At 61.3% G+C, this 69,591-nt stretch overlaps 1 protein-coding gene across 1 annotated transcript; it reads right to left on the bottom strand.

Moving 5' to 3' along the window:
• Nucleotides 1-10,412: 10,412 nt before the first annotated feature.
• On the bottom strand, nucleotides 10,413-59,758 carry MGAT5B (alpha-1,6-mannosylglycoprotein 6-beta-N-acetylglucosaminyltransferase B; the record flags this gene model as incomplete). The annotated part of the gene is made up of 17 exons (XM_084237281.1): nucleotides 10,413-10,611; nucleotides 11,003-11,259; nucleotides 11,618-11,692; nucleotides 14,781-14,897; nucleotides 15,063-15,209; nucleotides 16,182-16,337; nucleotides 21,373-21,503; nucleotides 23,287-23,420; nucleotides 24,554-24,685; nucleotides 35,485-35,654; nucleotides 36,384-36,548; nucleotides 36,995-37,165; nucleotides 38,014-38,087; nucleotides 38,500-38,615; nucleotides 50,940-51,087; nucleotides 56,022-56,134; nucleotides 59,691-59,758. 17 exons carry the CDS (start codon nucleotides 59,756-59,758, stop codon nucleotides 10,413-10,415), a joined length of 2,373 nt encoding a protein of 790 aa, XP_084093407.1.
• Between the last annotated feature and the right edge of the window lie 9,833 nt (nucleotides 59,759-69,591).

The raw sequence follows: 69,591 nt of genomic DNA, 5'->3' as shown, positions 1-69,591 counted from the left end.
GCAGGGCAAGGCTGATGGCGACACTATCTGGACTCTGCACGCTTGTGCTGAGCGCTGCACCCCAGCCTGCAGGTCACAGCAGGGAGACAGCCTCCCTCTACCAGCGGATGTTGCCGTCCCAAGTCACCCAGCGGGGGCGGCGGGGCTCAGGACTGTTGCCCCAAGAGCACACGGCCCTGGCTCCCAACATCTGGTGTTTTCTCCTCGGAATCTGATGCCAATTTGATCATATGACGCGCCCAAGCAGGACCCGGGGTGGTGTGGGGCGGGGGGACATCACCTCTCTTCCTCGACATTTTGTTAGCTGGATTTTTCTGTTTTGTGCTTGTTTACAGCAGAGCTGAATTACTTTTGTAATTGGAAAAACCACCTTTTTTTTTTTTATACAAATGAATGCTCATATTATGCAAATTTCTTGGCAGCCAGGTCCTGGAGTCTTGTTATAAAACAGGCCGCCTCCCTGCCCTCCTGCCTGTTGGGGGCCCCTGCAAGCCCCTCAAGGCGGCCTTGGGTGGGGGCTCCTGAATTGGCTGCTTTTGAGCCACGTTGGCTCCCTGCCTTGGCTTTCCTCCCTGGGAGGGAACCCCATAAAGGCGATCTGAGGTGGGAAGTGCTGAAGTCAACCCCAAAGAGAGTGGGGAGTAGGAGAAAAGGCACACCTCGCCTCTGAAGTCTCGCAAGGCCTGTGGATTCACTGCGGGGCCACGGGTAGGATCCGCTTGTCCAGCCGGCTCCTCCACCCTGGCGGCAGCTTCTGGAATACTCCTTAATTAATAGCCGTGGTTTCTGGGTCTCTCATCAGCCAGTTGAACTCTTCTCCTGGAAACAAAGGCCCATCCGGAGGTGCCCCGCTTCCGGCAATTTCTTCCCTCCATCAAGTTGCCTGGGGAGAAGTTCACCAGGTGGCGGTGCCCAGGATTCCACTTCATGGCCACAAAAGCTCTGGGGGGCGGTTGCTATGGCGACAGGGGGGATGGGCCACTCTATTAATTTGTGCAGGAACAATGATGGATGGCACTGACCCGCGCAGGAAGCCTGACGTTGCTCGAATTCCCTGAGTGAGGGAGGCAGAGCCTGCAAGCGCCAAATAAGAAAATTACCCTGCCCCCGGGCCCAGGGGCTGGGGTGCTCCCTGCTCCCCGTTCTGTCCAACTGTGCTTGCAGACGTACCCTGCTCCGCTCTCCCGAGAGACGCACACTTCGTGAGCCGTGCATTTAAACAAATAGACACCCACCAGCCCCAGAGAACAGACTGGGAGGAAAGAGCTCCCTGAGGCTGGGGCTGGGGGGAGGTGGGCAGGAGGAGGATCCGGTGCTGCCTTCGTAGCCTTGTGAACTTAGGGACGGTTTTCTATTTATCGGAGGAGGAGGCGACGCAAGATGGCAAAGGGGGAGGTGGGGTTACTGCTCAGGAAACCCCTTCTACCTGCATGGCAGCGAGGAGCTGGGGGGCGAGCCAAGGAAGACTGGGAGATGGTGCCGCAGCCATGCTGCCGTAGGGGCAGCGCAGGAGCCAGGCTTGGCTCCCCTCTCAGTGAGGAGGGAGCCCCTGCTGCACCTGGCCCTCCACCTGCAAAGCTGAGGCCATGGAGGCCAGGGAGCACGGAGAGCAGGGAGGAGGGAGGGGCTGCTCGTCTCCCCTGCCCTATTCCCTGCTAGTTCTCTGTTCTCCCAGGCAGAGCCAAACCAGGCTCGTGGGTGAGTCTGCCAGCCCCCTGCAGGCAGGGAGGAGCACCAGAGAGCAGAGCTGGGTCTTCTCAGCCTGGTGGTAGAGGCAGCTGGGGGTGGGAGGCCGGCCACGGAGCCCTGAGGAGCCCAGCAGGTTCCCTTTTTGCCAGTCCCTGGATTTGTAGCCAGGCCTGACTCAGGTTCTCGGTGTGGCGTCTGCTTCCTGATGGCCCCTCCCTGCTTCCATAAGGCTTGGGCCTGGGGAGGGGCAGGAGAGGGCTCTGGTTGGTGGGAGAGGACCGGGGGAGGTCCAGTCTAGCTATGGGGCACAGCGGGGAGACGCCCACTGGCAGCATCGCTCTTAGACCTGGGCAACCGGGCTCAGCCTGGATTCACTCTTGAGATGACCCTTCGATTGGAGTTCTCCCTGGTGCAAACTCCTTGCAGCTTCTGCCCTGCTATTGACTTGTGGAATATTCTGGAACCAACCTTCCTCTTCTGTGACAGTCTCTAGGTGCGACGCTGTCACATCTTCTGAGTGCCATTTCTCCAGAGTGAACAGTCCCGACTTCTCCAAACCTTGCCTTGAATGGCGTTGTCGTATTGTTATAGGACAGGGAGAGGGGCAGCCCAAGCCCCGCAAACCTGCCTATTCTAAATGGGTTCTGCCATCCGCCGCATCAACACAAAACATAGGAGACTTTAATGGGAAGGAACTTTAATAAAACTAGGAAACAATACAGGGAAGGCAAAGAGTCTAGTTTCTAAATCAAGAACCCAGAGTGACCCGTCCCCTCGTGGGTAAAAGTCCATCCATATGGGATCGGCCCAGAGCAAGGCCCCAAGGCCTGCCCCAAGTCTAAAGCATCTTCCAGTGGGGACCCACAGAAAAGGGTCACAAACAACCGGACAAGTCCGGAAGGAAAAGAGCAAAATCAACATCAAGATAAAAGCTGCCATGGTCACCTCCCCACGGGTCTCACCCACATCTGTGTCACCCAGTCCACGACCAAAAGACAAGCGCAGTTTCTTCACGTGTCTCTAGGTTCCATGCGCCTCCTCCAGGTCTCCTTCTAGCTCCATCCTGCTTCCTTCCTTAGTCTCTTCTGCAGCTTCTCCTCCTCCTGCTCAGCTCCACCCTCCCTTGGGTGGGGCAGGGAACCTCCCCCTTTCCTGGGACCACCCTGTTACAGTATGGCACAAAGGAAAGGCAGACATCAGGGCTGACAAGAAGCAGGGTTATTGCACCAGTGCTGACTCAGCGGATTCACAGCCAAAGGCTGAGCCCTGCTTGTCGGAAGTCAGGGGCTTATATACACTTTGTTTCTACACGGTTCCGGGTCGGTTTGCATTGGCAGCTGTACCTGGGCAGGTGTGACGACGCGGCTACATACCGAGAGGTGAGCTGTGTAGATGCACGCCAAGCGGGGAGTCAAGGGTCAGCAGTCACGGGACCCCCGCAGGTTGATTCTGCCTCATGTGGTACGTGGGCTAACACGACGCAAGAGTCACACCAGGGACCAAGTTGCAGGCCAGGAGCTGAGCAAAAGGTTGCTCATAAGACCCCCAGGCTGTTTCTCCCAGGTCACCCTGCTTCACCATGACCTCTGGGCCTCACGTGCCCTGATTTCTCCCCAGTTTGACAACACACCACATAAAATGGGGACCCCGCTGGGTGGGGAGGTGTGTGGAAACAGGCACTCTGACGTTTGCTGGAGGGAGTATAGCTGCCACAACATCTATGAAAATCCCAAATGCACCTACCCTTGAACCCAGCCAGCCTGCAGGGCCTCCACCCCACAGCTGTCCCACAAAACAGGTAAAGCGCAGCTGTCCTGCTGGGCCTGAGCGCACAGGATCCGGGATTGTCTAATTACATAGACATTTGCACCTCGGTTTTTTCACAGTATTTTACAACTCTAAAGGGCAGGTGTCAACTCGTAGAAAACGGTTAGCTATGCAAATGTTCTTGGCTAATAACAATTCAAATGCATTTTGTCTGGGAAAGATGCAAATGACTTCTGTCCTGGCCCCGAGGTTACAGCTTTACACTTCCGGCACCCAGGTCTAGTTCTCTGAAGTAACCACCCCGCTGGGCACCCGGCACTGCCCACCTGGACCGCAGGTGACACCACCGAGGAGGCTTAGAGTAATGGCCTCTGTGTGCGGAAGGTCTCCGCACTGGCCACATCAGCTCTAGTGGCCACACAGCCCTTTCAGAGAAGGACCATCATCCCTATGCTTCCGAGGCAGAAACCGAGGCTTGGAGGCCGAGCAGCTTGTCCAAGACCAGCAGCTGGTAAGTGGCAGAGCCGAACACCAGCCCTGGAGGTGGTGCTCGCTGAGGAGAGCCCAGGACGCGCACGGATCCCCTACCCGCACCACCACCAGGCTCTGCCCCGGGGCGGCCATGCCCCAGAGCCTGAATCCAAGGCCCTGGGGTTGCTGGCTTGTGACCCTCGGGAGCTTTGGAGTGGGAGCCCTGGGCACGCTCTGCCCATACCACTGCCCTGAGAAACAGTTGGCATCTCCCTCCCCTGCCAGGCCCCAAGGCCACCGGACCCCCCGCTGCTCCAGCCCCAGAGCAGCCCTGGCCTGGCAGCCAGTGAGAGGGGGACGGCACCCCAGCTGGCTGCCAGAGAAAACTTTTGAAAATCGAGTAGTTCTAAGCATAACCCCCACCTCCCAGCAAAAGGGGGGCCGCGGGGCCCCAAAGGGGGTGGGGTCCGTGTTCCCAGCGGCAGGGGAGGGATGGAAGGAGCCGGAGGACCGCAGTTGGCTGGGCCCGGTGGCTGGGCCAGAAAGGAGCCTTGCTCCGTGCCAGGCCGCGCCAGTGCCTCGCACACCGAGCTCGTTAACCCCCCACCCCCTCCAGGCCAGAGGGCTCGTGGACCCCACCTGACAGAGGAGGCCCGGAAGCCAGTCTTCTGGAAATTCCCATTCTCAGCGCCGTGGGATGCTCTGGCGACCCGCCTGCCCTCGGAGCCCTCCCCAGGCCCTGTCGCCTCCTCAGGTGGGGGAGGTGGGGAGGGAAGGAGAAGGTGGCAGCCGTCGGTGGCGGAGGGCCCCGGAGCCCAGAGCTTCATGCATAAAACAGGAGGGACCTTTTCCTCCGCACCTAATCAAACCTCCCGGCCCCGAGATTGCAAATGAAGGGCCCCTGTGAAGTCATTTCCCTTGCAAATGAAGCCGGCTGGCGCGGCTCCTCTTGACCGGCTGCTCGACGCAGCAGCCGCCGGAGGCAGCTCGGCTCGCTGACCCCAGGCGGCTACTGGGCGCGTTTCAATTACCTTGATGAGTCCCTGGAAAACAGCTGCGGCCGCCGTGGGCCCTTCCGACCCCCGAGTCCCTGCCCTGGCCGAGCCCGCATGGGGGTCTCTCCCCCGAAGGAATGAGCACATTTTCAGGGCCGGCGCTCCCTCACCTAGGCCAGCTGGGCAGCTCAGTCTGCCTCTTGGAAGCCGCTGGGGAGGCCGGAGCTCCGGGGCGCACACCCCAGGGCGGAAGCGAGACGCGGGGAGCCCCGGGGGGGGGGCAGCTGCAGCGCTCAGCCCTGAGTAAAATCAGGAGACGCCTCGATTTCCAACCCTGCCGGCGCCCCAGGAGTGACCTAACGGGGGACCCTGGCCTCTCCTCACTGCCCCGCACCATCCCCGCCGGCCTGGGCACCCAGCTGCGTGCAGAACCGCAGCTCCCCCCTGCAGTGCGGGGTGGGGGTCACCAGCTTGGCCTGGGAGCTGTGAGTTGCCTGAGGGCAGGGTCAGGTCTCCCGGCAGGGACTCAACACACCCCCTCGGCCCCCCCCCCTCGCAATGAGCCGGCGGGAGGCCTGTCCGAGAGGCTCAGCCTGAGGGGGGGGGATGGGATAGGCGTGGGGGGCCTTAGCTGTTGGGTTCACCCCACCTTCCCAGACTCCGCTTTACACAACTTTCCCCTCTGCCCGCCCCACCCCGCTGGTTAAAGGCGCTCCTTTGAGATTCCTTTCACATGTCCATTCATTTCTAATGAATAATTAAAACCAGGAAGCGCATGCTTTCAACCCAAGCCTGGACTGCAGGGGGCAGGCCCGCCGAGGGGCCTCTCCAGGGACAGCCCCCCCCACCCCCCCCCCCCCGCTCTCACTCACCCCTGCAAGAAATGGGGGACAGGGGTGGGGTGGATGGGCGGGTGAATGGATGGTGGGTGGCCAGAAGCAAGCCTCCTTTTCGGAAAGCTTCCAGGAGGAGCGTTTACTCCCACCACTTGCTGGACAACAGCGAGTTTGTCTCTGGCCAGAAGAAATGACCGCCGCAGCTGCCGGGGACCTGGCCAAAGCCTGCTGCCCACTCCTTCCTGTTCAGGGCCGGTCACCTCGCATGCAGGTTTTCCTGGCCAGCTCCCGGCCTCCCCGAGGCAGGACGCTTGAATCCCCAGCGCCATCCTGGCCGGGGCCTGCTTACCCAGAGGGGCTAGGTCCGCAGCCCTCAGCCCGGAGGACAGCCAGGGGGCGGCGCTGGCCAGCGTGGACACCTTCAATCCCTTTTGCTCTTTCTCCTGCTCCTGATTAGGATCGGGGGCCTCTTCACCCCAACACAGCTGTCGTTAGCTTTCTTTGGCTCCCAGAGGGCTAAGTGTCTCCTGTCTGGAGAAGCCTAAAGAGCAAAGCTGCAGGGGTCCTGGTGCATCCCACAGCTCCAGCCTTTCCCCCAGGAGAAGGGGAGAGCCCCATCACCCCTAGTCAGCCCCAACTGCAGCCTCATGGAGCCGGTTTCCCCAGGGGGTCTCAGCAGGAAACCCCGGGGGAAGCTCCCAGGTGGGAGTGCAGAGGGAGGGGTGCCCCAGACTCCCCCTGTCCTGATGCAAGCCCCGGACCTCCTCGCTGTCATTTTCCCCAGGACAGGTGTTAAATACTGTGGCTGCTCCACCGCCAGCTGCAGGGGCGCGTGGAAGGGCCCTGCCTTCTCCAGGGCACCCGCATCGCCCGGCACCCGTCTCTCCGGGACGGTGCAGCTTCTCTATCAACATTGCTGAGGAAGGACCCCGTCGCTCCCGCTGTCCGGGGAAGGAGCTCTGGGCTGGGGCTGAGCAGGAAACACCGCCCTGGGGCCTCAGTAGCACCCAGGGCCTAAGAGTGAGCGCGGCACCAGGGTCTGGGTCCTGCTGCCCTGAGGAGGGGCCCCCTCTTCTAGGCCCTCTGCCCACTGCTGGACCAGCTCTCAGACTGCAAGACCCACCCCGGTCTTCGGGGCCCACGCCCGCCCAGGTGCTGCCCACACTCCAACTCTACCCCTAGCCCCACGACAGGGCCCCGTCTGCGAAGCTGGGGTCAGAGAGCCATGCGGCTTTATCTATAACTGCCCGAAAGTGTTGGCAGCCGAGACGTCCTTCAGCAGGTGAGCCCAGAAACAGGGAACGTAATTCCGTGCCGAGGATCATGGAGCTCCCGAGTCATGAAAAGCCACGGGGGACTCTTACAGGCACGTTTCTGCGTGAGAGGCGCCACGCCGGAAAGGCCGCCCACGGTGTGACTCCAATTCTGCCACATCCTGGTGGGGTGACAGGATATTGAAGGCAAGGAAATGCCTCTGTGTGACACTGTAACGGCCCGGGTCACTACGCAATTGTCCAAACCCACAAACACACAGCATGGAGGACAGGCCCCTGGCGACGCATACACCGGGGACGGGGCGTGTTGGTGCAGGTGCATCAGCTGTGATGTCTCACGCTGCGGGGGAGGGTGGTTCTTTGAGGGGGGTGTTGTGCGGATGTGGGGGCAGGGGCCCTATGGGAAATCTCTGTAGCTTCTGCTCAATTTTGCTGTGAACCTAAAAGCAATTTTTAAAAAGTCATTTAAAGAAAGAGGCTCAGGGCCTTCCTGGTGGCGCAATGGGTTAAAACGCAATCTGTGAAGCAATCCGCAACCACTGCAGCATGAGTTCGACCCCCGGCCGGCCGGGGAGCTACCCACATGGCACAGCAGACCTCTCCTGTCTCCCTGCTGCTCCCCTCAGCAGTGTACTTCAGTCAATCCACCTGTTCTGTTCCCTACCCTGTCTCTGGTGAATCCTCTCACACCTCTGGCCTGTACCCCAGTTCTTGTATGCATAAATAAATCTTAAAAAAAAAAAAGAGAGAGAGAGAGAAGAGGCTCAATTCCTAAAAGCAGGCCTTGGCCAGGTTTGTGTGCCTCACCTCCCAACCCACTGAACAAAACTCAGCAATAACCACTCAGGTGCTCTCTTCCTAGCAGAGACACCGAGATAAACAGAGACAGAGACCAAGAGAGACTGAGGCCAGAAGCTGGAATCTGAGCACTGGGATCTGGCCTTGTGACAGTCTGGGCACTTTTAGCCTCCAACTATAAAATGAGGGAAACGGGAGGATTTCTGGTGTCCCAGCCAGCCTGAGCTTGTGGCTTTGCTCTGTGGAAGAAGGGTCGGTTGCACGGGCCTTCCATGCCAAAGCAGAACAAAATCACTACCTTCAGATACCCATGAATTCAATGACATCCTACTGGTCCTGCTTGTCCACGCAGTGGCTTGCAAAGTGTGGGCCTGGGACCTGCGGAAGTTCCCAGGCCTCCCCAGACCTGTGGAATTGGGGCCTGGATCTCAATGAACTCAGGCTCAGTGATGCCCAAACCTGCAAAGCACTGGCCTGGCACAGTGTCCAGCTGTGTGCTGCTGACACTGGTTGGATGGCTCAAGTTGGGGCCACCCTGTAGAGCTGCATCACCTGCCCCAACTAGAAGGATAGGACACTCCTTGAGCATGGAGCATCTCAGATACAGGCGCACAAGAGGCCAGGAATGCACCATGAAGCCTGGTGCCATGCTGGGGGTCACCTTATCCAGTTATTTGGTCCTCACAGCAACTTTGAAAGGTTCCCCCCCTTTATAGAAATCCCACCTCACTGCTTTCAAGCTGTGCAAACTGGGGCAAGTTACTTAAACTCTCTGTGCTGGTTTTCTCAGTGGTACAATGCAGGTATAATAGCACCCACCTGCTAGGAAGATGACAGAGGCACTTCCAACTCTCAGCTGGTGCCTGAGGTGCAGCACACAGCCTGGCGGTGGCAGTTATTGCTACCAGGTGCTCGGGCTCTCATCACAGTGCACCCCTGCTCTCTGGCCTCCCCACCCCCAGAGATTAATGTCCTATAGGGTGACCCCAACATGAGCCTGTCTGTGGCACCCAGCTGGACACTGTCCCAGGTCAGCACTTTGCAGGTTTGGGTATCTGAGACACCAGGTCCGGGCTGACCAGTGCTATGCTGGTCAGCATGGTCCCTGAAGCCCAGGGCCTCGGCAGCTGGGAGGGACCCAGGGGTCTTCAGCAGAGACAGAGAGGACTAGCTTTGCAGACCCAAACTCCTCCCCGTCCCCCAGCTCTGCCCGACAACATGGAGCAGGGCCATGCTCACACCCCCACACTCCCTGGAAAGACGAGAAACAGCATAGTTCTTCTTGCACCGCACGTCCCAATAAAATATTTATTATTTCAAGAAATAAATCTTTAAAAAAAGAGAGAGAAAAGAGTGTCTCTATTGCTTTCCCCGGACAGGTCAGGTCCTTGGTGACCACTGAGTTTCTGCAGCCTTGGGGGGCCGCCCAAGTCAAGAGAGGGCTCCCCGGTGGGAGGCATCACCTTTAGCTCACAGCAGGGCCAGTCCCCCTCCCAACTCTCAAGGCCCTGGCTGCCAGGTGGCAAGGCAGAGGGTGGAGGGGCCGGCCTAGCTGGTTGCCCGGGGAGGGGGTGGATTTAGGAGCTGGGGGTGGGGTGGCAGTGTTTCTGAAGGGCAGGCTAGGGCGTGGGGGGAGGAGACTGTCCTGGGGCCGGGGCACACATGCCACTTAGAGATGGATGGTTGGGTCCAGAGGTGGTCTGAGACTGGAGGAAGCTGGAGGCGGGGACACAGCAGCACTGATGGGGTGGGGTCCCCTGGACAGGCCTGAGCAGCTGGGACCTGGGCTGGGGTGCCATGGGGCTGAAACTCCATCCCAAGCCTTTGCTTACAAAAGGTGCTGGGGGACAGGGGTGGGCCAGTCCCATGCAGGGGCTGATCCCAGGGTGGGGTTCAGAACCCATCTCAGAGGCCGGGGTAGTGATGGGGCTTTCGGAGCAAAGCCAGGGTCGGGAATGGAGGTCATGCCAGGGTGGGTTTCTGGAGAGGTCCGAAGCAAAGAGACTGGAGCAAGCAGCAGAGGGAGGAAATTGAAGGTGTAGACAGCCCCCGGGCCCCCAATTGCTGTCCCCAAGTGCAGGAGGGAGGGGGAGGTTGGGAGAGTGGGGGTGGGGGCTAGGAGGAGGCATGAACAGGGTCCCCTAGCTGGCCTGGCCCCAGCCCCTTCTGTGCACACCCCAAATAACTCCAGAGGGACAAGGCTGGCCCCCACCTTACTCCCTGGACCCCGCACTGGCACGGGACAAGCATCGCTCCGCTCCTCTCCCCTGCGTCCGCAGGCCCATGCCGGGTCCGAGGAGGGCGAGGACTCCTCTCTGTGTCGCTCGGGCCTGGCTCTGCACAAGAGCTCTGCGCTGGCCAGGGGGACCCTCTGACTCACCGCACATCTGCTTGGCCACGACGAGGAGCCCGCGAGGGTGGGCACCCACACTCAGCCGAGCTGTCCTGCCCCCGCCTGTGCTCCCATCGGCTCTGCCCCCGGCTGCCCAAGGAAGGCAGCCCCAGCGCGGGGAGCCGGGGCGGGTCGCTGGGGCTGGAATCTGCTGGTGCTTTCTCCTGCGCCGCGGCGGGCGGGGGCGGCCTCACAGGCAGTCCCGGCACAAGGCCACCTGGCCCTTGCGGAAGTCTCGGCAGGGGCACAGCCGGCGGTACTTGGTGCTGGAGCCGGCGCAGCTGAAGAGCAGAGGCTCCTTCTGCAGGAAGCACTCCTGGCCCGGCTGGGCGAAGGCCGGATACAGGTGGTTCATCTCCGACTCGGTGCTGTCGCAGGGCACCTGCAGCCTGGGGGCACGGGCGCGGAACTCACCACTCGAGGGCCGCCCCTCCCCGCGGGCCCCCGCGCACCCCGCCCTCTCAGGGAGGTGTTTCCAAGACGTGCCCACAAACCTTGTGCTGTGGCCTTTATCCCACCTGCCACGCAGGGAGGCGGGAGGGAATGGAGGTGCCCATCAGGAGGAAACTCCATGGGGGCTGGGGGCAGAGGCTGGGCCAGGAGCACCCCTGGAGCACGGACCCAGGGCCCGCCGCCAGCTCTGTGAGGCAGACACCTGGCGGGGAATTCTCTTGAGTCCTTCCTGACCCCCAGAAAGCCCTAGGCTGGCAGGGCAGGGCAGATGGCTGGGGGTGGGGAGCAGCAGGGCCAGCTGGGGCAGAGCCCCAGGCGCTGACTCACCTCTGGAAGGCGTCCTGGCTGTTGAGGAAGGGGAAGAAGGAGGGCTCGCAGACCAGCCCCCGGTCCAGGCAGGCGTCCGTGCAGGCGCTCCCTGCGGCGGCCAGCCAGGCCCGGAGGGAGTGTGCTGGGGGCCAGGTTCCCGGGGCCAGGCTGGCATTTCGGGACCACTCAAGGTGGGTGGCATTGGGTGCCAGGATAAAGGGGCTCTGGGGGGCCCGGGCCCCTGCTGGGGCAGGGCCTGGGGCTGCACAGAAGTCCTGTCGGGAGGAAAGTAGCGTCAGGAGGGGAGACGGACGCCACTGGCTGGCCCTGGGCGCGGCGCTGCAGGGACACGACCACAGCTGCACCAGGCACCTTCAAGCATCATCTCGCCTCCTGCTCCCACAGCCCCTCCAGAGGGCATGACTGTGTCTTGGGCTGTTTTGCAGGGGAGGAAGGAAGCTCACAGAGGTCAAGGAGTCTGCCCAGGGCCTCACGGCTGGACAGGATTTGAACACAGGCCCATCGGCCGCTGTCCACCCTAGGTGGCCTGGGTGATCACACTGGATTGCCCGCCCCGCTGCCCAGCTCAGAGTGGGAGCCGCATCCCTGGAGCAGAGAACCGGGGCCGCCTACCTGGTGCTGGATGTAGGCGTGGATTCGCTCCAGCATCCCCTCACAGGTGTACTCATAGGGCAGGTAGGGGTCCACCTGCGGGGGACATGGGCACACTCATGGGGCAGGGATGCGCTGGCCTTCCAGGATGCCTTGGCCCAGTTCCCCTGGACATTGGGCAGAGATCTGGTGGCCCTGCTCCGAGCCCAGAGAGCCCACCGCCATGGACTTGCCCCTCCTCTCATTCCCTGTGCCCCAAGGCCCCTCCAGTGGACCATCCCTCCGCCCCTATCCCACCTGCACTGGTGTCTCCCCTCTCCCTAAAGCTCTACCCTCCAGCCCCTCCTGGGTAGTGATGCCCACTCTTCGCACAGCCAACCCCAGTGGCTTCTGCCTCTCTTCTTGAGTGCCACCTCCTCCAGGAAGCCCTCCATGAATCCACCCCATGCCTATTACAGGAGCACCTTCTTTTGTAGTGCCCAGATTTCCCTGTGTCATCATCTCCGATCTATCCCTCACCTCTCTCAGGTTACGCTGGAACTGTGACTTGTTCCATTGAATCCTGGTGCCTGGCATATTGCCTGGTATACAGCTGGCGCCTAGGAAACAGCACCCCCAGCTCTGCCTGCCTCCCACTCAAGGCATGGAATGTTCACTTAAAGAGACAGCAGCGTGCATGCGTGCGAGCGTGTATACTGACCACACTGGGTCAGCCTGTCAGAAGTGCAGCAGGGCAGGCCCTGCTTCCTGGACACCCCACCCTGAAGCCCTCTGGCCCGAGGGACACGCCGACACTCAAGTGGAGGAGGGTCCCAGGGAAGCAGCTGCCTGGACACCAGAGTGGACCCTCAGGGACCAGACCCCGCCGATCTGACCCTGTCCCAGGTCCTGACTTTCCTGAGCTGTGAGAGGGTGTCCTTGATCCAGGCAGTTCCGGGTTCCCAGAGAGCCCCAGAACCCACCTCCAGACCCCACGTCCCATGCACACAGCCGGATTCAGCTACTTTCAGCTGACAACCGGGGAGCCCCCAATGGCAGTCGTCTCGCTTTTTCCAGACACTCGGGCCAGAGTCCAGAGCACCTCAGATGCCGTCCCGGGCGCCCATGGGGGCCAGGGACCTCGTAGATGCAAAGGCTCCAAGTCTGGGTTATAAATAAACCCCCCCCCAGAGAAGTGATTTTCCCTCCAAATGCCGCTCTGTGGGCTCCATGGCAACAGCCCGGAAGGATGCCCTCTGGTCGCACATGGTAATTCCAGACCCTGTGCAGGGGCGCTCAGCCAGCAGGGCCCCCCCGCCTTGACCTCCCCCAGGAGCCAGCCTGCCTGGAAATCACCCCCATTGGGTCTAATTACAGGTGTGCGCCGTCATCGGTCTCGACAGAAAGGCAGGTGGCCTTGGTGATGAGGGGGGTGGGGAGGGGGACACAGAGGCATCGCCCCCCCACCTTGGATGGCCTCTCTCTGGACGGAGACACTGACGGGCAAACCCACGGAGGCCGGGAGAGGAAAGGGCCCCACCCTGGCGTTTCCCCGCCGGCCGAGGACGGCTGGCTGGTCCCCTCCGCTGGCCTCCCCACTCCTGGTCTTTCCCGTCTCCCCTCCCAGGAAAGACCCCGTAACTCCCAGAAGAAGCCGCCTCCCTGGTGGGGGCCTCATCCGAGCGCTCAGCGCTGCCAGCTGTCCCTGAACCTGTTTTCTAAAACAGGATTATCGGAAGGACCCAGGGACGTGCTTGAAGCGCAGATTCCAAGGCCACACCTGGTCTTGTTAAGTCAGAAGGGTGGGCTGGGCCCCCGAGAGGTTTCGGGGCAGGAGGGTGAGCCCTGGGGGTGGCCGGACCAAGGCAGAGAGCCACCGGCTGGCCGGGGTGCAGCTGCCAGGCTTAGCGCGTGGATTTGCAGTACCTTGGTTCCTTGAGCCTTTCATTATTATAATTCTTTAATTAACTAATTAACAGAATTAAACAGATGTTCATGTAAAAAGAAATCAGAAAGGGGAACAATGAAAAGCAATTTTCCTCCCACCCCAGACACCAGCCCCGTCCCCAGGGAAGCCGCTATTATCATCTCTTATGTGCCCAGCCAGAAATAGCGCATGAGTAACAGCGCCCGACACACGCACACGCGCACGCACACGCGCACGCACACGCACGCACACGCGGACCCGTCTCCACGGCACTGGGGATCGGCTTATTTAGCTTAACGGCTCATCTTGGAGCTGGGGCCAGGCCTGCACCCTACGTGGGCAAAAGTGTCTGGGTCTCCCTCCCACCCCCGACCCTGGCAGGTTGTCTTTGCAAGTGGCAGGGAAGCCAGAGAGGTGAGGGTCCCCTCAGGGCATCTTCCGAGGCCACCTGCCTAGTGGGGGCTTCAGATGCCAGGTCCCCCTAAGAAACAGGATGTCAGGCCACTCGGGGGACACAGGTGGGGCAGGGGAGGGACATTGGGCAGGGCAGTTAATTTGGCTCAGTCAAAATATGCCAGGTGGGTGCAGAGGGGCATGGTGAGGGAGCCCATCCACCCCTTCCCAGAGTGAAGGTGCCAGAAGGGCACAAGGGGAGCAGAAAGGCCCCCCCAGGAGGTAAGTGGCCAAGCCCCTTTCACCCCCATCCTCACCAGTGCAGGTGCACCCCCCCCCACCAACACTCACACCCCTGCTGCTACCTACCCCCTCGCTATTCCAGAGGTGGCCCTGGGCCCCCACCCCGGAGACCACCGTAGAAATGTGGGGTTTCAGACCTATTGGAGGGAGCCTGCATGGCCCCAGCTCCCCGCTGTGCGAGTCCTGGGGGGTCTACAGAGGCCAGACCCATCCCCCATGCCAGCAGCACCCAGCTCCACCCCCAACGCGGGCACCCAGAAAACACCCACGCAAGCCTGCCTTGTGCTGGGAATGCTCGTGGGCCTGCGCCCCAAGGGGTGCACTCACTGCTGCGGGACCCAGGCTGGTCCCTGCACAAAGGCCCTCTCCCTCCCTCCCTCTCTCTCTCTCTCTCTCTCTCTCTCTCTCTCTCTCTCACACACACACACACACACACACACACACACACACACACACACACGCTCAGGGGGGTCAAATTTGCCAACCCAGGTCTGCGGATCTGAATTCCCAAAGGGGCAGCTCGGCCAGCAGGGACGGCCCCAGGATGGGCGAGGGGGGGCCCCACCCGGGCCTGGCTCTCACCTGGGTCCTCATGATGGCCTTGATGGCCGCTTCGAACTCCTCCGAGTTGTTGTAGTCGACGGTCCACACGTGGGGCTTGCCGATGAAATTCTCCGCGTAGGGGTGCTGGGAGAACACCTGGGGGGGCAGGGCGGGGCTCTCTGTGAGGGGGGCTGGGCTGAGCTGGGGGTGCCCCCCTCTTTGTCCCATCTCTCCCTTCACCCCATGGCTCGGTCTCCTCAGCGACTAAGGGGACCCCCCCTCTCAGACCCCCCCACCCGGGCCAGGGCCCCTCCCGCTCACCTCCCTGGAGGTGGGCTTGCCGCGGAAGAACTCGTGGTTGAGGGAGCTGTGGGGCGGGCTGAAGCGGGCCTGCAGGAAGACGCAGCCGTTGGCGACGGCCTCCAGGGGCGCCGGGCCCTCATACGGGAAACCGAATCCTATGAAGAGCTGAAGAAACAGGGGGCACAATGGTCAGGCAGGGCTGGGCACCACGGCCAGGAGCCGCCGGAAGCAAGGAGGGGTTCGCAGCTGGGACAACCACAGGAGGCAGCTGAGACCGGCCTGGGCCCCTCTCTCGGCCTCAGTGTCCCCATCGGGAAGTGAGGCGGCCCAATGAGGTGCTGTCAGTGGCCTCTCCTAGCGCTAACAGGCTATGGTTCTAGAAGGAAAAGGAGAAGCGTGAGGGGCTCAAGCTTAGAGGACGTCAGCCCCGCGTCTGCAGCTGACCTCAAAGCCCTGCCTTCATCGTCCTAAAAGCCTTCATTCCGCGTCCGACACAGGCTGGCAGTGGCCACGGAGATGGCTCCCCAGGGGCGCTCAGTGGATGGTACTGAGTCCAGGGCTGCCATGTCAGGTTGGTCAGGCTGCTCAGTGCACAAAGTGAGTGTGCTCTCCCAGCCCAACACACACACACACACACACACACACACGTAAGAGGCCATGGTGAGATCAGGAGAGGCTGGCATTTCAGGCCCCCCCCCCCCCCGGCTATTGTTCCAGGGTTGCAGCTCAGGGACTTGCAGAGCAATGGGTCAGAATCAGCGATCTGAGGAAGTCTCGCCGTGCTCCCAGCCTGTCCACCTCTCAGAGGCTCCAGCAGCCAGGCCTGACCGAGGTGCCCAGGGGCTGGGCTGGGATGGAGGGCAGCCAACCCCTCTCCCCGCCGTTGAACTTTGGCTCTGCTGGATCTGCTCCCACCCAGATCCGTTTCGCTGTGGTGCCTCCCCTGTCTGGTGGCCCCCAGCTCTGTCTCCCCAGCTCTGACCAACTCCCAGGAGGCCCAGACATGACACCCGGGCAGCAGAGCATGCCAGGAGAGCCACACGTACAGGAGCCACGGAGTGATGGAGACAGGCAGGCAGGGGCGCATCCGCGTCTACGGCGGGGCAGGGGTGGGGGCGGGGAGGGGGGTAGGCTCACTTTGGCCTTGCGCAGCAGCTGCTGAAACTCAGGCTGGGGCAAGAGGCCGTGGTTCTTCACGAAGGCGGGGACCTCGGGGGGCCGCTGGCTCTCGTAGTAGACGGTGCCGTGGATCTCCATGTACCTGCTAAGGATGCGCAGGAACTTCTCCTTCCCCTGGGAGAGGGAGAGAGGGCGGTGGGAGCCCCGCCCCGCACAGAAGGCAGAGCTGGCCGAAGGTCCGGCCCTGACCTGGACGTCAGAAGATCTGCGCCTTACACGTCGGGTGACGCAGACCAGCCCTGCCTCTGAGAATGGCCAGCAAAGATGAGGAAACAGTAATAATAATAATTTTTAAAAACTGTGACGCCTCTAGAAAATCCAATGAAGGGTGAAGAATATCAGGGCTGAGACCTGGAAGGAAGGAACTGAAGCCAGTGAGTGTCTGGGGAAGTTCCCCCCGCCCCCCACCCCCCTGGGCAGGTCCAGGGTCAGCATCTAGGGGACAACAGAGCTCTTGGTCACCCTGCAGAATGGGGAGCAAGTTCAGGGCCTGGCCAGGGCAGGGACCCCTGATCGAAACTCCACACATACAGGAGGAAGACAGCAATTAGATCCTGGGAGAAAGTGTGGGTGGGAACTGGGGCAGGATCTGATTTAAATCGTTTCAACCACTGTCATTGGTTAAGGAGATCGGGGTTGCCAGGGCCCCCAGTTGCAAATCCCCTCTGAAAAAAGAGGGCATCAGCCTTGACCTCAAAATATTTCTACAATTTAAAAAATATCCATTTTCTAGAACTTTCGGAGGAAGGTGGGGAATGGAACCCATAAAATAAAAAAAAAAACCAATCAACCCCAGCAGGCTTTTTGGAGAAATTGACAAACCAATTCTAAGACTCATTTGGAAATGCAAAGGACCCAGAATAGACAAAGCCATTTTGAAAAAGAAGAAAATGAGCAGACTTTCATTATCTGGTTTCAAGACTTATGAAGCTACAATAATCAAGACAGTGTGATATCAGTATCAAGATAGATCAGTGAAACAGAACAGAGTCCCGAAATAGGCCCACACATGTGTGGTCAATTGCTTTTTGACAAAGATGCAAAAACATTTTAGTGGAAGAAGGAGGGTCTTTTCAACCAACGGAATCCTGGCTTGAATTTGCATTTGAATAATGCAAAGAGTTTAAAAAATAAAATAACAGAATTTCAATCCATTCTTCACATCACATACATTAATTCAAAACAGATCCTAGGCTTAAATATAAAACCTAAAACTTAAAGGAGTGTCTGTGTTACCAAACACTCTGCGTTTGGTAAAACACAGAGTTTATGATAAACATGCCAAATGTTGTCGAGGGCATATAAGATACAATTTGAAATGCTAAAAATAAAAAAAATATAATTGCTGAAGCTAAGAACTAAATCAGCAGATTTAACTGCAGATTAAACACAGTTTAAGGGAGAAAATATGCGGAATAAAGCACAAAGAAACTAAAAGGTGGGAATTATAAAGCGAGACAAATGAGCTATATTGAAGACCTAATGTATGCATAATTGGAGCCCCAGAAGCAAAGGACACAGTTTGGGGCAGAAGTAATATTCAAAGACATAATGGCTAGGGATTCTTTATAAAATTAGTGAAAGATCAAACCACAGATTTAAAAAGATCTTCAAAAACCCCTGCAGAGGAAATCCAAAGAAAACCACTTGAGGCAGATTCAGTAAAACAACTGAAAAGCAGACAAACAGAAGTCATAAAAGCAGACAAGGAAAAAGACAAGTTGCCTTTGAAGGACAACAATAAGGCTCACACTGACTTTTCACCAGAAATGATAGAGGCCAGCAGGCAATAGAATGTTTTCATAATGCTGAGAGAAAGGAACGCCAAGCTGGACTTCTGTATGCAGCAAAAATATCCTCAAAGAACAAAGGTGAAACAAAAGCATTTTTAGAAAATCAAAAACAGCTGGCTCACATTAAGGATGTAAAAGGGTAATGATCCCAGAGGCTCAGAGAGTAAGAACAGGGCAGGAAAAGGGCAGGTGTGGGTAAATAGAAATGAAGACTAACTTTATAAGCCAATAACCAGAATACACTGTGGGGCATAAAACAGAGAAGTAAAATATAACTAGAGCATACAAGTTGGGTGGTTATGTTAAAAGCAACTTAAGATTCTTTTGCTCCCCCAAAAGGTAAAAGGTAAAAGTATTGATTTAGATCAGACTTCCACCAGTCAGGAGAGCACTTTATCATTTTAGAGCAGCTGCTGAAAGAATTCAAGGGAGTATAATCAGTCATGTAAAAGGGGGTGTGGATTTAAAACATATTATCAATGTAAAAGGAGATCAGAAATGAGAGGCCGCTAGTAAGATGGAGGACCCAGAGCCAGGTGAGCCAAGCATCACACTGGGCGTCCAAAGCATGCCTCCTCCTCCAACTGAACATGCCCACAGGAAAAATCAAATCAACGATGTGCAGTGGCAAGACACAGCTGATCCCCACCCCCACCCCGCCCCCCCCATTCAACTTTCTAGCCCATCCGGAGGCAGATATGGGTAACCCCGCATGACACCCTCTGGCTGCGGTGCGTGGTTAGACACACGCTGGCCCGCAACTTGACCTCCTTGTGTGCGTGTTCAAAACCAAGTGTGTGCAGGCCTTCCTGGTGGCGCAGGGGTTGAGTGCTGGGTTGCGAGGCTGCCCTCAGCCTCTGCAGCGCCAGTTCGATCCCCGGCCGCCGGGCGAGGGTCCCACATGGCGCGCAGACCTCTCCTGCCACCCGCTGCTCCCTTCAGCAGTGTACTTCTTCAGTCTGCCTGCTCTGTTCCCCGCTCTGGCTCTGGTGAATTCTCTCACCCTCCCGCGCTTCTGACTGTACCCAGTGCTTGTATGAATAAATAAATCTTAAAAAAAAAAAAATGAATGAAGTGCTGTACACAAAATTAAAAAAAAAACACAAGGGCCTCCCCTGGTGGCGCAGCGGTTGAGCACTGGGCTGCAAAGCTGCCTGCAGCCTCTGCAGCGCCAGTTCGATCCCCGGCTGCCGGCGGGGTCCCACATGGCGCGCAGACCTCTCCTGCCATGCCCGCTGCTCCCCTCAGCAGTGTATTTCATCACTCTGCCTGTTCTGCTCCCCACTCTGGCTCTGGTGAATTCTCTCATCCTCCCGCGCTTCTGACTGTACCCCAGTGCTTGTATAAATAAATAAACAAATAAATAAATAATAAATCTTTAAAAAAAAAAAAAAACACAAAACAAAAAAAACACCAAGCGTGTGTATCTCAGCATTTACCCTTTCTACATCGAAGGTCCTCTGGAGCCATTTATTCGGTTGTTTCTATGTTGTTCGAGTGCATTTCCCTGTGTTTAATTTTTTGGGGCTACTTCATTTTAAAAAGCTGAGGAAGACGCCGGGGAAGGCAAACACTGCGTGATCTCACTTCCATGTAGACTCTAAGACAGTCAGACTCAGAGACAGAGAAGGTCTGGGTCCTAATGGCGCCCGGTGACCTAAGAACACCGTGGCATCGTCTGCTCGAAATGTGCCGAGAGTCGATCCTAATTGCCCTCATCACACGAAGGGAAGAAAGCGACCCGTGAGGTGTGGGTGTGGCGGGCGCTTGATCTGTGGTGTTCACCTCACAAAATATACATCTATCAGCCTTCATTTTTCTTGTCAATTATACGTCAAGAAAAACTGAGGAGGAAATCTAGAGTTCTCAGTGGAGCGCACGATTTAGCCACAGGTCGCAAGAGCATGTTAAAAAGCCCCCCCCTTACACCTGAGCCCCAACATCTCACCTGCGATTGTTCCCAGCTCGGGGACGGGTTTGGCCTGTGCCTGGACGAGCTACCTGCCCCCTGTCCCCGCCCCTGCTCCCTGGGATGGCACTCAGCCTGCGCCTCAACTTCCACTTTCCGAGGAACCCCAAATAAGTCAGCTCCTTGGCATAAAAATACCAAAATTCTCACCCCAGGTCCTGGCTGCTGCAGCCATAAGAGGGTGACGACCTTGAGGGGCCCTGGGCCTCTCCCGTCCCCCACCTCTCTGCCACCTGGCCCCCTGAGCTCTGGGCCACATCTGTCCCAGCAGCTGCTGTCCCTTTGCTGCTCATCTGGCCTCCAGCTCCCTCCGGTCACAAACACCAGAGCGAAGGTATCTTTTTTTGGAAGCAGCTGCTTTGAGGTCTCCTGCTGAACAATCTTGCTCCCGGCTACCAGAGGCTCCTGAGCTACATGAAACCTTCTCTCCCCAGACTTCGTGACCTCATTCCCTCAGAAGCAGTTTCATAACAGGATTTCTGGTAGAGGCAGAGCCGGCGCGCCACCCTCGGCACCAGGCGCGGGGCCACCTGCGGCTGCCCTGCAGCACCGAGCCCGCCCACCCCGCCCCACGCCTGGCACTGCCATCTTGGACCCCGTCTCGGACCCTCCGTCCTGCCTGCAGAGCCTGTCTCTGCCCGTCCACGGGAGGCCTGGCAGAGGCGGAGTTAAGTGCCCGGCTCCAGCTGGTCCCTCAAAGCCCCCGAGGAGGCCCTGCCAGCCTGGATCCCCACAGGCAGCCTCTGAGCAGGAGGGAAGGTCCCCTCACCTAATAAGTCATGGTGGGCAGGCCCGACCCCCAGGAGCTGGGCCCTGACCCCCAGGGTGGCATCCCCCCACCTCCGCTGTCCCCATCACCTCCTCCCCGCCCAGCCCATCCTCAAAGCCACAGACCTCAGGAACCCCGCCAGGGAAGCCCCACCGGACAGGGGAGGGGAAAAGGCGAGGGGGCACCTACCTGGAGCTGCCTCGTTGCCGGGGCGGAGCAAAGAGGAGAGAGAACAGGTCATTGGGCGGGTGAGCAGGCAACTTCCCCACGGGGTCTCAGCCCGAAGATGGGGCTCTGATCCCTCGTCCCCTCCTCTGCCCCGCGCCTCTCACCCCACAGAGCCCCCTTGTCTAGCCTGAACCCCCTTTGCTGGGCTGACAGTGTTGATCCGCCCCAGGGCAGGTGGCGGCGCTAGTGGAGCCCACAAGGACAGGGGGGCTCGCCGGGGTGGGGCGGGGCGAGTTACGAGCTCCCGACTAGTCTTCTCCAGGGCCACCTCTCTTTCTGACCCTATGTGGGGGGCACTTCCCACTCCGGGCGCTGGGGTGGCAGCTGGGAGCCGAGTCCTGAGGCGGGAGCCCCGGGGCTGGGGCGGCGGGGCGGGCTGCAGGCGCTCACCTTCCAGATGCTGGGCTCCTTGCCGTACACCACGGCCATGTTGCCGGCCTTGCTGCCTTTGATGAGCTGCTTCTCCGTCTCGTTGAGCTCCTCGGACACGAAGCCCATGAAGGAGTTGTCCGGGGTGTGCGCTGCAGCCAGACCGCAGGGTCAGGAAGGGGCTGACCCCCAGCCAAAGACACGCCCCCAGGCGCACCGGCCCCCCTCTTGGAAGGCGCCCCACTTGGGAGTGAGGGGTCTGTGGGGAGGGAGTGTTTCCACGCTGTCCCGGCCCCGACGTCTCCCTCTCCCGGGGAGTCACGGTCTTGGAGCAGAAGGAAACAGTCCACCGTGTTTGTTGCAGATGGGGAAACTGAGGCACACCCTTTGGTGCTCAGCAGGACTCAGCTGGCAGCCAGTCCCCTGTCCCCATTCGCTCAGCCCAAAGCTCCAGGCCACTGCAGCCCTCAGCAGAGCCTGCTGTTCTGGGCGTGGCTCTGTCACATGACTCCATCCCTGTCACCCGGCCCAGGGCCATAACCTCTGCTGGGCCACTCTCCACCATCGGGAGCACCACTCCCCCTACTTCCTTTCCCTCCAGAAATCTCCTTGAGACCCACCCACCCGACACACGCAGGCGCTTTGGAGACAGTCACTCTTCTCTTGGTGAGGCCCATGCACCCTTGAAGTGGGCCCTGGAGTCGGTCGGGTCCCCCAGAGGTGTGACCTCAGACAGATCGCTCTGGGCCTCAGTTTCCTCATCAGGACTGCTTCCAGGGACCGTCCCACCTGCCCAGCCTCAGGGACCCAACCAAGTCCTGATTCAGCCTTCAGGACTCGTGTCTGCCTCGACGCAGCCTGCAGGGTGGACACAGGCGACCCCACACCCAACAGAGGCGCATGGGTCTGACAAGCTCAATAAAGCCCAGCTACTTCCTCCGCAGCAGGTCCCTGGGGGCGGGGCGGGGGCGGGGGCTCGGAGCCCAGTCTGTCCTGCATTTAGAGCTGGCCCAGTCTGTCCTGCATTTAGAGCTGGCCCAGTCTGTCCTGCATTTAGAGCTGGCCCGAACCAGGGCGGGTATGTGGCTTTCTGACCCGGAGTCTTAAGAGAGCTGCAAATTAGATGCGCGATGCTGCGGAAGCAGCTCCACTAACAACAATTAAAAGTGACAGCTGAGAGCCTTCCAAGGAGGAAAAGCACTAAGCGTTGAGCAGTGACAGGAGAAGGGGCCACTTAGCAAGACAGGGCCCTGGGGGCAGGCACCGGCACCCGAGATAGAGAAAGGAGCGAGTTGAGTTGTCGAGAAAAGGTTAACGTGCTGCCAGAGGCCGTGGCTAGGGGGGTAGACCCGAGGCTGCGCATATTTTTGAGTCTCCTTAGAAACAGCTGAAGCTCAGCTCTAATCACATTCCTTGCCCGAAGCCATCGGTGGCCGGTTACTCCCCCACACTGGCGCCCCACACTGGCGCCTATGGAGCGCTGGCATTTCCAGAACCTTCTGGTTCTGGTTCTTTCCACATCCGTCTTCACTTATCTGTTCCCTCTGCTCCGAGAGCCTGCCTGTCCTGCCCCCTTCGTGCTGCTGACGTTCTCTGGTGCATTCTGACCTCTTTCTGGAAGGCCACTGAGCCCTCTTTGTTTTCCACGAGGGTTGAGCTTCACCTGTCCCCACAGGGCAAAGGGCACGCCCTGTGTTGGGAGGGTCATGCGTGGTCCCCAGCAGGCAGGAAGCCCCACTGGCTGCTCCCTCCAACTTCCGGCCCCAAACCCCACCAGGCCCTGCCTGGGCACTCACTGCTGAAGGGAAGGGGGGGCTTTCTGGAAAAGGCTGTGCCTGGGCATTGCATCCCCTGTGCCCACAGGAGGGGAGGGGGTGGCGCCCCGGGACCGGTAAGCCCCCGCCCCGAGCGGCGCACAGCAGCCCCGACACTCACGGAACATGGTCATGAACTGCTTGGGGTTGAGGTTCCAGTATCCCCAGTTGGTGCGGTAGCCGTGCAGCGTGGCGTACTCCTCGTGGTTGTAGGCCGGCTCTGTCCCGAAGGTGTCGATGACCCGGATGCGGCACCTGCCCCGGGGACCAAGGACCAGGGTCAGCCTCCTCCGGGTCCCCTGGGCCAGGGGCCCAGCAGTGGTGCTGTGGCCGGCGCAGGGCCAGGCAAAGCCGTGAGTGGTCAGAGCTGGGACTCACACGCGCCGAGCAGTGCGGCCCCGGGCAAGCACCTTCACCTCTCTGGGCCGGCCAGTCCGGCTACCCCCAGGCCGGACGGAACCCGGGAGTCTTCACCACCACCCAAGGGAGCCTAGGAGTGGGCACCTCTCCGCAGGACCAGCTGGCCCGCCCAGGCGCCTGATGCCCCCAGGATGGGGCTGGCGGATCTGGGCTAAGATGCAGAAGGGCAGGGCCAGGGGTGGGGGGACCCATCTCCGCCACAGGTCGTCTTTGGCGGGGCAGGGCCTCCCAGGGTCCTCTCCACCCCAGGTGGCCCTCCCGGCAGGGCAGGCCTCAGCCCCAGAACCTCCCGGTCTGCCCCCCACCCCAGGAGCAGCGCCCGCAGGGAGCCCTGGAGACCAGCACCGCCGCCAGGAGCTGCCCCTCCCAGCGCCCTTCCCAGCGACCCAGAATTGTCCACAGACTGCTGAGGTCGGCACTGCTCCCCCAGAGGAAGGTGGGGGGAGGAGGTGCCGAGTGCATAGAGAACATACATTAATAATAAAAGCAATAACGCTGCCTGTCACTTTTTTTTCTAATAAAATCATGCGGGCTCGTCAACGGGGCTGGAGCAAATGTAATAAATAGCAGGCGCGCGGCGCTAAATTAAACCTGCGCCCCGCTGGCTGCAGAGACCGGCGCCGGCCCTTCCTCCAGCCGAGGGCGTGGGGCGGGGGAGACCCCCGCGGCAGAGGTCACACCCCGTGGGCTGCCCCCTCCCTGCCACCCCTCCCCCTGGGTAACTTCTGGTCCCGGCCGTCAGCACCCAAAGCAGGAGGCCACCGAGCCGCTGGCTCCGGTTTATTCATTGTCATCCAAGGTCCCCAGAGGCAGAGCTCCGCCGGCAAGGAAGTGGGGGGCTGTGGAAGGCGGGAGGCACCGTCCTTCCACCCAAAAACACGTGGGGCCGACCTTCAGCCAGGAGGGTGGCCATCCTGCCCCGCCCCCCCTGCCCCCTCCTGTCCCCGCCCAGCCCCGAGGCCACTCACCGGTACTTCTTGAAGGAGAGGCCCATGTGCTGCCGCATCTGCTGCAGGCCGTGGTAGTCGGTGTAGATGAGGTCGAAGGGCAGGGGCGCGGTGAGCGGGCAGCTGCCCCGGCCTGGCGGCACCCCTAAGTTACTGAGAGAGGAGCCTTTCAGAGTCTGAGCCTCAGGAGACATGCACAGGCAGCAGTGACCCGCCTCCTGCCCTGCCCGGTGTTGGGGGGGCTCAGAGCCCACCCTGGTTCCTACAGGGCAGGGTAAGCAGGGGGTGGGGGCTCTGCAAAGGCGGGCAAGGCTGGCACGCAGGAGACGCTCGGGGAGAAAGCGCGCTGGGTGGCCACGTGCAGCTGTACAGGTTTCTCACTGAGCAAGAGGCGCCTCGGAGAGGCCAAAGGAACTGTGAATCAGGCCAAGCAGAGCACCGACAGGGGCCACCTGCCAGGAGGCGGAGCTTTAACTCCCACAGATGTGCGCCCTGTAGTCTGTTCACCGGAAGGGGGCACCTTCCCTTGCGGGGGCACCTGCCATGGTCCTCAGTGCAGCTTCAAGGTTTGCCTGGAGCAGGAGGGCCCTAAACCCTTTGCCTCGGGAGATACAATGCTGATCGCTGACCAGCCTCTGGACCACGGAGATGCCCAGCCTGCCACTTTATTTACATGCCACTTTCTGAGTCCCAGAAGACGCAGCTCAGCCACAGCAAAGGTGGCACCACCCTGCCGACTGCACCCCGGAGGCTGGGGCCTCTGGATCTTTTCACTGGAGACCAAGGCCGTGGCCACAGTCTCATGGTCTCCTCTAGAATCAGCACGTCCCGCTGCCTACAGCCGAGCTCAGAGCCCCCAGCTGCACCCCCCAAGGGTCTATGAGGCCTTTCTAGCTCACCCAGTAAGCCCTCGCTCAGCCCCTGAGCTGGGTGGGGAGTGGCGTCAGCCCCCAGGAGAGGCCCCGTCCCCCCAGCAGCTGCCCACCCCCCTGGACTCCGCTTTGACGAGCCACTGGCTTCTTGTGGCAACGAGCCCTCACAGCGGAGCCCCAGCCCGGTGTTGTCTGAGACCTGGGGGGTCATGAGCCTCTGGAAATGTTCATTTTTCTTATCTGTAAAAGGCAAATCAAAACGACACCGCGGAGGGCTCGGGGGGCTCGAGCGAGGCGAGGGGATGGAAGAGCCGCTGTGATAGCCTCACGGCCGTCCTCAGCCCACCTTCCCGACCCGAGCCCCCCAGCTCCCGTTCAGCCCCTGCACGTCTCTCCATGCGCTCGCTTAAGGCCCGGCCTCCTCAGCCGAGTCCCGGAGCTGCCCTCCCTGGTCGGCCGGCCCCCAGCTTTGCCTGCCTCTTCCCCAGAGCGAGCTTTCCACAGGTAGACTTGGTCGTGTCAACCCAGGTTCTGATCCTGTCCTGGAAATGTCTCTCCTCCTGAGCCCAACTCTCACTTTGCCTCCTCCTCCAGGAAGCCTTCCCTGCACCCCTCCCCTGCGCTCCATCTGCCCCTCTCCCTGCACTGTCCTGAGTCCCCTCCTCACCACAGGAGGCCCCAGGTCTCCCTTTGAAAGCCTAGAGCCTGGACAGGATCTGACCCAGTAAGCACCTACTGTTTAGGAATGAACAACCCAACCCATGAATTGGGTAGATCCCCTGAGGAAGAGCTGGTGTAAATGTTGAAAACCTGGTCAAGGAGGGCCTCCCTGGTGGTGCAAGGGGTTAAGCACCGCGCTATGAAGCAGTCCACAGCCTGCCTGCAGCACGAGTTCGATCCCCCCGGCCAGCCAGGGAGCTACGCACACAGCACAGCAGACCTCTCCTGTCTCCCCGCTGCTCCCCTCAGCAGTGGATTTCAGTCCGTCTGCCTGTTCTGTTCCCCACTCTGTCTCTGGTGAATCCTCAGCCCCCCCGCCCCCGCATCTCTGGCCTGTACCCCAGCTCTTGTATGCATACATAAATGAATCTTTAAAAAAAAAAAAGGAAAGAAATCCTGGTCAAGAAACGCATCCTTATTGGAGAGAGGAGGTGGGTGCAAGAGGAGCCTGAAGGGAGGTGTGGCTCCAGGTCCCCTGCGCCCCCCTTTTCTGAAGGCTGAGCTGCCCCTGGTCTGCACCGGGCCTCCACCGGGAGCAGGAGGAGAGACATATTGGCCCGGAGGCCTCAGGGCCCCTGCCCGGGAGGTGTTAACAGGAAGCCACGCGGTCTTCCAACCCCAGAAAACAAGGACTTTCAACCGAAGGTGACTCCCCTGGAGACGGGCGTCTGCAGCTGCCTCATTATTCTCGTCACAGGAACCTGAGCTGCCCGGGAGCGCCGGGGTCACCCGCCGGGAGGGGCCTCAGCTCCATCCCTTGTGGTTTAAATTCACTTCTGTGGGCAATTTTACGCTCGTGCTTGGTTGGAGCAGCGACAGGGCTTGAAAACCACCGTCTCTGCCGACCTTCCGCGGGGGCGCAGCGAGGCTGGGCGGCTCGGCCCCTTCCCTGAGACCCGCCCTGCCCGGCCAGACGCTTCCTCCTTCCAGAACCAGCGCCTTCCTTTCTCCTTGGCCTCAGAGGCAGGGCGGGGCAGCGTGCTGGGTCTCCCCAACCACGAGCCGGTGTGTGGGGGGAGGCAGCACCCACTGAGCACCCTGGCCTGCCCATGGCCACCCCCACGGCCGGGGAAGCTGGAAGCGGATGCGGGAGCTGCCCGGCTGGCTGTGAGACTGAGCCGCCGTCCCCGGGGGCGAGGGCCCTCCTGACCCCAGCATAATTGTGAATTGTCAAAATTCTTCACGTCACTCACTTCGAGTTGCACCCCCGCAATCACCGGCGCAGGGGACCCCCGAGGTTGGCTGAACCCATGGCTGCAGAACCGAGGCTACGCGCGGACCTGCAGAGCCCACTCCTGAGGAGCTCACGGGTCAAGGGGGTTTCTAAATATTTCAAATCCCCCGCCCGCGTGGGCGCTAAGAACAGGTGAGGGGAGGGGGCGCACTAGGGAAGTGGGACTTTCTGCAGGACACCTGGTCTGGGCCCTGCGCCCAGATGAACTCCCCACGAAGACCAGGTTGGGGGACCGGGTCTGATGGGTCAGCCTGGGAAGGTGCGCTCGGCACCGGGTGGCGACGCCTGCAGCCGCGGCTCGTGCTTCGCTGGACCCCGCACAGGCGCACCCGGCGCGCTGTACTATCAAGGCCAGACGCCAAATCAAGCCCATTCGGGGGCCCCTGCAGGCCCACGGGACAAGCCCGGCACGTGCGCCCCCCTCCCCCAGCGCTCCCGTGTCCGTGTCCCCCCTTCCCCAGCTCCCGCTCCGCCCCCCACTCCCAGCCGGCTGCAATGCAGGGGCTCAGCGCGCACCCAGAGAAGGAAGGCTTCGTCACCCTTTGCTAGATCAAAAGGTAGGATGGCGGGAGGGGAACAATCTACACCCCACGGGAAATACCCCTCTTCTGGGAATCCAAATTCTGAGCTGTGGCGCCATGAAGGCGCCCAGCATGCGCCCCCCTCACGCGCCCGCGGGTGGCCTTCACGGCCCGCTGGCCCTTGTCTGCCCCCGCCAGAGCCACGACACCCTGAGGCGCCACCTCCCTTCTAGACTAAAACTCCTGTTCCCGTCTCTCCCTGCGCCTTTGGTTTGTGGCTGAAAATAATCTCTCCAGGTAGTGCTCAAATTCTGGAACAAACTATTCTCTCTCCCTCGCTCTTCTGTGTGGGAAGGACCTAATTAAAGAGGATTCTTACAACGTGCTCAGAGATCTCTGACTCCGGGTGCTAAGGTGTAGGCTGAGGCTCACCTCGCCTCCTCCCTCTCATACTGGGGGCACACAGGCAGGGTCCCCCAGATCTGTGCTGCTTCCCAGGGGCCTGCCATCCCCAGCCCCACCCAGTGTCCACCTCCTGGCATGAGGACACTGCCCTCCACCATGACCCGTTGTTAGAAGAGGCCACTGCTTCCTCCCCAGAGCCCAGGGGGCGGGAGAAGGGCACCCCAGAGTTAACTAGGCGGCTGTTAGCTGCCTCGGAAAGGGAGGTGAGGCGCACTAATGAGGAAGGCCCTACCCCCCCCCCCCCCCCCCCGCTCGTCCTAGTCTCTGCCAGGGCAGAGCTGCCCTTCCAGGGCCGGGCAGAGGTAGCCTTCTCATGCCAGCAGGATGGGCCTGCCCTCTGCCCTCACTCCTGAAAGGCAGGTGCCCGGGTGCCCTTGGAGGATCAAGAGAACTACCAGGCTCCCAGGAGAGGAAAGAATTAAAAGGAAAAGCAGGTGGGCGCACATTTCAGCTGCTCCCTGGGCAAAGCCGCAAGAAGGAAGCCGGAGGTTCTGAAAGCACAGCACAGGGGGCGGCCGGCACTTCTGGCCCTGGTGATACTTCCCCGGGAGCCCTGGATGAAGCCGGACTCGGCCCGCCAGCTCCCAGGCCTGCTGGGGCTGCCGCCACGGGAGAGCAGGGTACACCCGCCCCCCTCCGGCCCCGGCAGCTCTCTGCTCTGTCCTTGCAGACAAGACCCAGTTCCTAAAGCAAGTGCCCATGAGTGCTGAGCACAGATGCATGGAGGCTTCTAGAACCCAAGCTCTGCTCTCAGCGCCTGAGGACAATGGCCCTCAGGCCTGCTGCCAGTTAGAATCTCCCAGACGCTAGCACAGCCCCTGATGCCCAGGCCAGCCTGGAGCTAGAGGTGACCCTCCTGTGTGTGGGGGGCCTGGGCCCCTGGGTGTGGGCAGGGTCTGGGCCCCAGGGTGTGGGCTTGCCAGAGACTGTCACTCACTGGGACTCAGTGCGCCAGAGAGTGAGGGGCCAGGGTGGTGAGGGGACGTGCACAAATCATCTCTCCAGGATCCCGAGGAAGAATGGAGGGTCCTGCAGAGGACCCCAACTTTCCACGGCATCCAGCTGTGCTAACAAGACCTCACTAGGCAGGAGATTAAAAAGCCCCCCTGGAAACCCAAGGGGAGGGAAAAAGAAGAGAGAAGAGATGGTGATTTTTTAGTGTCAGCTGATTGGTTGCCTCTTAAGCCTCCGTGGGGGAAGGGGGGGGGAAGCTCTCCTGCCGCCCTAATCTCCTGCCCTCCTAATCTCCCCACTTTCCATACCACAAGCCATGTCAAGCGCCCACCGCACTGCAGAAAGCCACGGCACTCCGCCCTGAGCGCAGGATCCACGTCCCAGCCTTGTCACGTCTTAATATTTGGCTATTCGGGGTTCAAAACAGTTTTTCAGGGACAGCACGACGCTGGAAGGCGGAGCTGCAGAGCATGTTCCAGCGCCCTCCGCTCACACCTCCGCCCCCGCCGCCCCCAGCAGAAGCTCATCCTCTGCGGAAAAGATTAAATAAAAACTGGATGTGACCCCCCACCCCCTGCCAGGCCCTACACCTCCAGCCCCTCCCCGCCCCGCCTCCTGGCCGCTGGGCTGCTTCTCCCCCCACCGTGCTCCCCCCACCTGGGCTCGGCCAGGGCCCCGTGTCCTTCTCCCCAGACCTCCCGGCATTTGCCCCGAACACACACGGAGGGACGGCGCCGGCCGGGAGGGCTCCATGCGGGCCGCGCCCGAGCGCAGAGATTTCCCTCCTCGGCCGTGTTTAAACAGCCCCTCTCCAGCGCCCATCATTTGCCAGTTAAATCAACTAATTTTCTACTAAACCCAATTTCACTCATGGATGGAGGAAGAGCTCAGTAATTTCTCCTCATGCCATGTACTATTAATGATGCTTGAAATTATGCAAATAAAATGGATGGGCACGGCCGTTCCGAGCGGGCAGGAAGGGGAAGGCGCCGCCGCCAATGCCCGCATGGGTGGGGGCAGCTGGGGGGCTGCCTCGGGTGCAGCCCCCCCGGGGGCGCTGCGCCTCTGCTCCCCACCCCGCACGGTGGGGACCGCCTGCCGGCCCCCCGCGGCTGTCTCGTCCCTGAGCCCACTGTCCCCGGGGTCACCTCTCTCGCCCCAGAAACGTCTTCGGCGGCCAAGTCAGATGCGGAGCCCGCGCCTTGCTCCCGACCCCCCTCCAGTGAGCCGGTTAATTAAAACACCAAAACACGAGAAGCAGAGAAAAGGCTCATCCGTCCAGGCTCGTTGCTTACTCGGTGGCCAGGACATCTGCCGTGAACAGCTGCGAGCCGACTACGACAAATGCGCAGGCCGCGCTGTGCCCTGCTGCCGCCCCGCCGCTCACCTCGGCGGTCGAGGGAGACGCGACCCCCAGAAATCCAGTTACCTTCACCGCCCCTTGACCGGCTTTCAGATTACCCTGGGCCCTCCACCCCGCCCTGGCGAGACCCAGCCCTCTCATCGGCAGCCAATGTGGGCGCGGAAGGCCCGCAAGGTCTTTTCACAACCTTCTAGCACCCCGGGCAACCCCTCCCCGGCCTGAGTCCTGAGCCCCAGGCCCTGTGCGGGTGTGTGCTGGGGGAAGCTCAGAAAAGCCACAGCTCCAGCGCCCCCACTTCTCAAGCTTCCCGTCACCTGGGGAGTTTTGCAAATTTGACATTTGGGCCCCCACCAGACCAGACCAAGTAAATCAGCGCTGCCAAGAGTGGGCGCCACAGGCCAGGGTGGGGGATTCCCGGAGCCCGCTCAGCGCCTGAGGAGCCCCCTGCAGCGCGATCCAGCCGTAGCTGGTGCTGCTCACTTTGCAGACCTAACTATATTATATCTCCTGGGGAAGGCGGGTTCTTCTTTTCTTTTTATTCTTTTAGTTGCTTTTAAACTGTAGCTGAAGACAGATTTAGAAAGCACCTTCCCGGGGCGGGGCCCCGAGGTGGCTTGTTGCTTACACAGCTCTGCCCTGTCTGACGAGCTCGTTCACTCCACACATACCTGCAGGCGACCAGGGGCAGAGCATCGGGCACAGCATCCGGGCACAGCATCCGGGCACAGCCCCGGGCCTGCCCACATAATGAACAGCAAACTGGAGACGAGGCAACCTCTCCCTGGACCCCCTGCACCTTGGAATTTCAGATCTGCAAGAACCTGGCAGGGAGCGAAATGTCGGTGGGAGGATACAGATTTTCTGTGGGGTGTGCCGTGGGTGGGTGCATGTGTGCGCCTGGGGGTTGGTTGCATGTGTGTGGGTGTGCATGCGCACACGTGTTTCACGCCACGCACCTGTGTGTGCATTCTCATGTGCAAGAGTGTGTGCATGTACATGGAGGCACATGAGCATGCCCTGCATGGTTTGCACAGGGCACGTGTGCATGTGCATGTGTGTGCATGTGAATGTGTGTGTGGTTGTGCACAGGTGTGCATGCATCAGGGTGTGTGTGTGTGTGTGTGTGTGTGTAGTGAAAGCAGTGGCAGCAGAGGCATTTTGGATCTTTTCACCAGGGTCTGGCTTTCAGTCTCCTGAGTACAGCAGGCCCCAACTTCACCGCGCTGGCCCCATGGGGGGTGGCAGCCTCACTGACCGCAGGCTCAACGCCCAGCTGGAGGAGGGGCCGCAAGAAGAGGGCGTGCTCCGGGCAGCCAAGTACTCAGGGTGAAGGCTGAGAGGAGACACAACGGAGTTAAAATCCCATGTCTTAAGGAGACTTGTCAACTACCTTCTCGCTCACTAATTCTCTAAGTGTGGGGGTCACTGTCACATGTGCACATGAGAACCCCCACATTCCTATGGAAGCATCAAAGGAAGTTCTCGCCTCCCGAGCCCCAGAAGATGCAGTCAGGAGAGTCAAGTTGGACCCTGTTTACTGGACACGAATCTGCCACGGACCAGCACGAATCCATCAAATCTTGAGTGGGCTGAGGTTGATAGAAAGGTGCCCCCCACTCCCAGGGGACTCCAGACAGCCCCCACGCCCAGGATCCCGCCACCGCATCTTGGGATCTCTGGGGCACAGAGTCAAGGATCCCCAGACCCTTGTTTGCTGCTCTACTTGAGGCAGGTGTGGCCCGTGGCTCCCCATGCCCCTGGCTGTGCCAGCCACACGGTGCCAGACGTCTCTGGTTTTCCACACACCAGGTCCTTCCTCCCTGTCCCCCCCTCTCCCTCTCTCCCACCTGACTTCCCACGGAGGCTTCAAGGCTAGCGAAAGACGCCTCTTTTCATTATTTGCAAATCTTGGCTGCACAGACGGTGCTGTGCATCTCCTGAGCTTTCTGTTCAGAGGGAGCTGGGGGTGTGCACAGCATGGGCCCAGCAGGGCAGCTGTGGCCAGTGAGCGGGCACCTCCAGCATGCCCAGCCTCAACAGCTGGACCTGGCAAAATGCTAGCAGGGCGAGAGCAGAGGGAGGGACCAGGCGCCTCTCTCCAGCAGGTTCAGCACCCGCGCTCGCGGACAGTTCCCGGCCTGCTTCCTTCCCGCGCCTTTTCGGCCTGCTTCCTTCCCGCGCCGGGGCCTTCAGACAGCAGCGGGGAGGGGCTGCTCAAGGCAGCATCTCCTGCTCCTGAACCTGGGCCCCAGCTGGGGTTGTGCTGCCCAGCGCTGCCACACGCCCTGGACACTGTCACCCGCGTCCTTCTCCTCCCCCATGGCCTTCCCTATGTGCCTCTGAGGCACTTTTCCTGTTGACTAAGCCGAACACTACCCCTCTGGTGGTGTGAATTTCATAAGCCACAAGGTGAAAACCCTCAGGACCTTTAATGGCCTCATAGGACGGCCAGGTCTCGGGATCCTCTGCCCTGCTCAGCACATCCGGTCCTCGTATCTCTCCAACCAAGGTCACGGGAAGTTCTGCTCGCAAGCCTCAGGGAGGCACGGCAGAGGCCGTGCAGCTGCCCAAACCTGGGATTGTCCATGACTCTGGCCCTGTCCACACCCCCCTCTCCAACACTCCTGTGCTGAGGGCATCAGCATGTGCAGCCAGAAGGAAATGCTGGTCAGAAAGCGCTATCTAGACCCAACAGGCCACCGAGGGGGCAGGCACACAGAATTCCACTCTAGCTTGAAACCACCAGAGAGAAAATTAATGAACTGATAGAGATCAGCTGATGTGCAGGCAAACACTCTGGGGCTTCCTTAGATATGTCGTGGGTTAGAGTTAGAAAAATCTCATGCAGATGCCAAGGAAAAGGAGGAACAGAAACCCGCGGAACATAAGGTGGCTCAGCATGAAGAAAAAGGTAACGGTGATGTCATTCAAATTAAGATTTTTTCTGACCCTCAAAAAAATAATGAATTATAAAGACAAGTCACAAATTAGGAGATTTTTAGCACATACAATGCACATTGGCCTTATAATATAAAATGAACTCCTCGAGCTCACTAAGGGCAGGTATACAGCCCGGCAGGCAAGTGGGCCCACGACACGAACAGGTGCTTCACCCAGAAGAAGGAGGATTTTCTGACCGGGTTCTATGCTGCATTAGTTGTCAGGGAAATGCCAATTCAGGCCCTACCAGGTACCAGGTACCAGGTACCACAGGCCCCTCCGCTAGGAAGATGACGGGAGCACAGGTGGGTGTGAGCGTGGCTGTGGGCTCCTCGCATGCAGGGACTGAATCAGCGAGACCATGAAGGGAAATAATTGGCACAGAATAAAAAAATCAATAAACAGGGGCCTCCCTGGTGGCACAAGGGGTTAAGCACCGTGCTATGAAGCAATCTGCAGTCTCTGCAGCACGAGTTTGATCCCCAGCTGGCCAGGGAGCTACCACATGGCGCAGCAGACCTCTCCTGTCTCACCTGCTGCTCCCCTCAGCTGTGTATTTCAGTAGATCTGCCTGTTCTGCTCCCTGCTCTGCCTCTGATGAGTCCTCTCACCCCCCACACCTTTGGCCTGTACCCCCGCCTTGTCTGCATAAATAAATAAATCTTCTTAAAAAATCAATAAACAATTATGATAAATAACTATGATATAGTCACACCTTGGAATTGATATTGATGACATGACTATCAAATGAATATGATGAAGTAGAGCCACGTGCTACAACAGAGACGAACTAGAAACCTCATCGCAGGTAAATCTCAGCAACTACCTCAGTGGCTTTCTTACAAAGTTTAAAACCAAACCAAAACAAACAAAAAAGAAAACGAAGCCAGGGCCTTCCTGGTGGCGCAAGGTTAAGCACAGCACTGTGAAGCTATTGCGAGCCTCTGCAGCATAAGTTCGATCCCGGTCAGAGAGCAACCCAGACCTCTCCTGTCTCCCCACTGCTCCCCTCAGTGTGTTTCAGTCAGTCTGCCTATTCTGCTCCCTACCCTGTCTCTGGGGAGTCCTCTCACCCCCCACACTTATGGCCTGTACCCCAGTCTTGTATGCATAAATAAATAAATAAATCTTAAAATAAAAAAAAAAGAAAACTAAGCCGTATGTTGCTATGGACACATGCATACGGGCATCCTAGCGGCAGGTCCTCCCGGGGCGGGGGCGAGGGGCCTCCCCGGCAGGCGCAGGGCCCTGGCCATACTCTCACTCTTCAGGGGCTGCGGGATCGCAGGAAATGGCGCTGTGCTTGCGCTCTGTGGCCTACGTGCGCAGGTTTTTGCACATACGTACAAATGTCATGTGACAAATAGTAATAAATAAATAAAAGAAAATATGTAGTTCTATAACACACAGGCGTATAAAAACAGACTCGCATGCATCCCCCATCCTGCCCCTCTACCCCCCGTCTCCCGCATCTGACCCTGGGAGTGAGCACTGGGGAAGGCTGGGCATCGCCAGCCACTGCACCGCCCTGCAGCCCCTGCTGCTCCCCAGGTCCCAGGACAGGCTGGGGCAGAGCCCAGTTCTAGCGGAGAACCCCGAGGTAGCACCCACCCAGGATGGCAGGCAGAGGGGCCCATCTGCATGACATGACTCATTCCACCAGCCAGTATCGGCCGCCCCCGACGCAAACCGGGGTCCCGCTGGCCAGAGACAGAGACCGGGACCTGTCTGAATAGCACTGAGCAAATATGCGGGCTTGGGGTGTCCCAGACGTGACCGGTCAGCAAGGAGAAGAGGGGGCAGACTGGGCAGCGGAGAAGGAACTAGGGACACCCCCACCCACAGCACACCAGGAGGCCCCAGTGGCTCCGCCGGGCACTCACCTCTGCAGCTCCTTCAGGGACACCGTGACCCGCAGGCTGTGGCCCAGCACGTAGAGCGCCGCCAAGATGTCCGCCCACTGCACCATCTCCCCCAGAGGCCCGCCCTTCAGCACCCGAGGGCTAAACACGTCCCCGGACTCCTCGGTCAGGAAGCCGATGTGGATGAGGATCTGGGGGACATGGACGGTCAGCATGGGGAGCGGGACACTCGCCCCTGCAACCCCCGGGGGGACCCGGCCAGCGGCAGCTCTGTCCCCAGGTTCTGTCTGGGCGAGCAGAGAGCGCAGAACGGGGCCAGCGGCAGAGTGGCCGGAGGGGCAGCGGGGCAGCGGGGACGCGGGGAAACCAGACAGGCTGGCGCTCGCGCTCCGATGGGGGAGCAGACGACAGCGAGCAGACGAGAGATGATGTCATGACATGATCGGGACGCTGCGAGAGACAGACAGGGGGCTGGGAGCCAGGTAAATATCAGATGGACGGACGGACGGATAAGTGGTGGATGGACAGACAGATGGACGGAGGGATGGACAGGTGGGTGCACAGACGGGGGCGCCAACCAACAACCTCCTCGAACAGGCTACGTTACTCCCAACACTCCAGGCAAATGTCATGACCTTTCTGCCTAACGAGAACAAAACCTGGACAGAAAGCAGGACCCCTAAGGGTCACAAACCTGAAAGGGACCGAGGCCACCACATGCATCTCCCCAAACCCAGGACTGGCTCCCGGATGGACAGGCCTTGCGCAGCCAGCGCTGGCCCCTGGAGCGGGGCCCCCGGCTCAAGTGCCAGGACACTCAGTACAGCTTCTGAGGGCTGACCTGGTGCCCACTGGGAAGCCCTGACCGCACACCCAGCCTGTCTGAGCTCGGCTCCCCCAATGCAGAGAGGGTCAGGCACCTGTTTCTGGTCCCTGGGGACCCCCGCCAGTTTCTGCGCCAGGCGCTGGGCAGCCCGAGCCCACTGGGCAGTGAGCCGCTTGGTCCGCTTCTTCATGAAGATTAGAGACTCCTTCCCGCTGCCCATCAGCTCCAGCAGGTGGGACAGGTTGCTCCGGAACGCTGCCTGGGAGTACAGACTTCCGTTCCCCACTGGGCCTGCGGCCTTGTGGGGCCACCGCCCACCACCCTGGGGACAGGGCGGGCCCCATAAGGTGGGGCTGCTCCTGCTTGTCCTGCCCTTTCAAAGAGGCCACCAGCTCCCACAGGCGGGGAGCCCTCCTCTCACCCCAACACACACCCCAGCCCCACTGTCGGGCCCAGCCCAGCTCCAATCTGCTACGAGTCCCCCGTCCCTGGCCCTGCGTCCTCCCAGGTCTGCAGCACCCTACAAAGCGGACAGGCAGTCAGGCTGGTTTCCCGCCCCATGGGGCAGGCGCCCACCACCCAGGAAGAGCTGACCGGCCTCGTTGACCAGGGGAGCAGTGTCCCCCCGCTGCCCCATGGATGTCCAGCTGAGCGGCCAGCTGACCCCTCACCGACCCACCTGCCTCCTGGGACTCCTGGGCCTACCTGCACTTTGGGGAGGAACTTGGGGGCCATCCGGGGGGCCGTCTGGTTCCTCCAGGGCAGCGGGGGGCAGAACCACTCCACCTCACTGAGGTAGATGAGGAAGGAACACTCGGTGCCGTCCACGCCGAAGAAGGCATAGCAGGGGTCAGAGGTCCAGCGGGCGCGCATCCACTGCGGAGAGGACCGGGCTGGGCCGAGAGCCCGCACCAGCCCCCAGCCCCCTCGGCGGGGCCCAAAGTCCCCAGGGGCCCAGGATGCACCCTCTGCCCAACCAGAGACCTTCGGGGAGGACCAGGCAGGCTCACCGCCCCAGGCTCAGAAGGACAGGACCCCGGGGATGCGACCAGGTCAGGACACATGAGGCAAAATTGTGGGGCAAATGGTGGGGGACGCCACAGCGCCTGCTCACCCCCACCCCCACCCCCTACCCTAGTGACCCATGAGCAGGATTCAGCTGAGGCCGAGGTCAGGGAGCAGCCCCCAAGGGGCCAGGACTGGGGCCAGGACAGGACATGGTCACCAGGGCAGGGGATCTGCAGGGCCCTGCCCCACCCCCCACCAGGGAGGAGCCACTTTTATGGCTGTGGACCAGCTCCCGGAGGGACAGGCCTCACGCAGCCAGAGCTGGGCCCCTGGAGGTGGGGCCCAGGGACTCCCCCAGCGGGCTGGCGGGACCGTCAGGGGTGGGAGGAGAGAGCCAGTGGACTCTCATCTGAATTAGCGGGGAGCTGATGACCATGTAAATTCAATAGCTCGTTGGCTGTAAAAACGTACTGAAAACCCTAACGCAGGGCTCATCCCAGGACACTGGGGCGGGTGGGTGAGGCAGGCCCAGGAGTGGGGAAGCCAGCTCCCTGGGGCTGGCCTCCTCCCGCCAGTGCCAGGCGGGGGTGTGGGGACGGGCAGAGAGGCCCCTGCTAGGGCAGGTCCCTGCCAGGCGGGCCCCAGAGCCCCGTGGACACAGCCCTGCGGAGCAGCCGCCTCTCCCGGCCCCCTGCCCTGGGCAGCCCCAGGCTCACCTCCACCTTCCCCGCGCAGTCAGGGAACTTGGGGTCGCTGGGCGCCTCGCACTGGTCCCGCCGACCTTCGGACACTGCAGGGACAGAGGCCGCGGACGGGGGAGGGGAGCTTGGCCTGAGTTTGCTCCTGAGGGCCACGGCAGGGGGTCCCCAGGCCTGGGCTGCTCCCCTCTGCCACTCCCACCCTTCTTAGGGGGCTCAGTGAGGGCCCGTGTTAGCAATGGACCAGCTGCCTAGATGGGCAGGTTTTAGCGCCCACCCCAGTGTACCCCCCACTTTCTCTGAGGGGGCAGAGATGGGGAATGGAGGGTCCCAGGGACTTCCTGTCCTCAGCACCCTCGCACCAGGCTGGGGTGGGGTGAACCCGGAGATGCCACTGAGAGCGTAAAGCGGGGCTGTGAGGAACCCGGAGCCACTGAGGGGAGCCAGGCCCACGCCGAGAGCCCGCCCAGCCCACCGGCCCCCGGGCGGGCGCCCAGTGCCCACCCTTGCTGTGCAGGAGCAGGCTGTGGCGCAGGATCTGGTCCACCTTCACGGCGATGTCCGAGACGTTCTGGGCGATGGCTTGGATCCGCTCCATGAGGCCGGCCCCCGGGGGCGCCCTGCACGGGAGAAGCGGGTGAGCCGGCGGGGCCCGTGGACGGCCATCCCGGAACAGAGCCATGGTGCTGGCGCCCCCACACGCGCCACAGACGCAGGGGTCGGGGGCGGCGTTGGCCGGGGCCAGGCTGGCCGGGGCGGGCCCAGCAGGTGCGCCAAGGGCCGGTGCAGTCCTGCTGCAGGTGCCAGGCCGTCCGCTGCAGAGCCCACACCCAGCCGTGCCCACGTCTGCGCGCGAGGTGTCTGTGCACGTATCCGAGGGCAGGGTCTGGGCTCGGGGGCCGGGACACATCACCCGGGCCCCAGGAGCCGAGGCCCCTCCCGGGCACGGCCAGCGCCCGAGCCTGTCTTCTCACCCCCCACCCCGCAGCCCCGACCCAGAGGCCGTTTCTGCCAAAATAAATTCCGCCCAGGGCAGCCCAGGAACTCGCCGACTGTTACGCTTCTAGGAAATTATTCTGGGTTCCTGAGAACGAATTCTCCCCAGGATCTCACACGAGTTACTGCCGCAGACAGCGGGCCCTGCACCCCCAGCAGCACCCGCGCGGCCTGCATCTGGGGAGAGTCTGTATCCTTGACGACTGCGCAGCTGGCAGGAAGGTGGTCAGCACCAAGCGCGGGGCTGGTCTGCAAAAGCCTCAGGGACACTGACCACTCGGCGGCGAGGCTCAGGCAGGCAGGCTCGGGCCTTTCTCCCAGAAGCGCTCCCCGTTTTGCACACGCCCCGTGTCCCGACCCACCCACGTCAGGCGTCCCGCGGCAGGCCCGGCTGAAGCCCCGCTGGCCCCGCCAGGGCACGCATGCACCACACACTCGCGTGGAGCACCTTTCCCACCTGGCTCCTTGGGTCTGGCAGCCCCTCACCCCAGCTTTAGGGCCAGTGAGCTGTCCAGTGCAGGCCCCCCAAGACCGCCTGCCCCTGGGGCCACCCTCTCCTTCACCCGAGCGGAGGCGAGGCACACGAGGTGGGGAGGGGACACAGAGAAGGTGCCGGCAAGGGGCGAGTCCACAGCACGCATGTGACAGGCACACACGCATGTGCACACACGTGCACACGATCCGTCCAGCCTCCCGGAACAACTAACGGAAAGTGGCTTGGCCTCTGCGGACCGGATGAGCACAAACTTGGCGGCTTAAAACACACAGGTGTCTCCTCTCCCCGCGCCGGACGTGAGCGGTCCAGCCTCGGGGTGTCGGCGGGGGCAGCGCCTTCCGGAGGCGACGAGGGAGCTCTCCCCCACCTTCGGGGGGCCAGCGAGCCGCGATTTCCTGGCCATCACCACAAACGCCTCCTCTCCAGCTCGACCTCACCTTGATCTGCCTCCACCTGCCAAGACCCTGTTTCCAAACAAGGTCTGAGTCACAGCCGGGGGGAGGGCAGCAGCACGACATGGCGGAGGCCCCCTTCAGCCCACAAGAGCCCTCGGGGAGATTACAAATAAGAAGAAGAGATTCAGAGAAGGATGCTTCTCGCTCAAAAGGCCCTCAGGCAGGAGGAAGCAGGACGTGTCTTGCGGCTCTTCAGACTGTCAAGGGGAGAGAAGAGTTGGCTGGTCTTCCACTCACGGTCGTGCCCAAGAGGACGCTGAACTTGGAAGCACTTGCTGTGTGACCCGGGGCAAATCACTCGGCCTCTCTGGGCCTCTAGGCTCTCTCTGGGCCTCTGGTGGAGACTGTGGGAGGCCCCACCCCATTTCAAGCCTTCCTGAAGGTGCCTCCCTGCCGGGGCTCTGCTCCAGCCAGCCTTCGGAGCCAGGTCGCTTCCCGGAGCCCCCCCACACACACACACACCTCAGGCGTAGTTGCAAATGGCCAACATGAACCCCGCAGCAGAGACCGGGAGTCTCAGGAACTGGGAGGTGGCTGCCACGGTGAGCCTGGCACCGCCCGGCATGCAGGGTTCCATCTCAGGGCAGGGCTGAATAGTGCCCCCCAAATTCCCTTCTACCCAGAACCTCATAATCTGAGCTTATTTGGAAACGGGGTCTCTGCAGATGTAATTAGTTCGGAAAGGCCACGCCAGACCCAGCTGTCCCTAACACCAGGGCTAGGCGTCCTCAGAGAAAGGCCACATGAAGACACTCAGGGAGAAGACACCGCGTGACCACAGGGGCAGAGACGGAGGGATGTGGCCACAGCCGGGGAGGCCTGCAGCCCCCAGAGCAGCACAAGACAGACAGATGCCCCCCCACAACATGGCCCCGGGATGCGTGGATTTCGGGCTTCCGGCCTCCACACTGGGTGAGAACATATTTCTGTTGTTTTAAACCGCCTGGGTTCTGGTCTCCTTTCTAATGGCCTCCAGGCTCGTCACACAATCACCAGGCGCAGAACTGAGGGACATGGGTTTTATCCATCAGGTAAAGGGAGTCTGGGTTCCCCTGCGCCTCTGCTATCAGGGTCTGCCTGCGGCCCACGCTCCGCCCGCTGTAGCCCAAGCTGAATGTGACCGGCGGGAGGCAGGACCGCCCGGGCCGGGGCCCTTGCCTTGAAGCCCTGGGCCGGCGGCTCCACATCATTCAGAGATTTGTTGGGAAGAGCCAGGGTCTCGGAGTCAGAGGTCCTGCATTCAAATCCTGGCTCCACTAGACAGCTGTGTGACACCGGACAACTTACCCAACCTCTCTGAACTCAAGGGACAGCGCCTATAAAAGCGGGTTGATCCCAACTGGCTCACAGAGTGACCGCAGAGTTTGACACAAGGCTGAATGCAGCCTCGGCATACGGGAGGCACTCAAGAAATGCCCGAGGAAGATGCTTTTGTCTCCTACCCACAGGCGTCTGCCCATCCCACAGAGGAAGGAACATAAGCCCAATGCCGGAGCAAAGCGATTTACTTTTAGGGGGATTCAGCAATTTCCCTGCAATGAGCATTTTTGCATACAGCATACCGCCGGCGTGATTTAAATAATTTAAATAGTACAGGAGGCATCTGTCTGATTTAACAAGTTCAACTTGTTCAAAACAGAGCTACTTGGCGTCTCTATTATTACACTGGACTTAGCATTTGCACTTTCTATTTTCAAATAATATATGATTCGGCTTCCCTCCCTGGGAAACTTTTTTTAAAAATGACAAAAGCAGAAGCCGTGGGGCCTCACAGCCCAGCTCGTCCGTGACCCGGGAAATGCTCCCATGGGAGAGGGAGCGGGGTGTGGGAGACACCGTTGGGGAGACGGCGTGCAGCCGCCTGCCGCTGGAGGGGCCCAAGGGGCCCAGGGCCGTGGCGGTGGCACCACGGAGTCAGGCTGGTGGCAGAGCCGACTTCTCCACCAGCCCGGGAAGGGCAATGCCCCGATGCTTTCAGGGGTGCAGGAAAAGGCTTTAACGTATATTAAATTCAGAGAGAAACTTGTAGATCAAAGAAAAAACTGTCACAGGTAATGTCAAGGTACCTGACTTCAAACCCAAGCAGTCGAAATGCAGCTGTCGCCACAGATTAAGTCTGTCCCTGCCCCAAATTCATATGGTGCAGCCCTAAGCCCCCAATACCTCCGGAAGTGACCTTATCTGAAAGTAGGGTTATTCCAGAAGTAATTAATGCAGACAAGATGAGGTCGCACTGGCATAGGGGAAGCCCCAATACCAATATGACTGATGTCCTCATAAAAGGGGGGAACCTGGACACAGACACACACAGAGAGGGGAACACCTGAAGACGGGGTTCCGCCGCCGCCAGCCAAGGAGCCACCGGAAGTCAGAAAGCAGCCAGGACAGATGCTTCCCTGTCCTGGCTGTGAAGGGAGCTGGGGCCTGCTGGGGCCTTCACCTGGAAGTTCTGCTCCGGAGCGGGGTGACAGCACATCCCAGCTGTGTGAGCGACTCGGTCCCTCGGTCTGCAGTCCCGGCAAACAAATGCAATTTTTAACGTTTTCTGGAGATGGCCCTGAGGTCGTGACGCAGCCAGGGAGGCTGGACCGCGACGGTTGGAAGGAGGTGAGAAGCACGTTCCTCGAAGGGTGATGATGGTGACGATGCCAGGGAGGCGAGCTCAGAAAGGACTCTGGCCACCCGCGTGCACGAAGGGAAAAGAAGCCGACTCCGAGGGGGAAGGATCTTTTAATGGAGCCGGCGCGGAGAGAAGAAAGGATATTCCTAAGACGCTGCCCACTAAAACCCCCAAATCACCAGCCCCTCATGAGCAACTGCCCAGCCCGAGAGGGTCAGCCCAAAGCAGGGCCCCGGAGGCCCAGCAGCCTGCCCCAAGGCGAAGGCACCCGGCAGGGCGCAGCAAGGAAGGGTCGGCAGGTCTCAGCGAGCTGGGGCGGAAGGAGGCGCCACAGCAAGGTGGTAACAGCCAACACCCTCGGCAGGTGGCAAAGGCTGAACAATTCCCTGGCAACCCCCATTCCAACTCTGGGGGCCAGTGAGCGCGTCCACCCTGGAATTCTGTCTGCCGGGCAGGGGCACCGTGCTCTTGGCCTCGGCAGCCCGAGTCTCCCCCGCGGGTGTGAGGGCGGAGAGCCTCACCGCGCCCCTCCTGCGCCCGCGGGCCGTATTTTCTGTTCTCTCCCTTTGTATCTTTGGGGCCAGCATCTTAAAAGCAAAAGGTTGGGACCCACAGGAGTCCGGTGTGAAAACACAGAGCTCGGGCTGGAGAAAGATGCGCCCAAGGTCAGGGGACAGGACAGGGACCCACACGCTGGTCCCCGGGGCCGGCCCTCGCTCCTTCCCACGGCATTTGCAAAAGAGACGGAGACCTGGGTCTGTGTGATTCCCAGGCACCCACTAAGCACCAGCCATGCCACCAAGCAACCCGATCTTACTCAGAAAGTAAAAGAGGCCAGGCCTCTGGTCACCCTCCCACTCCAGTCCTCATTGCCCCCGAGGGGAGTCAAGTATCTGTGCCACTCAAAATCCTCCCCCACGCATCTAGCATCTCTCACCTTAAAAACCCGCAGACTGGGCACTGACCTGGGCCTCTCAGAACCAGCCATCCCCCCAGGCCTGTCGGCACTGCCCCCGGCCCCCCGAGGAGGCAGCCCACACCACAGGCCACTGCCGGGCGCGGGACACTGCAGCCTCCACCGCCAGGGCTGAGCCGGGAACGCTCTCTCACCGGGGATCAGGGTCACTTTGCCTCAAGAGACGGGCTCCAGTCACCACTTCCCTCGAGGCCCCCAAGAACACCCTCACTGAGGCTAGGTTCCTCCTCCCAGCTCCCCCACAAGTCAACCACCAATTCCAGTCCATGCTCCCCTGGGGCTGAGAATGAGCTCCCCAGGACGCCTGGGAAGAAGGTTTAATTTCGCGTGCCTCCCATGATTTATGAGGGCTGCGTTCAATTAACAGGGTATCGATTTCCGCACAGCTGGCCAGCGAGCTAGCTGGGAGTCGCTATTTTGTTATGAAACTGATCGCTTTCCTTTTAAAACAGGGGCTCCCACAGGCAGGTGCCCACAGACACAGGCACCCAGAGGCACAAACATGTAGCCAGACGCCAGCACTGAGGATGACATGAGTGCGTTCGTGTCTGTCTGCCTCTGCCTCCCTCTTACACACACCGGACATAAGACACCCTGCCCCACCGTCCAGCCTTGCCTGCAGTTCCTCTGTTCTGCTCCAGGTTCAACCCTCTCCGCCCCTCCGAGAGCCCTGATCCTGGGGGGCTCCAAACAGACAACCAAGGGTCTTCCCTACTAGAAGGCAGTGAGGTCTCCTCTCTCCTGCACCAGGAAATTTAGACATATAGATGGATGGATGGATGGATGGATGGATGGATGGATGGACAGATGGATGATGATGGATAGATGGACAGATGGATGATGGGTGGATGGATGGGTGGACAGATGGACGGACAGATGGATGATGGATGGATGGATGGACTGACGGATGGATGGGTAGCTGGATGGACAGATAGATAGCTAGATGATGGATAGACAGATGGGTGGATGGGTAGATGAATGGACAGATAAGTAGATGAATAGATGATGGATGGATGGGTGGATGGATGGACGGACAGATGGATGGATGGATGATATATGGTAGATGGGTGGCTGGATAATGGATGACGGGTGGCTGGAAGGAAGGAAGGAAGGGCGGACGGGTGGGTGTGGTTGGACAGTCAGTATGCCCACTAAGGAACGGAGCTGAGTCAGGCTACTCACCTGGAGAAGGGAGCGGTGCCCCATGAGCGGGCCAAAGTTGGGGGGCCAAACTCTGGCTGGGGGAACAATGAAGAAGCAAGACTCTAGCACCAACCCCTGCCCCAGGCCCAGCCTTCTCCTGGAGGGCTTTTTAAAATCCGGCTTATGATACAAATCAAAACTACCATGAGATACCATCTCACACCAGTGAGAATGGCACATATTAAAAAAACTAGCAACAACAAATGTTGGCGAGGGTGTGGAGAAAAAGGAACTCTCCTGCACTGCTGGTGGGAGTGCAACCTGGACCCACCACTATGGAGAGCTGTGGGGAGATTTCTGGACCTACTAAACATAGAGCTTCCATAGGATCCAGCAATTCCACTCCTAGGGATTTACCCAAAGGACACAGAAACATCCATTCCAAAGGGCACCTGCACCCCTATGTTTATAGCAGCACCGTTTACAATAACTAAGCTTTGGAAACAGCCCAAATGCCCAAAAATAGATGACTGGATCAAGAAGATGTGGTCCATAGACACCATGGAATATTACTCAGCATTCAAAAAAGGTAAACTCATGCCATTTGCAGCAACATGGATGGCGCTGGAAGGGATCATGCTCAGCGAAATAAGCCAAAAAGAAAAAGAAAAATACCGGATGGTCTCACTCATAGCAGGAATCTAGAAAACTTAAATAAGGGACCAGGAAAATGAATAACTATAAGAAAGTGAAAATCAACAAAAAACTATGAACCAGAGACACTTTTTGGGGGGTGGGGGGGCGGGAGGGGAAGGATTGGGGTCAGAATGGGGCGTTTGCAATTGTATGGGGGAATATAAAAATAAAATTTAATATTAAAAAAAATTAAAAAAATAAAATAAAATCCGGCTTATGAACGTTTTTAAAGGCACACCAAGAGGGCCTTGCACGGGCCCGGGCCGGGGTCCTGAGTCCTGTGTGCCCGTGATGAGGCCATTGCCACCCGGGAAGTTTCCTAAAATACAGATTTTGGTGGTTACATTTTAATCCATCACGAGCCTTCACATGCCACCCGCTCCCTAGCGCCCTGGCTCAGCGGCAGGCTGGAACTGTGTCTGCTTGGCTGCGCTCTCGGCGATAAAAACCTTGTAATTCAAACACACTTGCCAATTTGATAAGTTAAACTGTTTCTTGAAAGTGGGATTTTATGATCAGCGAGCTTGGACTTTCTCTCACATCCTTTGTCCTGTTCAGTGTTCTCTTGCCTCAAATTCCTCTTTGCGTGATATCAACATTCCCACACAAGCTCTCTCCTCTCCCGTGGATTCTAGGTGCACCTGCCCTTCCTTTTCTCTCCCTGCTGTCAGCCTCAGAGGCCTTGCCAGCAGCCTGGACCATGTACTGTCTTTGCTGGGGGGTCTCCGTTCTGTTGGTGCTGGCAGCTTTCCACCCAAAGGGCGGCAGCCCCAGCCTGGCCCTGTGGCATCTTTAATTCTGTGATGGTGGCAGTAACACCTCACCGACGCCCCACGTGGAGCTCCTGGGTGTTTTCCTGCCACCACCCGGCTCAGGAACCTTCTCTGTGGGCCTGTGGGTGACAGCCTGCTGGGCTGGGCCCGCTCGAGGCCCCTGAGGCAGCACTGGCCCCAGGCCTGCCGGCCACTCACCCGCTGCGTGGCCTGGACCAAGACCCAGGCCCCTCTGGGCCTCCTTCCTGATCCAGGGCCGGCTCCTTGCACAGACGTGAGCCTGCTCCCCTCACCTGCTCCCACTGCCCCACCAAGATCCAGGGCGGAGACATCCCTCCCCACCCCGCCGGCTCCCCGAGTCCCTGCCACTCCCCGCCCCCATCAGTCTGGCCCCTCTCCAGCCCTGGACCGAGACAGGCTCCCAGAGGCTGCTCCAGGGGCCTCCCGCCATCCAGAGTGGCCCAGAGCGGCCCAGCGCGCGGAGGCAAAGGCGGCCTCTCCTGAAACGGAGCCCTGAGCCGAGGTCGCGGGTGAAGAGTCCGGCCCCACACTCTCGCAGGCCCGAGAGCTGCCCCCTCAGCAGAGGAGGCCAAGGCTGAGAAGCGTCTTCGAGCTTCTAAGTGTGGCTTGAAAAAGGTTTGAGAAAACCCGCCCTCTTCACCCCCCGCGGGCGGGGCACCCGCTCTGCCGCCTCGGCCGGCCGCGTTGCTTGCAGAGGGTTTCACGGGCTGCGCCGTCCAGCTCTCTGGGTACACAAGCGTTTTCTCCCGTTTCCACTCGCCAGGCAGAGGGACCCATCTCGTCGAATCATCTCGTCGCGGGAAATTTTAGCGGTCGCTCAAACTCTCTGACGCCGTAACAGAGGCCACGGTGGCTAAGATGCGCCTAAAACTGTTTCGAAGTGAAGGTTCTTTTCCTGAGTCAGAGCCCCAGGAGGCACAGCCAGGCCACGGCCTCACACCCAGACACTGCAGGCGGCCCCGCGGCCCCCACTGGAAGGGAGGCCCGGCCTTCTCAGAGCCCCGGGCAGCGCGGCCACCTGGCGGAGCTCTGCCCGGCACCTGGGCCTGGCACAGACGTGGACTCGCGGAGACCAGGGCCCCCTGGGCCTGTCACCTCCCTCCCTCCCCTTCCTTCAGCAAGCGCTCCCTGAGGGCAGGAGCAGGCAAACAACGGCCCTTCTCGGGGGCCCAGGAACAGCGCAGGCCAGCCCAGGGGCAGGCGGGAGCGAGCCCCGGATGAAGACTCCCGGGTGAGGCGGTGAGGAGACAAGAAGGGCGGGAGACGGGGCGCCACAGGGGACATCTGAGTAAACGCTGGAAGGGACCATGGGGGCCTCACCGGGCCAGACGGGGGAACGAACACTCCAAGCAGGGGCACAGCCAGTGCGAAGGCCCCGTGGCCAGCGGGAGACGGGGGGGCCCCAAGGCGGCGAGGAGGCCGGGGTTGAAGCCTCAAGAGCGAGTGGGAAGACAAGCGAGGAGAAGCAGGAGATGACAGGCGTGGGGGGCCGCGGTCCCGGCCTCAGTGAGACTGGCCTTGTGGGGAGCAGAGGCGGCACCTGCCTAACTGGCATTAAATCCACCCCTCTGGTGCCGACTTAAGAAAGATGGGGGTGCTGGTGGGGATGGCGAGGCCAGGCGGGGCTCTGGGCGAGTCCTGGAGACGGAGCAGCCTGCTGATGGCCTGGGCGCAGGTGAGAGAGCAGGAAGGGGCAAGGCGGCCTCCCAGGTTGGGGGTCCGGCGACAGGGGCCGGCACGGGGAACGAGGGTCTTCCGGGACACGTGTTCCGGCCGGGCGGGGGGTGCTCTTAGGGCTGAGGCCTTGGCAGGAGACGGAAATTGGGGGGGTCAGGACTCTACAGATGTTAGAGCCTTCAGGTTTGGGGAGCACACCCACGGCTCCCCGCTGCTCACGGGGCCTCCTGCCACAGAGCACCCCACTGCACCTCCATCCCCGTCACCCTCCCGGCCTCAGCACCCCTCAGCATCCTGCAGGTGGTTTCCTGGAGCACCTACTCTCTCTGCTCCCCCTCCTCTGTGGTGACACCGTGTCCCCAGGTCCTCCCCCCTTGGCCGGTCCCCTGCTGTCTGCACCCACACCACACAGTCAAAGGAGAGCAGCCGCCCTCCCGAGCAGCGCACACAGGACGGTCCTCCCGCCCTCGGGGGCCTCTCTAAGGGACAGAAGAGGACACTGAGTCTCAGAGTCGCTGCACAACAAATCGCCCAGCCGGCAGCACGCAGGGCGCGCCCTGGGCCAGCGCCCACCCATGACTGCCCCGGGCCAAGGGGGCGCGTTGACGTCTGGCCCGGCCTGTCTGTGATGTGGCCCGGCTGTGCGCGGGCGGGATGCCGCTTCCCTCTCCCCACCTTTCAGGGACAGAGCTCGGCTTCTGTCTCCAGTGTCCTCTCCACCCACACCCAAAACTGCAGCCAGATGCTGCACACAGTAGGCTTGCAATGAGCATGGCCGGCTTGAATGCAAACAGCCTCCTCAGCCCTCCTGGCTTCTGCGGGGATGGAAGACGCAGAGATCATCGCTGTTCGCCTCTAGGACACGTAATGTGATGCCGTTTGCGACAAATCTGCAAATAACCCCTAATGATGTTTTCCTAGGCAAAAAAAAGCAAATTTTCATTCCCTAGAGACATACCAGTCATGGGTAGAAGCAACAGCCCAGAAGCTTCCAAAAGGGCAGGAGGAGGACAGTGTGTGCGTGGGGGGTTCTTTTTAAGTCACAGATAATTTCAGGGTGAGGGATTCAAGGGCAGGTAACCGCAGGTTTGCAGGAAGGACAAGAGTAGGTGCGTCTGCAGGATTCTCATCAGTCCAGCTCCAGGCTGGCCCCCCCAAAGGGGGGGTGTTCGGGGGTGTTTGTGCACCGGGAGATGCCAGTGCGCAGCCTCCCCAGCCCTGGACACACCCTCCGCTGCTCTCCCTGAAACCAGGAGCAACAGTGTCCCTGAAATTGATGGCGCTGCCCGTGGGGCTTGATGGGCTCTGCTGCTCGTGATGGATTGTGGCTATTTCCCGGGATCGAGCAGGGAGGGGCGGGCTCCCCCCGGAGGCAATGAAGGGCAGGCAGGGGAGGAAGGGACAGGCCAGACTGGAAAACGGAGACACTGAACAGGCTGGCAGCGGCACCTGGGGCCAGGGCCACGAATCCCTCCGCCCTGCTGCCCACAGCTGGTGCCCTGCCCTCACCCCAGGGAACAGATCTGCACACAGAGGCTTGATCTGCGGCCCAGACAGGCCACAGCGCTGCTGGGGACAGCCAGGAAAGTGGAAAGGATGACAGAGTGTGAGGAGCCAGATCAAAAGGGACTCCCAGGAGTCCCAACACCGTGGCCTGCACCCCGTCTCTGCCACTGACCCCTCTGGGTCCCCACTGGCCAGCTCAAGACTCCATTCTTCACGTGCAGACAGGCCTACCTCTTACCAAAGCCAGGCCCTGCCGCCCCTGGTTGAAGCCCTCCGGCGCCTTCAGTTCTTAGGACGTCATACCACGCTACTCACCCCGCCGGCAAAGCCCCACGCGCCTCCCTGTCCCCGCCACACCCCGCCGTGTGGCCTGCACTTCGTCACATCAGTTCTTACCCTCCGCATAGCAAGCTTCTTCCTGCCCCAGGGCCTTTGCACTTGCTGTGCTCACGACCTCACATTCTCCACTCACTCCCAGTGCCTCAGCGGGCTGGTTCCTTCCCTTCATTCCGCATCGCGCTCAAGATCAGCAACTCAGAGGCCCTGCCCAGACCCCCCGTTAGAAAGCCCGTGTCCTCGCCCCCCAGAGCACGCATGCCATCTTCTAGCCACGTCTTCCTCGTTACCCCCCCGTCTCCCCACCACAATGCGGCGGGATTCAACGCTGTGTCGCCATCGCCTGGAGCAGCACCAGGTCCCGACACTCCCGCCGGACACTGGCTCCCTGGAGGGGGTGACAGCGTCTAATGGGGGGGCCTGGCACACAACCCCGGGCTCCTCACACCCACTGGCGTGTTCACTCCAGGCTTCCAAAACGTCATTTCAGCACCTGCATTTTCCAAACCAAAAACTCAGAGCAAAGGGCCTGACAAGGGCTTTTTCCTGATGTGGGGGCCGACTGCTCCGACAAGGCTTGCGGACGGCCAGTGGCCATGTCTGTGTGGCCGTCTACGCACGTCCGACCAGGGCCGTGTGGAAAAGGGGGTGCAGCATATGTACAGTGGGGGGCACTCATGTAAGGTTGTAGAAGCCACACGCTGCATTCCCAGCACACGTGTGTGCAAGATGTGAGCACACGGGTATTCCGAATGCACTGGGAGAACTCACTCCAAAGTTGGGGGCTGGGGGTGGGGGGTCCCCCTATGTGAGATTTTATTACAAAGCACAAAGGAAAACGAGCCGCCATGTGACACAGTGTCAACAGCCGCTGGGTCTGGGCGCGGAGGTCACCCTGGGCGCCTTCGCTGCGGTGTCCGGATTTTTGAAGTTAGTTCCAGATGAACACACGAGGGTGAGCAAGGACGCCCCGCTGAGCTCCGCGGGCGGCGTTGGCGGCTGCAGCCCCTCAGTGCACCACTCCCGCCTCCCCCTTCTGCCCCGCTTACCTGTCCACGGCTGAGTGCATCTCACCTGCCCCCCTCACCTGTCGCCCTCACCTGCCCCCTCACCTGCCCCCCTCACCTGCCCCCTCACCTGCCCCCCTCACCTGCCCCCTCACCTGCCCCCTCACCTGCCCCCTCACCTGTCCAAGGCTAAGCGCCCCTCACCTGCGCCCCTCACCCACCCCCCTCCCCTGCCCCCTCACCTGTCCACGGCTAAGTGCCCCTCGCCAGCAGCCCGGTGCGGCTCGCTGATGTTCTCCAGCCTGGCCAGCGCGTCCATGCGCTTCACCATCAGCTCCAACAGGTCACTCATCTTGCGGAGGACACCGCGGGACTCTGGCCCACCCATCACTGCGGACAGAGCGGGGGCACAGTCAGAGGAGGCCCGAGCAGCTCAGGTCACCAGGAGACTGGCCCCCCACCCCCGCAGCCCTGCAGGGGAGAGGCTGCAGGGCCCACCCGGCCAGCTGTGTGCCGCTGGCGTCAGGCACCAGGCTTGTGAAGTATCAGGGAAGGGGGCCAGCAGGGGACAGGCGCCCCAACCCCACCCCCGACCCCCCACATCCATTCCATAGCGCCAGGCAGAAGTTCGGGGTCTGGGTCAGGGTCAGGGGTTCTAAAGTGTGGTCCCCTCCACCCGCTGGCTCTCCGGCCAGGCTGCCAACCGCAGGCTCCCTGGACCCCATCACCTGAGCACGGGCCCCGGCCCTGCACCCGTGTGTCCCCACGGGTTTGGGGTGCACGGAGGAGGCTGTGAGCCCGTGTTCCAGGGGTTCAAGGCCTGTGGTCTCTCCCAGCCTCAGGGCCCAGACCACACCCCACACCCCCGGTGCAGAAAACCATTGTCAGTTTGTCTGAATCTCAAATCGGCCTTTGGGCCCCAAAGATCCAGCCTGAGGCTGAGGAACAGGGGAGCCCTTGGGGAGAGCACACTCGAGAGACGCTGTCGCCCCAGACGCCATCAGGCAGCCAAGGCCCCCCGTGGCTTCCTTCCCGTCACTGGCGCGAGCTGGTCCGCGCTGGTCCCCCTTCCTTCCCGATCACCTCTCAGGAGGGTCTTAAACAGCCCTCAGCCGTCCCAGGCCACCCTGGTTCGGCCCCTGCAAAGGCCAGACCCAGACCGCTCGCCACAAATGGGCCCGTCAGCAGAAGCCCTTCCCCTCTGGGGGCTGCCTGAGGTGGGTTCCCCAGAAGCAGACCCTGGCAAGTCATGATCGGGGAGTTGAAGGAAATGCTGGGAAGGGAGTGGGGAAGTGTGAGGCAGGGGAGGGTGTGTCACCAAGCTGGGGAAGTCAGCAGGTGCAGGACCCCTGAGTTCTCCCCTGGGGGGCTGGGGGGCGGCGGCCAGGTCCCACCGTGGGTGGCAGGGCTGGCCCCGCGGCTACAGGTAAAGACACGCAGGTGCTGGAGGCCACGGGGCAATGTGAGGGCTGGGCGCCTTGGTGCCGACAGGGCCAACAGCACCTGCTTCACAGCCCAAAGACCGGGGCCCCGCGGGCTCAGAGAGGCTGGGGGGAGACAAGGACCCTGGCAGAGGGGGCGTCACTGTCACTCTCGGCTCCGGTGTCCCTAGCCCAAGGCCCCCCGGCAGCCCAACGTCACCGCCAGGAGGGCACATGGGAGGACATGGGAACAGAGGCAGAGGTGGGGCAGGGGTGGGGCGCGGGCGGGGAGGCCCGTGTCCTATGCTCCGACCTCCGGACGGAGCTGTGGCCGGGAGCCCAGAGTCTCTGCGGTGACACCTCTGCCTGCTCCCCGCGCCCTGAGGCCCTGCTTTCCTGCACAGGCGTAGCCGCCTGGGAGGGTCCAGGGGCCCGAGGGCCTCCCTCCGTGCCCTCCGGGCAGCACGTGCAGCAGGGACAGGCTGCAGGTGGCTACGGAGCCAGGGCCCCAGCCGAGGAGAGATGGCGAACGGGGAGGACCCGGGGCGGAGGGCTGAGGGGAGCGGGCAGGGTTGAGAACGATCCCAGCCCACGCGGGGCGCGCTGGGAGGAAAGAACACGGGAAGGAAGAACTGAGACGGCAGCGGTCTGCTCGCCGCCCTCTCGGAACCCTCGGGAGCACCTGGGGAAGAGCAGCCGGGCAGCATTAAACGAAGCGAGGCCCCATCCCCTGTCGCCGCCCCCCGCCGCCCCCCGCCGCACTCGCTCTCATCCTGTCCGTCACAGGACACGACAGCTCCCTCTCGGCTTCACAGCGCGGGGCAGGGGTGGCTCCGTCCAATCTCTCGCCCCCCGAGCCCGCCCCCCCCCCCTCCTCACCGTCTGTCACCGGGAAGCAAAGGCAGCCTCCCACAGCCTCCCCGCGGGAAAGAGGAGGGGTGTCCCCTCACTTCGGCTGGGAGGACAGGAGCGCAGCGGCCCAGCTGACCGGGTCTGCCCCCCGCCCCAGCGGGCTTGCCCTGGTGGGCTGAGAGCGGGAAGGTCACGCTCCTTTGCTGGTCTGAGCCTCGGCCCGCACCCCCACCCGTGCAGGGGCCGGAGGGGGACGGGCTGCCTTTCTACCGGCTCGCTGGAGGGGCCGCAGGGGAGACACTGAGTAAGAAAAGCCAAAAAAGCAGGTCAGAGCAAGAGGTGACTGGGGCAACATGAGCCCCGACATCTTGCAGATATTTGGGGGTTCTGGATTGCCCTTCTGAAGCAGCATAAAGCCAGTGCTTTGAAAATGTCAACAGAAAGCGTTCACCAAGGCATGGAGGGCTGTGGATGTGTGGGTGACCGAGGAGACACCCCCACGGGCCTGCGAGTTCCGTTCATCATACTGGACCAAGTCAGCAAGAAGCCCCGGCTCCGGGGGTCAGAGGCTGGGGGCAGGGGGTGCCACCTTCCACAGATGGGCTGGAGTCCGGAGCCCCAGGGAGCTCAGGCAGAGGCCAAGCTTCCTGGGCAGGGGTCCCCAAGGGAAGCAGGCCTGGGGGGGAGATGCCCGGAGCCCACCCCGCCCTGCGGTGCCCCGAGTCACCCCTCCACTTGGCTCTGGCGTCAGCCAAATTGAAACGCATTTAGTACAAAGCCACATCTCGGGGCTCACATGTGCTCCCACCATATTTCCAAATAAATAAGGAAAGCTGGGCACCAGGGGGCACGAGGGCCACCTCACGGTCACCGCGCAGCTTTGTCCCCCGCCGAGGCCCCTCCCTGGTGCTCTCCCTGTTTCTCTGTCTCTCCAGCCCCTGCCCAGGCCCCGCTCCGCACCCCCTTCCCCGCCCCCACCCCAGCACCCTCCCTGGCACTGGAGCCCGAGCTGTCTCTCGACACAGCTGGAGCAGTGGGCACGCTGTCCCGCCACTCACGGCCTCCGGGAGCCAGGCGAGGCCGGAGTCTGGGCCTGGGACGCAGAGAGGCAGGGCAGGCCTGCGCCCCGGCCCACCATCCGTCAGCCTTAGCCCCGAGGCCGGGGTCAGAGACGCCACAGAGCGAGGACGTTATTTCTCTGGCATTCCCCAGGTTCAAATCCTGGCAGGGAGGTCAGGCAGGGCCAGGCCAACTAGGCCTGCCAGGCAGACAGGGGCCTGAGCCAGGAGCTGCAGCTGGCACAGCAGCCACCTTCCAGGGCGCAAGTCCCTCCTTGGGCTGGCCCGGCAGGAGAAGGCCGGGAGGAGGGGCGGGTGGGGAGGAGGAGCTGCCTGGCCAGAGCTTGCAAAAAAGTCTTCCATGCAGGCCCGATGGCAGTCAGAGGGAACTGGGTCAGCCCTCCCCCACCCCCTGCCGTTATTCCCCGCCAGCCTCCTCCTGTGACTCGCCAGCCGTGGTATAGAGGGTGAGACACCCGTCACGCCTCATCCTGCGTAGAGAACTCTGCCTCAGATGTAACCTGCCCGGGGGGGCCGAGGCTGAGTGAGGCTCTCCCTAGGGAGAAAACCCTTCTGCTCCCAGCCCTTAAGAGGCCACAGCCCCCCCCACCTGGGAGCCTGCTTCAGGCGGGCCTGCCGGGCCAGGAGACGCTCTTCCCACTCGCGCTCAGACCGTCTTGTTGACCACGGCAAGAACTTTCGTTTCTAAACGGCGGGGCCTGGGGGGCTTCCTTCTCTGGGTTCTGAGCTGGGACTTCCGGGGCCCTGAGGAACGAGGCCTCCCCAGCGACCAGCCCCTCCCCGCCCAGGGCCTGCAGCGCCAGTCCCCTCCCATTGCCCGGGCATCTCCTAGCCAGGGGCACTGGCACCTCTTGGGCTTTCTGGGGGGCCGCTCCAGGCACGGTATGGAGGTGCCCTTTGAATGGGGTGTCTTAAGACTTTTCCAAGCATATCAGGGGCATTAGAGAAACTGGGCAGACGGTGAGAACCAGGGCGTGAACCAAAGACTCTTCTTGTCCAGATTTTCCCCCCACCCTCCCCTCCCGCCCTCCCCCGCCTCTCCCCCCAGCCTCAGCCCCCGGTCCTCGGCACTCAGCTTCCAGTCTCGGACCCGAGAAACTTGAAAGGATGCTGGCTGGCAGGAAGGCCTGGCAGGTCCAGTGCCACGAACACCTGACAGACACACGCTCGGCACATGTCCTCGGCGCGCCGCTCACAACAGCCCGGACATGGCCGGATGGCACCAGGCAGGAGGACAAAGTCGCAGCGGTGCGGCCGCATGGGGGAGGCTGCTGGACACGGAGGATGCCCCTCGCAGACGTCCTGAGCAGGACGAGAGGCAGCAGGACGCCTTCGGGAGGAGGGCTCCAAGCTCACCCCCGCGCCCCGTGCCCGGGGCTCGCCAGTCAGCCTCTGGAGACGGTCACTCCAGTCCCTCTCGGCAGGTGAGTTAGAGACTTGGCCAGTGGCACCAAGCGGTGGATGGTGAACAGGACACACCCCTTGCATTGGGGGCCCAAGCACATGCTCTGAACCCCTGAGAACGGCCTCCAAAGTCTTATCACAAGGAGCAGTGAAAGTCAGGACCGTCCTGAGAGCTCAGAGACAAGAGCCATGAGCCCACGGCGCGGCCCGCCCACTGCCTGCTGCCCACTGCTGCTCACCGCTGTGGCCACCGTCTGGCCAGAGGCACAAAGTAAGTGGGTCTCAGAGAGACAGGTGTCATATTCAGAGGCCTCTTCCCACAAAGGAAGCAACGCTGGCAGCCTCTTCAGATGCCTGGGGGACCCTAGCTCCAAGGTCCCTCCCTGGCCGGAGAGTCCAGGCCTGATGACCACAGCCAGGACCGAAACCAGAGCAGCTAGCAACAGTCTGCAGCCAAGCCAAGGTGCTCTCAGGGCCAGGACGCCCGGGCCAGGGCCCCGGAAAGCCTCCCTGTCCTCCACCCGCAACCACTGGCATCGGTTTCGGACACCCTCCCCCACCAGAATACCTTCTGTGCGGATGGTGAAGGGGGAGTCCCCGGGGCGCCGGGCCGAGAACTGGCCTCCCAGAGACGTCATCAGGAAGCAGAGAGAGAAGAAGCCGATGCCCAGCACAAACAGCCTGCGGAGAGCAAGAGGGGGTCAGCCTGGGCTCCTAGGCGGAGGGCTCCGCGTGGCTGTGAGAAGCATCGTCAGGGGGTGCCTCAGCCTAGGGCTTCTCCACCCCAGAGGACACAGAGAGCTCCAGGGCAAGGGTCTGGGCGCAAAACCATGAGGGACAGGAAGCAGGTGCAGGGGTAGCATCGAGCAAGCTCCAGCCCTTGCACAGAGCCGGGCTGTTCAGCATAGACCCCACGGGCGGGTGGTCCCCAGAGAGCAGCATGGCATCCCCGCGGGAGTGCCGGACATGCAAGTTCTCAGGCCCCAACCTGGGCTTTTTGAACCAGACACTCTTGAAGGGATGCGGGGGAGCAACGTGTTTTACAAGCTCTCCTAGTGACCAGAGACGAGTGATCAGACACTGAAGTGTAAGAGCTGCTGGTAGAGATGGAAACAGCAGGCCCGGTGCCAGCCTAGGGCAAGTCATTGGTCCAGACAAAACGCACTTGGATCCCATCCATCACCTGGGCCCCATTCAGCACATGTGTGCACACGCGTGGGCAGCAATCAGCCATGCGCTCGACTGGACGCCTCTTTATCATGTTCAAGGGGGGTGGCATGTGCCCCTGTTACTGCCAGATGGAAAGATCTAGAAGGGCAGGTGCACAGAGGGTAGTGAGTCTGCTCCAGGGACTGGTCCGGGTGAGCCCACACCAGAGCCTGAGGAGTCACAAGCCATGTCAAGAGCACCTGTCCCTTCAACACATGCTGTGGGTGAGCCAGACAGCAATGGGTGATGCGCCAGGCAGCCCCTCCGAGGAAGCAAGGAAGAGGGCACAGAACCCGCCCAGCGTAGCCCCAATGTCTGCTGCTTCCACACTGGAGCCTGTGCCCCAAACAGGAGCGCTGCGCTTATCAGCACAACCTCAGGGCAGCCAGAGGCGGTGTCTGGTCTGGGACCTTCACTATATCAGAGACTTGATGATGAGGGCTGAAGGTGAGCCCTCCCCCCGCCTGGCTGAAGAAGCCAAAGCCCGCCTCTCCTGGGGCCAGGCTCACCACGGGGAGCCCCACAATTCATGCCTAAGACCTCCAGCCCTCCCAGCAGCACCCCCTTCCTCCAACCCCACATTCGTTTGTATCTGTATGCAAGACTTGCTTTGCGCATCCTAATCTTTGTTATTCAAACTGGCAGGGCTGTATTTAATTGAAATTTGGTCCATTAAAGAAAACACATAATTGCAGAAGAAAATAAAAGCACAACAAAATGCCCAGCCCATATTTAAAGGAAGCTGCTAGAGATCAAGTCAGAGAGTGGGGAGAACCCAAAAGCAGAGAGCACCTTCCCCAAGATGACAGGGAGCAGGTGCGATGGCAGGAAGGATGCTGCTCCCCCACACTCTGGGGGGCCCCTCCCTGAACTCTACTAAGGCTGGGGGTGCAGCTCAGGCCCTGGGACCAAGATGGAGTCAGGCTGGTTCAAGACAGCAGCCAAAACAGTGGGGGAGGGGAGATCACACTCCCAGGAAGATGCTGAGGAATCAGCTCTTTGTCCCTCCAGTCTGAGCACAGGGTGGCACCCCCTAACTCCTCTCCCCTCCCCCAGCTGTGGGATCTGGGCTGCAGGGTCCAAAGACCTGCTCTGAGGAAGGCACCTAAGCCTTTAGCTCAAAACCTGAACCTCAATATACTGTTTCTCTCTGCAGAGCTCCTCTGGGCCCCTTTACGGTTGCAGCAAGTTAACATGGTCTCGTTCCGTCCTGCGTCCATTCACGCCACATTCCCCGAGCAACGACAGAACAAGGCCCCTGCCAGAGGCTCGGGGGGAACTAGAGGGAATGGGACCTCCAGTCGCCCCTGAGGATCAAGTAGGGGTGAGGATAAGTAGGGGGGCTGGGGTTGGAGGCCCTTCCCCCTGCCCATCTGAACACAATGGAAGCCTGCTCTTGGTGGCTGTGGGTCCCTGGGCAGCCTAGGGAGACCCCGAGATGAAGTGGCACCCGTGGTGGGGGAGGGGAACCTGAAAGAGCCCAGGGCAGGGCCCTGAGGGCCCCCAACCCCAGCACAGGGGAGCAGGCGCTGTCCATGGTGCTGGCATCTGCTGCCGCCTCCAACCTCACCAGGAAATGCCAGAGAAATCTGGGGTGAGCGGCTGGACTTCCTTGGCCTAGAAAGCAGGGCAGCATGGGATGGAAAACACTCTCTCAGGGTCTTCTGGGTTAATCCAGGGATTCGAAGATTTCCCTGGAAGAACAAGGCCCCTCACAGAACTGAGGGCTATCTACCAGAGGCCAGACACTAGACAGCAGGGAAGCAGACACAGAACCCCCCACTTCCCGCAGGAGCCTGACATGGTCATCCTGAAATCCGGGATTACCTGGCCTGCCCTGGAGACCCCCAATTTAAAGCCCTCCCTTTCCTCCTGATGGTGGTTCCCCCAACATGATCCCAGCCACCCCACGGCCATCTCCTCAGTCTGAGGCCTCCCCTCACCTCCTGCCCCTCTCGGGATTCCAGGACTTGTAAGGAGGCCTCGTAAGGAGCCTCGTAAGGAGCAGCCCAGGGAGGGCGCCGGCGTGGCCCTCGGGCTGGGGCGCTGACACTCAAACTCGGCCCCTCCGGGAGTGCAAGCTCTGGCGCCTGCCCCAGCCCAGGTCCTGTCTGGGCGGCTGCAGCCTGTGCCCAGACCCCACCTGTGGCTGTGCCCGGAGTGTGGGTTCTCCCGAGCACCCATTACTCCCTCATGCGCGCTGCCACCCACACCCTAGGCAGGGAGGCACTTCGACCCACATGGACACCCACTGCTCAGCGCCCCCTCCCCAATCCAGGTTGCCAGCAGGGCCCCCACGGGCTCTTGACAGGAGGGAGCTGCCACCACTGAGCTCCGGGCCCCGGGGACTAGCAGTGCCCGATGGTTCCCGCAGAGTCTGGTCTTGGCCTCTGAAGGCCGCGGCGAGGGCGGCTGGGCTGAGCCGGGGGTGGCTGAGGCTGCCTTCTTCCACCCACGCCGCACCGCCCTGTCCCACCCTCTCCACGCCGCTGGAGGTCTTGCAGCTCCAGCAGAGGAGATGCTCTGGCCAATCTCAGGGACCCTGCCTTAGAGACGGGCTGGCACCCTGCCTCGAGGAGGGGTGCACGCCCACGGTGGGGGCGGGGAGGTGGCACAGGCGCAGGGGGTGGGCGGGCCAGCCCAGGGTTCCACCGGCAGCTAGGTGGGGTGCCGCTCGAAAGCAGCTAACTCTGGCGCCAGGGTGAGCGGTCCCCTGGGGAGAAGGGCCCCTGGGGGAGGGGGGCCTGCCTGGGGCGACCTCCGCGCCCAGGGCCACGACCTGGATGGTTTCTGCGCCCCGTTCCCGCCTCCCGCGATGCCCGATGCGCCTCCACCCCAGACCGGCCCGCCCCAGCACTACCTACCCCTCCCCACTTCAGCCCGAGCCCCAGCTCCACCCCTTCCCAGCGCGCTGGGCACCAGCGTGGACCCCAACAGCCCCCCTGCGCCCCACAGGCGCCCTGGACGCGACCCCGCCCGCCCTAGGCTGCCCCGGGGAGCCCGGCCGCGCCGCCGGGGGGAACTTTACCGAAAGGGTCTCAAGGTGACCAGGCATCGTCTGACCATTATCTTCCCATCCGGGTGGACTGTGACCATTGTTCAAACTTGTCGCGCGCGGAGCGGGCGAGGCCGGGCGGCGGCCCCGGGCCCTGCTGTCGCCGCGTCCGGGCCGCGAACCCGCAGCGGCCGGAGCCGGGCCCGGCGGGGGAGCGGGGGACGCGGAGGGGGGGGCGGGGCGGGTCTCGGCGGCGTCGCGGCTCCGGCCTCGGCCCGCGGGGTCGGCGCGGCCTCGGGGGCACCGGGCGGCGCGGCTGCCGGAGCGCGGCGAGGGCGCCCGGCCGGGCCGTCTCTGCGTCTCCGCCTCCCGCTTCACATTTTGGGGGCCAGGAGGCGGCGCGCCCCCAGACCGCCGGCCGCGCGTCCGCCGCTCGGGCTCGCTCGCTGCGCGGGAGGCGCCGGGCGCGCAGAGGGGCTCCCGCCGGGCGCCTCACGCCCGGGCCCGCGCCCCGCGGCTGCCGGCGGCCCCGGCCCGCGCCCCGGCCCCGCGCGCCCCGGCGCCCCGCGCCCCCGCGCGCCGCGCCGCGCCCATGCCCCGCTCGGCCGGGCCCCCCGCCCGCGGCTCCGCTGCCCGCGCCCGCGTCCGGCCGGCGGCCCGAGCCGCGCTACGCCCGGGGGCGCCGCATTGTGTCCTCGCGGGCGCGGCCGGCGGGGCGGCCCGGGAGCGGCCAGCGCGGTCCTCGGCGCGCCGGCGCCACCCCGTGGCCGCGGCCTGGCAGTGCGCCCCGGGCCCGGGCGGGGGAGCGGACGGGGGGGGGGTTCGGGGGGGCGGCCCCCACCCCGCGGGCCCGGCCCCTCCAGCCCCGGCGCCGCCCGGCCCTGGGAAGCTCCAGGGACCCAGTACCCGGGAGGGGGCGCCGGGCGGAGACCCCTCTCCGGCCCTGCGCCCGCCCCCAGGGCTTCCCCGGGGCGCGTTGACCCGGCCGTGCTGGGGGGCGCGCGGGGGCCCAGGCCCGCATCCCCCGGTGCTGGCTGACCGGGTCCGAGCGGCCCGGAGAGGGGCTGGGTGGGCTGCTGGGTTCCGCCGTCCGGTTCCTCATTCACTGCTGGGCGATGCCCCACAGCCAGGACTGACCCCGGCCTCAGTTTCCCCACCGGAGAATGAGAGTCAGAAGCTCCCCGAGACTCCGCCCAACCCCACGAAGCATTTACCTGCCTGCGCGCGCGCACGTGTGCACACACACACGCACACACACGCACACACACACGCACACACGCACACACGCACACCCCAGTGATCCTCTCTGCCTGGAGCTGTGTGCATTGCGGTGACGGGCCGGCACCCAGGGGGCACAGGGGGCAGCGCAGCTCCAGAGCCAGGTCTAGGTTTGAGGAAGCCCCGGGCAGAGGCCAGACTGGCCGGTGCAGGCATTTAGGCCTAGGCTGGGAGGAGCCCAAGGCTTCCTGCTGTGACAGGGTGACCTGCACCCCCAAGGGTCTCTCCACAGGGCAGTGATTCTGCCGCCTGGCTTAGGAGCAGAGAAAGCCTTTATCCTGGTCCCCCGGCCCCTGGGCGCCAGCCCCGGCCCCTGCTGCCCATCGAGCCCCCACCACCCCCCCAACCATTTCTCACCAGCAGTAACGCGTGCTCCTGCTTCCCTGCTCCTTCATCAAAATTCACCCGCCCACTCTCCCTGTGGCCTCGCCTCTCACCCTGCTAGTGTGAACGCCAGCGCTGGAGCGTGTCGGCGCGTGGGTGTGCGACTCCAGCCGGCCAGCACATGTGCACCCAACAGGGCAGGCGGATGGTGCTTGGTGTGCGGATGACACGCTCGCCCACCACACTCAAGCCGGGTGTCAGGTGAAAGCCTCAACACTCAGGAAACACTGAGTGTGTCTCCCCTAAACTCGGGGTGGAATTTATACCCAGTGGGCACTTTTAGGCCAGAGGGAAGGAGAAATGTGGGGTGTTGTGCAACCTCCCAGGCCAGGTGGGCGGGCTGGCTGGCAGTTCGCACAGATGAGCATTTTGGAGGCTTCAAAATCTCTATCATGCCTTTATTTTATTTTTTTAAAGGTTTATTTATTTATTATTTATACAAGCACTGGGTACAGTCAGAAGCGCGGGAGGGTGAGAGAATTCACCAGAGCCAGAGCGGGGAGCAGAGCAGGCAGAAGGACCGAAGGACACTGCTGAGGGGAGCAGCGGGCGGCAGGAGAGGTCTGCGCGCCATGTGGGACCCTCCTCCGGTGGCCGGGGAGCAGCCGGGGATCGAACCGGCGCTGCAGAGGCTGCGGGCAGCTTCGCAACCCAGCGCTCAACCGCTGCACCACCAGGGAGGCCCTATCATGCCTTTATTATATTTTTATAAAGATTTATTTATGTATGCATACAAGAACTGGGGTACAGGTGGTGAGAGGACTCACCAGAGACAGAGTGAGGAACAGAACAGGGGGACTGACCAAAACACACTGCTGAGGGGAGCAGCGGGGAGGCAGGAGAGGTCCCCTGCACCATGTGGGCAGCTCCCTGGCCATGTATCAAACCCGTGCTGCAGTGGCTGCCCACAGCTCCACAGCGCCGTGACTCAACCCCTTGCACCACCAGGGAGGCCCCACTATCATGCCTTTAATACTGAATCGGGGGACAGACCAGTAGGCAGGGAGGCAGCAACTCGGGCCCCCAGCCTAAGAGTGATGCTGCCCCCGGCACCAGAGCTGGGAAGGCCCTTTTATGGTGTCCAGGCCTAGGCGTGTGTATTTACATATGCACACGCCCGGCTCTTGACCAGTGTTGGCAATCACATGCCCCAGGTCATGCCTCTCGGCCCCAGGCACCTGTGCTTGTCCAAGGGCTTTTTGCATTAACGTGCTTTGTCGTGGGCGATGCAGCCTCGGAGGAACAGGAACGCAAGGCCACAGGCGCCAGCCACAGAGGCCAGCAGCGGGGGCCAGCGGTGGGGGGCGGAGAAAAGGCGTGAGGCGCTCCAGTTTCCTCCTCGGGGTCTCCCCGCAGGGCCTGGCCATCCAGGACGCGGCTGGTCTGGGCAGGCGGCCCACCTTCCCTGCGCCACAAACCAGAATTCAGAAGGTGGGAGAGGACACCCCAGCTCCCTCTGGGCCTGGCTCCCAGGTGTGCTCTGTGAGATGGCAGCGAGCTGCCCTCACTCATCGGGCAGCAGGCTCACTCGCTTGGGCAAGCAGGCTTGGGGAGGGCAGGGAGGAGATTTTGTGGCCCTCGAAATAGCCCTTCAGCATGTTGCCAGCCTCTCGTCTGCAGGAAAGTTCCATGTACATGGGCCTGCTTGAGCCTTAGACATTAGGAGAAAACTTGGGAATGCCCACGCGTGCCCAGCTCGCCACCACCTCTCCTGCCCGGGTCTCCTCTTCTGTAAGTCAGGCTATTTATAACTCTGCCTCCTAGGGAGAGGGCGGGTAGGACAACGGAGGCTGTTAGTGTGCGAAAGAGCCTGTGGCCTGCCTAGCAGCAAGTGGACACTCACAGCCTGGAGGCCACGTCACTGCCCACCTACAGCAGGCAAGGTTGGTGTCCCCTCCCCCACCACCTTGTCCCCTGGGCATTCACCTCCACGCAGCCTGCGGCTACTTTTCTGGCCATGGGACTTTGCTTGAACTGGCAGGGGTGAGAGACTTGCCAAGGAATTAAAGCCCCAGAGCAGCCCTCGAGGAATGGAGACTCTGGCATATTCCACTCTGACCGCAGTTTCCCAGGGAGACTGAGCTCCGTTCTGGGCTCCTACAGGCCTCCCTCCCCCTCACCTGCTCTCTACTCCTCTGGTCACTTTCCTGGGGTTGCCTCCCAAAAATATGACTGGCCCAGGATCCTTTTCCTGGAATCTCCTTCTGGGAACTCCAGACCCTGCCCCTGAGCCGGTGGTTCTCAGCCCGGACTCACCGCGGCATCCCCTGCAGAAGCTACAAAACAGACGCCCTTTCTGGACTCCGTACCTGGATGGGGCCTGCGTGCCCTTGCTTTTTAATGTCACGGGTCAGGCTAACACTGCTGGCCAGGTGGGCAACACTGCTCTGGATGGAAGGCCAGTGCCTACCGACAGGGAGAAGTCACCTCCCTAGCAGAGAATAGGGCAGGCAGAGACTAGGGGTGCAGGAATGAGAGTGCCGAAGGGCACAGCACTAAGATGTCAGGTCACGCTGGATTCCAAGACCCCATGCCAACTGTTTCTCCCTTTTGAGGCCATGAACAGAAGCACAGCTGGTCCCATGTGGGGCCTCGGGGTGTACCTCGCATCTGCCTGGGCATTCCACCTTCCCAGCACCCCCACTGCCCTCCAGAGGCCCTGTGGGCCTGGCGGAGAGGTCAGGAGGAGCCCACGCCAGCAGGAAGCCCTGGATGGGCAGTGGGACCCTCTGTCCAGAGAGGGGTGCAAGACTCTGGGGAGCTCTTGGGAGAAGTGAGTGATGTCCCACAGTTGGGGTGACAGCCTCAAAATACCTGGTCGGTGGGCCAGGCCAAGACGCCATGGTTCCCTGGGCTGCCCTCGCCTTCAGCAGGGGCTCAGGCACATTGTCCTCTCTCAGTCCTGGACACCGAAGTCTGAGGTCAGGTGTCGGCAGAGTCCGCTCCGGGGACAGTCTGTCCAGGTCCCTCTGCCGGCTGCTGCTGGGGGCCGCCACCTGGGCGCACCCTGCCTTGTCAACATGTCCCTCTAGCCCTGCCTCTGTCTCCACATGGGCGCCCCCCGTGTCCTCCCCCGTGTCTGTCCTCCTCTCTAAGGACAGCACGCAGGAGGAGGGTCACGCCCACGCAGAATGACCTCATCTTAGCCACTTCTGCCAAGTCCCCATTTCTATTAAGTTTACAATCTGACTTCCAGTGAGTCCTGAATTTGGGGGAGCGCTATCCCCCCTACTCCCGGCACTAGCCGGAGGGAAGCCGAGTGGTCAGAGGCTCCTGAGCACTTCGGGTTCCTGAAGGGGCTTGGCTGCCCTTGTTCGGTGTCACTATGGGCCCAGTCACTCTGGGGAGCACCAAGTCTAAGCCCCGTCTGTGAGGCCACGTGATTTGAAGACGTGAACCCAGTATTTCTAGAACACGGCAACGCCATCCACGGAGGGCCCGCTGTCTGGGTTCCCCCCGGATGTGAACGCGAGGGCAGAGCCAGGAGCCTGCCAGCCTGGCCCACCCACCAGCCTGGCCTCCCTGGGGTCCCCCCACTCCGACACCTCACGGAGCCCCCATGGTGGCCCTGACTGCCACCCCCACCTCCTTCAGACTTCAAGGTCGCTGCTGGGGCTCACACTCCAGACGTGGGGTGGGAAGAGGAAAGAAAGACGCCAGTGGCTCCCGGTGTTTGAAATTCCCTTTGAATGGGTTTCGGGACGGCAGCAGACAGCACATTAAGAGGCAATAGGCCATTGTCCTTTGCCGGAGTGCGGCGCATTAATAATGTCATAACAGCATTTGCTGACACCACGCACAAATCATCAGCCTGCACGGCCGCCAGCGCCTCGAGCCGCGCGGGAGGCCGGGCGGGGAGCGCTTGCTCCAATGCATATTTCATGCTTTCTGTTTCACAACATTTAGGCTAATCCTCCCATTGAAAATCAGCGTCTGGGGTTTATTTTTATTTATGCCAGAAGGCTGTTCTGCCGCACAGCTTGTGGGAGCCGGGACACGGCTCCTGTCTGTTCTGCAGGGACATTAGCTGCGACGTCTGCGTCTGTGTTTACGTGTGCACGTGCAGCTGCATGTGCCGTGGGCCCGTGCAGGAGGGGGCGGGGGCAGGCCGGACGGGGAGCCTCCCAAGTGCCCCCCAAGCCCAGCGCTGGAGACACAGGCCGAGCAAGCTCTTGGCTCAACATCGTCTTGACTTGAGATTCCACTTATTATGCACCAAGAGACGGCCCGGGGGCTCTCGCCGTGCTACCCTGCGTCTCTTCTTTTATTTATGTATTAAGGTCACATTAATTTTCATCAGTTTGTGTTTCAGAAGTACAGGTTCCCCTTCAAGTGTTGTTGCCGCTGGGCGCCCCCCACCGTGGTCCTCCACCACAGTCTGTCGCCTACTTTGTCCCTCCCTCTCTGCTCATCTCAGTTCTACAGTCAGGTTTCAAGGGTTAATGTTTTAGTTCAGTTTCTTTCATATAAACGACACCATCTGGTATTTGTCTTTCTCCTTCTGATTTAGTTCACTCAGCATACTCCCTGCCCACTCCTCCCATGTTGCTGCAAATGGCAAGCTTGTCTTTTTGATGGCTGAGTAGTATTCCATTGTGGCTATGGACCACTTCTTGATCCACTCAAATGCTTTGGGGTACCATTACCATTTTATTTACATTTACTCTAGCAGGGTGACTTTAAAAATAAATCACCCCTTTTCTTCCTGGGCTATATCCCCAGTGACATGCTAGATGACTACAGGAATGTGGGAGCAGCCTGCTGGGGTTGGTGGAATCATGGGCTTCCAGAGAGGACCATGTGCTGACCCTGGGCATCTGTGGCAAGGCAGCTACACAGTGAAAGGGATTAGGGTTGTGGGTGGAATTAGGGTTGCTCATCCTCAGCCCAGGGATTAGCATCTGGATTAGCTGGGTAATCACACCTGGTCCTGAAGCACACGAGAGTAGGGCAGAGAAAGGTGCGCCCGGAGATGTAGAAGACTCAAGTGGCCCGGCTGGCTCTGGAAAAGGAGGAAGAGGCTGCCAGCCAAGGACCGCAGGCGGCCACTGCAAGCTGCAAGGCAGAGCAGGGTCCTCCCCAAGACCTCTGCCTTCACCTCGATTCTATCCCATGAGGTGCCTTTGGGACTGCTGCTCCTGGGATGTAAAGTGACAAAGTGTGTGGCGTTAAGCCGCGAAGGGTGTGGTCACCCGTGACAGCGGCCACAGAGCTCACAGCTGTCTCTACGGCGGAAGACACGGAGGTGAAGCCACTTGCACGGGGCTCCACACGGACCCGGCTCTGGTCCCAGGTCCGGCGGCGCTCAGAGCCCATGACCTGCGGGAGAGCTGGCCGGAGGCCCGGACAGAACGGCCTGACGCCGCCGCTGCTCCTGACGCTTCAAAACGGGCAGGTGGTGGCGTCCGTGTCATACGCCTGTGCCACAAGGGGAAGTTTTGAAAGGAACGGAGCTGTGTGACGCCGCAGCGTGATGACCCGGCCCGTGATGCCCGTGACTGGAGGCCACTCAATGGCCATGTGCCCCGGTGTGAAATGACCACAACAGGCTAACCTGGGAACAGAGGCGCATGGGTGGCCCGGGGAAGGGCAGGGTGGAGGGTGACCGCTGACAGGTTCCTTTCTGGGGTGATGTAACTAAGACTGGACGGGGTGATAGTTTCACCTTCTTACGACTTGGCTAAAAACCACTGAATGGCACACTCTCGAGGGGGTGGATTTTACGTGACATAACTCGGTTGTGTCTCTGTGTTGTTTTGTTTTGTTTTGTTTTAATGCAGAAGCCTGGTGGTGAGCACGCAGCTGGAAGCCGGGGAGCGGGATTCGAACCTGATTCTGTCTCCCAGCCTGGGCGCCCTGGAGACTGTACTTGCAGACACCCTGGACACCAGGCCCTGAATGACGTCGCTTCTCTACGTGAAACGTTAAGGAGCCAGGATGCGCCCGAGTGGAGACAACCCTTGAGCCCGGCCCCTCGAGGGCCCCGGCGGGCACTTACGGCTCCCTCCGTGCACGTGAGGCCCAGGCCTGTCCTCACCTCCACCTTCTCCAATGGATGAAAAAAATCCTAATGAAGGGCTCCTTGGCTGCTGGCTTAATTTGATAAGCACCAGACTGAAGTATGCTAACGAAGCCGTCAGCCGGCCCAGACCCCGGCCGTTCTGTGAGCCGAGGACTCTTTTTTGTTCATTTTCGGGGTATAACGAACTGGGTCTTATTCAGGAACAGCAGAGAAACAGCAGCTTGGCAATGTGGCGTCAAGGAAAAAGAGGCCCCTCTGGGCCATGTCGCCTCCACACACCCTCCCCAACTCTCTCACAGCCCCCAGAGCACCCTCTCCCGCGAGGCCCGACCCCCACTGGCCGGCTTCTTCCTGCTGCGGGCAGGGAGGAGCCTTCCCCTCCTCCTGGCGGGCTCCTGGACTAGTGTCCCCTCGACCTCACCCCACCTCCTGGGAAGGAGGCACCTTGTGTAACTCTCGAGAACCCTATTGGGACGTCACAGAGAATCCGGGCCCCGTTCCCGGCTGTGCTCAGCCCCACTCGGCACCTTTCCACACACCTGCCCCTCAGGTGTGGCCAGTCCAGGCTTGGCCTTGCCATGGGGGTGTGGGGGCAGCACACAAGCTGACCGCGCGTGCTGGGGACCTGGCTTCACCTCATGTCTAGTCTCCACGTGCCGTAGGGGGCTCTTCGGCCGAAGAAGGATGAGGTGTCCGAGGCCCGCAGCGGGGAGCGGGTCTCCACGGCAGGAGACTGAGCTGAGGGGAGGAACCCGGGGTCTGGTTGTTTGCTGCAGGGAGAGAGGGGCAGGGAGGTGAGCCCCCCATAGCCCCACTGGCCCAGCTGCTGCTTTCAAAGGGCCCCTGGTGCGGGCTGGCGACGGGGCAGCTGGCACCAGAGAGTCGCCTCTGTTCCTGCCCGGCGGGGTGCCGGCTGTGCCTCCCTGCTCACGTGGACAACGTGGTTCGTGGCGAACACCCTCTTTTCTGGGCAGAGGCTGGCATTTTGGTAGAAGCAGTGCCCAGGGAACCCCAGGGGCTGAGGCTCTAAGGGTGTCCCCGGGCAGACGTGGGGCACACACGTGTCCCTGAATCTTTCCTCCCTGGAGGGGCATGTCTGTGTGCCCCTCACAGGATGGGGGCCTCAAAGCTTGTACCCAGATTCCCCCAGACCCACCTTTCTAGGTGCTGAGATGACCATGTGCCCCTGTGCTTGGCCATGGATCCAACTATATGCTGAGTCCCGTGGGTCCTTTCAGGGCCCCCAAGATCCAGAGGTGCCAAAGAAAAAGATAAGGGCCGAGTGGAAATCCAGTGAAAGCTGTCTCTGTGCAAATCAGGAGTCCGCTTGGGCTATATTCACGGCTGCCTTGGCGACAAGTAGTTTGGAAACTGAGCACCCTAACGGCAGAACTAGAGGACTGGAGGGAGCTGACCCTGTGGGGGTGCCGTGGAGAGTGCAGAATGGGGTCCTGGAAGGAGGTTGTGGGGCATCACCCCTCACGCAGCCACCCACCCTTCCCACTATGAGCCAGGTGCGGGGAGTACAGTCCGCAGGTGCTGGCCCCCAGGTGCTCCCCACTGTCGGGGGAGGAGCAGGAGCACCCCAGGGCAGAGACCCTGTTTCCCGCCAGTGGTAACGGTGGGCAGCTCGGGGTCCTGGGGCCGGACAACACTGCTGTCTCCTGTCCTTCCTGCTCACAGCACCACCCTCCTCCAGGGCTGCGGATTCCACCTGTCCCCTGGGAGGCCTCCCTGATGATGGGCCCGCCCCACCCCTGCCCTCCTCCTCCCAGCCCAGACAGGGCCCTGACTCCTTCTGAGGGGGCTGCCCTGGGCGGGCGGGATACTCACCTGGCCTCTGGTCTTGCTCCTCCTGCAGTTACAGCACATCCACCTGACAGTGACCTGCAGAAGGTCTCCAGCGTGACTGTTGGCGGGGGGGGGGGGGGGGGGGGGCTACAGCATGACTCAGAGCCCCCGGGCACTGACCCGCACGCACCAGCCCCACGCAAGCACCGCTCCTGTTTCATCACAGAACAGAATATCTCAAGGGAACACGAGCCCCGTTCGGCTGCTCCCGCCCTGCCCTGACACAGATTGATTTTCTGTCATCCCGCAGGAATGGCAAGCTGTGAAAGCAAGGGCGACGGAGACAGAAACAAACCGCCTACATCCACCCAAGACAGCGCCTGCCCGGCGAAGGACGCCGTCAGCCGCGTGAGAAGACAGCCGAGGGGCACGGGGATGCCCGGCCGCGGTCTGGGAGGA

Source organism: Talpa europaea, assembly GCF_964194135.1.
Source record: "Talpa europaea genome assembly, chromosome: 7".
Lineage (NCBI taxonomy): Eukaryota > Metazoa > Chordata > Mammalia > Eulipotyphla > Talpidae > Talpa > Talpa europaea.
This window is presented reverse-complemented; position numbering and strand designations above follow the sequence as displayed.